This window comes from Malania oleifera, chromosome 7 (genome assembly GCF_029873635.1).
Source record: "Malania oleifera isolate guangnan ecotype guangnan chromosome 7, ASM2987363v1, whole genome shotgun sequence".
NCBI lineage: Eukaryota > Viridiplantae > Streptophyta > Magnoliopsida > Santalales > Ximeniaceae > Malania > Malania oleifera.
In genome coordinates, this window is record NC_080423.1 from 41,032,719 (window position 1) to 41,104,807 (window position 72,089).

Below are 72,089 nucleotides of genomic sequence, written 5' to 3' on the forward strand. Positions count from 1 at the left end.
TGTTAATATCAAGAATGTCTAATTTGGAGTTGTATATAAAAAGTTATGTCTAAAAAACTGAAAGGTATCTGAGCAAAAAGCGCAATGGCCGAAAAACGACTAGTTTTCAAATTTATTCATATTTTAATATCCCAATGGCCATAAAACGGCTATATCTCCAATTTGCCTATAAATAACAACTCTATACACTTGGAGAAGACAAGAGAGACACTTGGAAAGCCTTGTTGAAAATTCTTTCATTCTTATTTGTAAAGACCTGAAAATTTAAAAAGGATTAAAATAATTTAGAAAAAAAAATAATAAATAAAATAACAGATAAATAAATAAAAGTAATGGCGTGGGAAAAAGAAAAAAAAATTAAAATAAAGAAATTAAATTAAATTGAGATAAATTAAATAATTAAATAACTAGTTGTTAAATTAAATATTATTGTATTGGATTTGTAAAAAAAATAATAATTAAAATAAGATATATATCTATATATATATATATATGTAAGTAAGTTAATATATATATATATATATATGTAAAGTTAAGTTATCTGACAGAAAGAAGATAAGAAGAGAAGAAAGGAAAAAGAAGAAGAACCTAGAGAAGAACAGGCACGCCCCCCCCCCCTCTGCAAATTTTCCTGCGTGCCTGCGTGTCCGTCTCCGTCTCTCTCCTTCTCTCATAATTACTTGGCGAGTTTGCGACGGATCGGGAAACGGAAGGTGCCGTTGGATTCCTGGTTCCGCTGCCGACATTTCTACTGGAGCAGATTTTTCATAGGAACGGCTTAGGCACTGCTCCTGGGGAAAGGTAATTTTTTCTCATTTTCTCAATTTTTCCGTTAATATGTGGTTAAATCGATGAACGAACACCACCACGAGGTCCTAGTCGTCGTTGTCGTCATTTTGACGTAGGTAATTTTCCAATTGAGATTTTCTAGGCCCTACTCCAAAGTGAGAGTAGGAATTGGGAATTTGGCTAAATTTAAGGATATATTTATTTATTTAGGAATTATGACCCTAGGAAATATTTAAATAATATTTTATTCAAGAATAATTTATTAGAATTAGGAATTTAATTTCAAGGTTCGGGTGAGCGCCGCAGGTATTTTTTGGAGTCCCTATTGGCGTAGTTCAAGAAACCAGGTAAGGAGAAAAATATATATTAAATCAGAATTTTTATGAATTTAATGGAAAAATAAATTGTGTTATATGTACGTGTATATGTTTTGATATGGGTAAAATGCCAACTGTTTAAATTATATTTTTTTTTCCAAGTTTAGGGTTGTTTATTAGATATGTATATGCGAAAATGAACTGATGAAAGTGAGAAATATTTTCAGGATAATTAAGTAAGAAATGAAAGGTATTTTTAGTATATAAACATTAAATGTTGGTTGACTTATTTTACAGGTAATGTATGAATTTTACTGTTAAATTGTGTGGCATGAGATTTTTGTGCAAATATATATTAAATGTATGATATGCAGGTTAAGTAAGTAAAGCAATAAAAATAAAATATGATATGGACAATGTTGCCTGTGCATGTTAAATGCAACCATGTAAATGTAAGACAGCTGAAAGAGAGTCATGTTAGCAGATCTAGCACACTTCTGTGTAGACTAACTGATGACAGCTAAAAGGAGCTGTGTTAGCAGATTTAGCACGTTTCTACGTAAACTAACTGATGATGGCTAAAGACCAGCTGTAGTACGAAGTAATGAAATGAAATGTTATGCAATGAAATGACTGATGAAATGGCAATGAAATGAAATGACAAAGGCAAATGACATAAATGGGAAAAAGTCACTTAAAGTGAAACAAAATGCAAAGTTAAGTTATGAACAGGAATGAATGTGCATGAATGTATAATGACAGAACAGAATGATGTATTATGATATTAGAAGTATGTATGTACGTTGAACATGTTACGATTGGGCGAGGCGTACCTTTCGCCTGAGGGCTTGCTAAGTAAGGCGAGTGCACTAGTAGTTACAGATGTGGCAGTAGCCACATAACGTACTAGGGTAGAGGGAACCTACTTGTATGGGTGGGTAGAATTCCCTATCCTTAGGGTCTTTGCTAATAAACTATTGTTGAATGCGTGAGTACGAGATTAATTTCTCACTTGAGGGCTTACTGAGTAAGGTGAGTGCCCTGGTATGCTTAAATTGTGACCTTCGGGTTGCCAAATGTATCAGAGCAGAGGGGTGCTACTTGTATGGGCGGGTAATCACCCCTATCCTGGGGAAATCTCATGGGTTAAACATTCGCATGTGTTTGATTAGGTCAGGGAATGCTTTTGAAAATTATGTTAAGGATTTTCAAATGTTAAATATTATGTTATATATAAACTCATGTTGGCCACACACTGCTTTAATATATGGTTTCTTCCCTTACTAAGATGTGTCTCACCCGAATATAAATTTATCTTTTTTTCAGGATTTCATCGAGATCGAGCTTAGAGAGCTCGAGGTTCTATAACATTATTGGGAAATAGTAAAAGAAAATGATATATTTCTATGTTAATTATGAGATGCAAAAATTTATGTTTTACGTCCTTATATTTTAAGTTTGTGGAGAAAAGAAAATTTGTGAACATACTGAATTATTTTGGGAGTTATGTAGATTTATGGAAATGCAGGTGTTGGATGATTTAATATGGATTATAGTTAGAATTAGTAAACTCTGGTATTATGTTATATGGAGATTATGATTATGTTTTCCGCTGCGTATGTTATGTTAATTATGGAATATGATTTATGAGGATATGATTAGGTATAACGCACCGGACCCGGGTTTAAGGGTTCGGGGCGTTTCATTATTCATCTTTATACTCTCTTTAAAAGATCAAAATCTATTTTCTCCTACTCTTTTTTTTTGAAAATCTTTTTGGAAAAATTCTTTTGGGTTATACAAGCAAGGCTTAAGCATATATTCTCTTCCATATATTTTGCTTGAGAGCCTTCTTGCTATTTGTTTTTAAAGGTCAATCTTGAAGAAATATTCTTCTCCTACTCTTCATTTTGAAAAATCTTTTGGAGAAAATATTTTGAGTTTTACAAGGTAGCTTTGAGCATATCATTCCACTCTCTCATTCTTACTTGAAAAATATTTTTGAAAGGAATATCCTTACTCTACCAAGCTTCAAATTTTATAAATAATTTAAGAGTGCATTAAGGTTTTTGCATTGTTCAACTCAACTTATTGAGAAGCATTTCATTGTACAAAAAATCCATTCCTTATATCATTTGTATTTACGGTTCGGATTGTGAACCGTGGTGAGGTAGTTATGCCTCGTGTGGAAGCAGCGGATTGTAAAGAGGTAGCTACGCCTCGTGTAAGTAGCGGATTGTAAAGAAGTAGTTACGCCTCGTGTAAGCAGCAGATTGTAAAGGGAAGTTTCGCCCTGGTAAGAAGCAGATTGTAACGGGAAGCTCTATCCCAGTTTTAAGGAGCATATAGTTGATCCTTGGGTGGTTTGCCCAAGGCGAGGACGTACGTGGGAGTTGCCGAACCTCGTTAAAAATTTTGTATTTGCGCTCCCTCTTCCGTCCTCTATTTAATATCCGTACTTTACTTTCTGCACTTGTATGCTTATGTTCAATTTGTGCTAAATGTTATAATTATTCAAAATATTTGCATACATTATTATTTGTGGGATTCATGTTTGTTTAAAAAAACTTTAGGTTGTGTTATACTAATTGTGGAATTAAAATAAGGATAAATTGTCCTAAAAAGAATTTTTAAATACCCAATTCACCCCCCTATTGGGAATACACCATAAGTCTCATCTAATTCTACTCGAGAGAGGGTCTTAGATAAGTTAGAATATTTCGCCGTCAAATAGAATGATAATTGATTAATTGCATGATTAGGATTTGGGATTGGATTGGTTAGGTGAGTCGAATACCTTAGTGTTTTATTCTTGGGTGAAATCATCTTTTTTTAAGTATTTAGTTGTTTTTATTTTATTTTTTAGATTCACAATCCACCACTTTTCTTGATCTTCAAATAATTTATAATTAGAATAATTTCAATAGTTAATAGGTAAATAGTCCTCGTGGGTTCGACATCCTTCTTTATCACTATATTACTTGTTATGATTTTGTGCACTTGCGAATTTTCACAACAATTCGCCAAGGTGGAGATTATTTGAGATGTGGCTTATATTTGGGTGGAACACATGTACCAGGAAAACATAGTAATGCAAAAAACAAAGGGAGAGGCTTGCAGGAGGAAATCGTCGCCAGTTTTGCTCGGCAGTTTGGCATCAGCAAGGAAATCGTCAGCAGTTACAGGGTCTTCTACAAGGGAATTACTCTTAGTCTTAAACCGTCGACGATTTGGTTGAAACTGTCGATGCTTTCGTTTGGTGCAAATAGGGAAACTTGAACCGTAGATCAGTAGATTGAGGGGTTTTGAGGGATTTTATTCTGGGAATGGATGTAGGACTTCCTGTGCACATACGGTTTGTATAAATATATTTAATTGTAACCATAATGTAAGCTTGAACAATCTGAATAGTGAATCCGTCGTTGTCCCCGTGGACGTAGGTACATTGCCGAACGATATAAATCTTGTGTCTTTTGTCTATTGTTTTTTTCAATTAATTTGTGTGTGATTGTGAAATTGTGCTTGCTTGATCTGTATATTCATCATTGATTATGTTTGCATCAATTGTTCCAGATTGATTTGAGTTGTGCGTGCTTCCGCTACGTGTTCAACTCTAGCAATTGGTATCTTTGTGTACTGATCTGTCCCAATAACAAACCACACTTTCACTGATGGTTAGGGTTAAAAGAAACACAAAGAAAAGTAAGAAGATAAATTTGGCTTGATAGTTGAAAAAATATGTAGTAAAAGAAAAAAATTATATTATCAAACATATACTTGAGCATGTTTATTTTTCGAAAAAAAGAAGAAGATCTCACTCCACCTCATCAGCAACTTCGATGCAAACATAATTCAATAGAGCTTTCCATTTCCCCAAATATAATAGAACCCTCCATTCTTCTATACATTAATTTGTCTCTACAAAACAACATACACACCACAATCTAAAAAATTGAATAAATAAAATAATTGTTAAGAAAAAGTATAATCTAAGTAATATGTAATGTAAATGAGAAAAATCAATAAAAAATACTTTAGCAAAAAATCTTACAGATTTACATTAGGGATTGATTAGAGCACAAAAAATCTACAAACATGCCTTTTAAAATGCACAAATGTGATGTGAAACTTGTCAAATTAGTTGAGAAGCAATAAATAATTATTTCTATTAATTTATGAAGATTAATCATCTTTTTTGGGTCATGCCATCATAGATGAATCGTTGTAAAAAAAAAAAAATCAACTATAATTATGTCTTCACAAAAAAGGATTAAAATGGAATGTCCAATCTTTAAAAATAATAGAGAGAGAGAGAGAGAGAGAGAGAGAGAGAGAGAGAGAGAGAGAGAAAGAGCATATCCCATTGAAAAAACTTGAGGAGGGGGGGGGGGGTTGACAACCAATCCCTATAAAATATCCATACCCAAATGATTTCTAAGCTATAACATAAAGTATGTTGAGTGTCTAAAACATTAAACTAACACTAAGAACAGGTGAAGACACGAATCTTCACACATACCTTTAATCTCTTCATCTCCATAGAGCATTTTAACTATTGTGGTCTTCCCATATACTTTAGTAGCTAATAACAAAAAAACTCGAACATATTCTTTCAATAGTTTCATCTTCAATTCTTTAAGAGGAACATCTAACCCAATTATAATCACAAACAACTTCAAAGCCCTACAAATTTGTTCTTGGGCATAAAATTGGTAAAATCTAAGAGTGAATTTTGGGTGAGAGAATGAGAGGAGTGAGTGATTGACTCTAGAGAGAGAGAGAGAGAGAGAGAGAGAGAGCATGTCATTTAATTGACCGTATTTGAATCAAAGGATTAAAGATAATTTTAAGTAACAGTAGATTAGAATAATAGAATCAACCCATAAAAAATTTATCAACCAATTAAAAAATTTAAAATTCTAAAAAAAATCAAATAAGCATTCAAAGGTTTGTGAGGAGTGGTTGATTTTTTTAAAAAATTATAATATAGACTTGCTCGAATTCATATTAAAAAAATTATGGCATGAAAATTATGCCAAACAAAATCTTAATTTTACCATCTAAACAACCTCCAAAGTGAAAGACAAAAAAGAGGAAGGGGCATGACGCGTTGGAAAGATATCAACAAGTAAGAAGGAGCATCGGGAGTTCAATTCTAAGTAAATACACTCACGAAACCAACGGTACCTGTGGATGGTAAGAGTTTATTCTGTGAGCCAGCGGGGATCATGAATGGTGAGAGTTTATTCTGTGAGCCAGCGGGGACCATGAATAGTGAGAGTTCTCTATGAGTTAGTAGGGACTGTGGATGGTGATAGAGATGTGTCCCGGGAGTCGGGTTGGCCGAACATTTAACTGATGCACAAAAGCTGTATCCGCATTTTGAACTTTACCCTGATCAGTGAATTTATAGGTTTGGTATCGCACCAAGGGATCCGAATGGTTCGTTGGTGGCCGGAGTTGCTATGTAATAAAAAAAAATAAAAAATAAGAGGAAGGGGAAGATCCAAGAGGGGCATAATGGGTACATGCTTCAACTGCTCGTGTTGGTTTGGGTTACCAAGCCAATTACCAACCCAAGCACTGGGGTGGGGTCCGGGTTAAGTTATGGGTTTGGGGTGAAGGGGTTATTAAACCCAAAAAATCATCTCTCCTTCGTCCTCCGTCTCTTCTCGAACTCCTCCCTCTCCAGAACCAGAAACCCTAGAAACCTCAATTCGAGCTGGTACTCAATAAGTTCCGTTTCGCTTAAATCATAGAGAAACTAAAGAGATGGGTGAGGACGATCTTGACGACGGATAGCTGGTGAGCTTGCGATGGCTTGATGTGAGGGGTGCTTGCGAGGACGCTTGCGGCGACGAAGCTCGTTCCGCCAGAGGCCGAGAATTAGCTCCGGGTGGGCAGCTTGTTTGCCCTCTCTGTCGAACGAAGGTTCTCCGTGTACGTGGTTCTTCTTCTTTCATCTTTTTTCTTAGTGGCAGCTCTGTTTTTTTTTTTTTGTAGTTTTATTTTATGAATGGGGAGGAGGGTTAAGGATGAAGATGGTTATGGGGTTTTAGAGAGGGACTGTTGGACTTCGGATGGAGGATCTGCAACGTTCTGGAGTTAAATAGTGGATTGAGGGGGTTGCGTTTTGGATGGAGGAGAGGCTCTGATGCGAATTTGCTGTAGAATTGGAAGAGGAAGAGAAAATAAGAGGCAAAAGTGAGAAAGGGGAATGAAGCCGTGAAAGAGTTTTTTTAAGGGGGTGGAGGGGTTGTTAATGCTCTCTCAGTATTTTGCAATCAATTGTGAACTTTCCAAATTCCAATCCTTTATACAGGTCCAAGAGGCTAACATTATAGGCAAAAACATATCCTAAATAGGAAAGCATAAAAAACAAAATATGAAATAACTAAAACCAATAGAATTAAACAAATATTCAACCCTAATTATTATTGTTGCACATATTCCTAAATTAAGGCAAATTACCATGAAACCTGGGTTGATGGTTATGTTACCGCTAGTTCCAGACTCCATCATTGGGGATCCTTTTTTTTTGGGTGCAATAGGATGCCTAAAGTGATCCTGGGCTCCAAATCCTGACTGAGCCATGGTTTCAGGACAATCCAGACCAGACCCTTCTGGATCTGATCAAACTGGTTCAATTAAACTGAGCTGGTTCAATTGGGTTTTCATTGATTTCTTATCTTTCCTTTTTAGTTCGTTCTTTTTCTTTTAATTTTCTTTCTGGCCAAGATAAAAGGAAAAGCAGATTCAAAAAAAAAAAAAAAAAAAAAGAGGAAAAAGAGTAGCTGCATTAAAAAGGTTAAGTCTAATTAAAAGGGACCAACAAATGGAAGACCTAGTTGATGAGCTCTTGAGGCTATGGTGTAAAGGCTATTATCTTAGAAGCTCTAGTTGGCTCCCCAGGAAAGCGGTACCACTACTGTGCCTTTTGTTGTTGTGCATAGAGGAAGTTAGCCCAATTTTCGAGGTATTAGATTAAATTTTTTTGATTTTTATGGTGATGATATTCACGAGGAGTTTGAAGATTAGATTTATTCATTGGAAAATCATTTTAGTTGGTATGACCTGAATGACAGCTGAAAGCTGCACTTTGTTGAGTCAAGACTCAAGGGCGCTACTCCAAGTGGTGGCTCAAGTAACAACATGGCATTATGGAGCCATTTTGACATGAGATAAGATGGAGTTTATTATGTAGTACTGAATTGATCAATTTGTTCGTCCAAACTATCTACAACGTTCTCAAGAGGAGAAAAAATGGTTACAAAATTATAGTGAGTTTGATATTGGTTTTGGATGTGATAGTGGTCTATTGTAGGATGAGATTTGCGAAAAAATGGATTATGTGTTTGACTCATTGATATTTCTTACGGATGTGTCAATTTTTTGAGGATGTGTCAATTTTTTGAGGGGGCATTAGGTGAGAACTTGGATGTGAATAATCATTGTAGGGATGAGGAATTACCTACTCTTGCGGAGAAGATTAGGAGGAAGATGTTGCTCGAAAACCTTTCGATGGTGTGGGGTTGTGGATGGCTGATCTTGAAGGGAGTGAAGTTTGATTGAGTGGAGCTAAATAATAAGCAAATTAAGGTTAGTGGGAATTAGCAAGATTACAATGCTCTATCAATTATGAAGGGAAGGGCTTGAAAAGGGTTTTCATAATTAGGACTAGTTTTTTGCTCTATTTTTATTTTCTTTATGGTTTTCTTTTGTTTTCTTTTGCTACATGGTTTGGGCTGCAAATGAACCAAGCTGTTCGCAAGCTACTTGGTGCTCGATTCGATAATAGCTTGTTCGAGCTCATTCATTAAGATGAGACAAGATTAAGCTTAGATTTTGAGCTTGAATCTAAATAAGCTGAGCTTGAGCTAGACAATACTCGGTTCATTAAGCTCGCGAGCTAGCTTGTTTAATTGGCTCGCAACTTAAATTGTTTAAAAAACTCAAATAATAGAATTGTGTTAATAGGCTTAGGAGATAACTAATGAAATGAATTCATTAACTTTTTAGTATATAGGATAAAAAATAGACTTATCTATTTGCTTTTTAGGAGGCTCAATAATTTATATATTTGATTTAGAGTTTATTTTAAACTTACATGATTTTACACAAATATATTAGAAGTATTTTCTCTTTAATCATCACCACTCACATTGTTTTTTATTTTTAAAACTTTTTAATGACATAAGGTAGTAAAACACAAATTAAAATATTAATTTATATTTTACTAAGCAATCTTAGATTTAATATTAAAGTTCATTAATTATATAATCACAATTTTAATAAAATTAGTCTTGGCTTGTATAGGCTCATTTTAAGCTTGATTAATAAATGATCCAAACATGAGCAAGGTTGAGCTCAGCTCATTTGGTTAACAAGCCTAGCTTGAGCTTGGTTTTCAGGGCTTGTTTATCAATTGAGGCAAGTTTGAACATGCTAAAATTCGATTCAGCTCGACTCGGCTCGGCTCGGCTCGGCTCGATTTCAGCCCTATACATGGATCTCTTGTCCTTTCCCAGTTTGTGACTTTCTATGTTCTCTTTCTTAATATATATTTTTTAAAAACTATCAGCAGCATGTTCATCTACGACCTTTTAGTCTACGGCAGGACAATCACATGATTGTATATGACTTCACTAGCAGATATTATTACTTGGTCACCCAGGCAGATATGGATTGGAAAGAAGATTTGATTTCTTTACATTGTTGAGGTTTGATACCTGCTATTGTCTCCAAACTTGCAGCATTTTGCCTCATTTTTCATTACAGTTAGTGATGTTGTTCAGATTACAACTCAGGTGGAAGAGGATATGCAGCTGTGATTTTCCTGAAGCGTTGCTTTGGTTTGAGATGTCTCTTGTGCATGTCAAACATGTTGACCAACCATGTATGGGTGTTTTGTGAGTTCCTTTGAAGGGTTAGTATCCTATTCATATGGGTTCTAAATCTCTAACTAGGATTTGTTGCTTAAAATGCCACTACACCAGGCCAGGTCTTCGGACATGGTGCCACTTAGCATTTAACTAATGACATGGCACTTGGGGACAATGAAGATGAAAATAACACTATAACTGTCTAAGCTAATTGTTAAAGTTGAGAATGGTGTTACTAGGATGAATTTTAATTCTTCTTGTCCTACCTCTGGTATTTCGCCATATGCTGTCCTCCATTAAAAGTGATACTGACCGTGATTATAATATGCCAAACGTAGTTGCATTCTTTAATTATTGATCCTGGTTGCTGCACTAAGATGTGCTTGAAGGTTGAGCCCTATCTTCACCTTTATAAGCCCACTTTGGTCAACAATATCAATATGAAGGTGAATGATCATTGCTTGCTCACTTTCAAGATTGGATCACTGGAGGAGACTGCAGTGTGAATTCTCCCTTGCAAGATTTGTCACATCCTTTTAGGGTCCCCATGGTCGTATGACAAGGATTTCTTCAACAATGCTCTGGAAAATTCTAATTCTTTGTCCATTGATAGATGTTTTCTTGTGATATACTGATGGCAAAGTTAATGTCCACTGCCAGTGTTTTTATCATGCAGCGTGTTGACTATTAATTTGGTGTTGGTATTCTTGCTTCTATTCCCACCTTGATGGGGTCGAGTTTTTTTATTGGTGGGAGAGGTGATGTAGGACACACTGCTAGAACTTGGTCAGGAAGGTTTGAACCTATATGCAATCCTCACCAATGCAGGACTGATTGACACAAGAGAAGGATGCAGGGAATTAAGAGAAAATAATAGGAAATTAAAAGAGTATTTTAATTTGTCTCTCATGATTACACATCAAACCTTTATATAGGCTTTTTCTGAGTACTAAACAAGTAATAAATATCTAGGAATTAATATCAAATCCTAATTAATGAAACATAATATCAAATCCCTAATAGTTAGGCCAGTACGTAATTATGAAATCTTTAAATCATAAAACCCTAGATAATCTTAAAACCTATATTATGTCTATATGCCTTTGGTTGACATGAAGATCTCGCTAAGTGTGACCCCCATCACTCACCCTAGGGCAAAAAACACAATTGACTCTCTTTAATGATTACAACAAAGATAGAAACAGCAACAATAAGAAGCAGCCTTGAGTCCCATTAGGTGGGGTCGGGTACGTGAATCCTACTCCGCCAATTCACTTGATCGAGAGCAATATCCTCCACTAGCTTAATTGTTATTAAATCATTCCTCACTACTTCATTGCAGATTATTTTAGGTCCACCCCTACCCCTTTTAATACTAGAAACAACAACTAACTCCTCATCATAGTTGTGAAATCAAGATTTGAATCACGAATCGAAATCTCAAATTCATGAATCGAGAATTGAGAATCGAATCAAATCATAAGTTTCGGTTCGAAATTTGAAAAATTGATTCCTAATGACTTGCATATATGTAAAACAAGTAAAATAATAAAATACATTGAAATTTCAACAAATATGGATCATCCATGTTGATAATTGGAATGACACTTGCCCTTGAAGCAAGTTTTGTACGTCTAAATTCTACCATGATCTATTTAACTCATACATATATTGGTATAAAAGAAAAAAATAGCTATATAAGCAAGATATACCATGATCTAACCATTCCACCTCTAATCAAGTATCAAGTTAAGCTAGTTTCTGTGATAATATAACAATTGTTATGTGTCTCAAAACTAAAGCACTGAGTCTAGAGTTCAAGAATCAAGATACACTAAAAAGTAAGACAAGGACACAATGTTTTTTTAAAAATTGAAATTCATGCTTCTGGTGTTAGTTTATATGTTTAACAATAAAAAATTCATGTGCGTGCTTTCTTTAAAAAACAATAAGGATAGAAAAAAAAAAAAGAAGATAAAAACTTAAACTTGAACTTTATAATTTTTAAGGGAATGAATCAATGGAAAACAATAAAAATTTGAACTCTATGGTGTTTAATAAGAAAATTCATTTTTAATGCATGTGCTTGCTCTAATAACTAAGAAGAGAAAGTAAATAAAAATCATAAACAAAACTTACCAAAGTATAAAAATCAATGAAAATCTGATTTTAAATCCAAAGGAATGGAGAGAGCAACGTGCCAACCAAAAGCTCACCCACCTAGTTGACTTTGGTTTTCTTCTCAATACATGTTTCCTTCTCTAACTTTGGTTGTATTCTAATTTTATCTAATGGCAAAAATAAGAGGTGCAGAACGAGAGGGCCAATAGACTTCTTTCTTCCCTCTTGGTGGACAAAACTCAAGTAAATAGAAACTATAAGGCCGCCATGAAAAAAAGGAAAAAGTTTAAAAATCTTTTAAGTTGGGTTTTAAAGGAGTTGCAACCGAATGTTACGATTCATACGATTCGATTTAATTCGATTCACCAGTTGAATCGTACAATTCACTAGGTGAATCGTATGAATCGTCATTGCCTTTTGTGATTCTCCCATGCGAGTCAAATCGAGAATCATATGACTCAACAACTATGCTCCTCATTGGCACATTGCTTGGTCTACTTTTCAAATGCCGAGACCTTTATCTTGTCTTTAGTGATTAGATAATTAGTTGTTTAATCTTTTGGGATTATCTTTGAGATTATTTTAATTACTGAAACTTAGGGGTTTTTTAAATGTTAGGGTTTAGTCATAATTTTCATAATTTTCATTTTCCTATAATTAATCATGATGTAATATGGTTTGGGCGGGCTTGAAATTAATGACTCTGAATTGTGTGTTTCCTTGTCGCTCTCTTCCCTTCTTCACTTTCCCTTTCTCTTTCTTCATGGTTGATTTTCCACTCTTTTTCTCGATGTCAAAGGAATTTTTGGATCACTAAAGAAGGTTTTTCTTGTGTTCATGTCAAATGATGATTGTGAGATTGAGGATTTTGAGGACTCTTTCTGTGATGAAGGGGTTGTGATGATGAGGAAAAGCAAAGTTTAGGGGGATAAATAATGGTTGATCTTATCAATCTAGATAGGATTGATGATCTTAAGCATATGGCGTAAAAAGATTATGATGCTATTTATTGTGACTCATGATGATCTAACAGAGTATTCATTGATTCTTAGTGCAGGGAAGTTGAGCAATGAGGAAATGCAGATGACAAGATGGAGGGCTTTGGATGAGAAGTAGAAAAAGTGGAGTCAATATGATGGTTTACAGATCTAATGCATGCAAATGTGCTATGGAAATAAAAATTTTAATGCAAGCATGGAAACTTGCAAATGCTGTCCATGGTTGATTACAAAACCAAGAAAGAGAGAAGGGAGAAGACAACCTCTTTTGGCTGTTCAAACTTTGATGTGATCTCTTCTCCTTAGCTGCATTAATGCCTACCTCCCAAGACTGTATTGACATGGGGGTTGATATGAAGAAAAACCCCTTACAAGGAATGCTCGACACACAACTAGCTTGGTGGAGAAGGGGGGGGGGGGGGAGATAGGAGAGAGAGAGAAGTAGAGAAAAGAGGATGGGCATGGTGGTTAGGAAGTGCAAGCTCTTTTGACTGTTAGGCTGTGTGTGATGGCTAGCAAAGTATTTACCCCTTAACACTAGCTCATTAGTGTTTTACGATGTTATGGTTTCCCATGTTACTTGTTGGACCTTAAATGCAACTCATAACTCTCTTTTTTTTTTTCTTTTTTTTTTCCCACCTTAGTTGTACCTTACCCATAATATGTGTGTCTCCTTATGGTCATTCTAGTCTAGTACTATGCGTGATGTCAATATCTTAATTATAACTTCTCACCTTAGTGGAATTAAAAAACTTCCAAATTTTTCTTCATGAGACACTTCTACTAATCTAGGACATTCAGAGTGACATTTAGCTGTATATTCTGGTGATCTAGATTAGTCTAAATCAGTGTGCGCCTCAATGCGTTTTCAGCATAAAATGCCCTAAGGCGTAATAGGAAATGCGTAAAGCCTAAAATGCGTATGCATCAGGGGAAAAGGCGCACGCCTTAGGAAGAAAACTGTGCATTTTATGCTTCAGTTGGGAAGGCGTACGTATTTCTGGAGCATCAAAACCCCTTGACGAAGCTTCTTTCATCCCTCTTTCGACGAAACTTCCGTAGCTTTCCCACGATTCCTCTAGCTCCTTCTCCCTCTCTTACAAGTTGACTAAGCTTTTGTAGCTTTCCTCCAGCTCCTTCTCCCTCTTCGACGAGTCGACGAAGCGTTCGTAGCTTTCCTCCATCTCCTTCTCCCTCCCTGACGACTCGACGAGGCTTCCGTAGCTTTTCTCCAGCTCCTTCTCCCTCTTTGATGACTCAATGAAGCTTTCGTAGCTTTCCTCCAACTCCTTCTCCCTCTCCAACAACTCGATGGAGGTTTCTAGCTTTCCTCTAGCTCCTTCTCCCTCTTCCAAGCTTCTTGTCTCTCTCCGACAGTCGTGGATCCCTTCCAATTTGATCTGCTTTGAACTTTGGTCATTTAGTTTTATATTCTTAGAAATTAGTGGAGGATACTTTAATTTGGTTTTTCTCTTCTTTTAGTAATGTGGCTCAAGCTTATTTTTAACATGTATTGTTTGTGTTTATTATGTAAAATTGGCTTATATGATATTTAAAAATTATATATATATATATATATATATTCTCCATTAAAATTTTATCATTTTTTTTACTATATATAAATTCATTTTATTTATTAATTATTTTTAAAAAATACAGTCCCAAAATACTTACGCCTGAACGCCTGGAGGCTTACACCTTGCCTCAAGGAGGGTAAAATGCCTCGCCTTATGCCTTCGCTTTTAAAACATTGGTCTAAATGGAAAAGAACCTATTCTATTACTTACCCTTGTATTTAGGTCATTGTTTCTTGAAATGTCCCAATTAAGATCCCTACTTGATATTTGATCGTGACTTTAATAAGAGTTGTCAAGACGTTCTTTACTCTTTTATACATTATCTAGGGATTAGGATATTCTCTCTTCTCACTAACCCTACATTTGGTTCGTGAAATGTTTATTCCTAAGAACATATTAATTATAGCAAGTTAGATGCAATTAGTTAGACAAAAAAATATGTTGTTATCGTAAAGAAAATAACAAATTCAAACTTTTTATGAATCCATAACAAGAAATAGACAAGGAAAAATAAATTTTCCTAAATTTCACATTGCGAATGACAATTCCTTTCTTATTGCATGTTGAATTAAATAATAAGGAACATATGAGGAATAGCTATTACCTTCATTCCCAAAATTTGCACTATATTCCTTCTTATTTCGGAATAGCTATTCTGTGAACCAAACAAGCCATAAGAGTGAAGAAATGTTTACATTCACCTATGTTCGTGTATTAGGGTATCACATCCAACTTATGCATGTTCAGTCCTCTTGGTTAGAGAGTGAGTATATATGCACTCATCAAAACACAAAAGCTCGTGCATAAGATAACTATTATGTATGTAAGGGACTGTAGTTGTTCAAGAGGTTGGTTATAGAGCTATCCTCAATGTAGATGTCCTTAGATGTGCCCTTGTGATCATCTTAGTATCACTGCACTAGTGATCTGTGGTGGCCATCCCTCGATTGTGAGACGTAAGCTTATCATGCCTAAATGAGAATCTTATGATTAGTAGCTCTGGTTGTGGGCTTTTGCAGCTCTGGTTGTTTCACAGGGATGTTTATTTTTGGAACTTACAGCATTATTGGCTGTCTGTTATGTCTTGGTTTTACTTTTTCTTCTTTCTATTGTAAAGAGAATTTCTTATGCTTTTATAGCACATTATTTTTTCTTCATTTAAATGTCTACTTTTTCTGTATAAAAAAATTGATTAGGGAGGTTTGCTTTGGTGAAATTGCAGGGGATTGTGTGATTAAGCTTATGATTTCTATAGAGGCCTAATTAATGTTGTTTTTCTGTTCAAGAAAAAGAACTTTATAGAGGTATGCACAATCATGGTTTTAAATTTCCACGAAAGTGTCAAAATTTCCTTTTTCCACCACCCTCAAAATTGATATGATGTTCAATTTCCATTTTACATAGTTTCCACCCAAATCTCCATGAATCACTGGAAATTCATTGAAATCTTGAAATTTCAGCAAAATTTGTTGAAATTTTAACTGTATAACGGAATTTCCTTGACATTCAAATTTGAGATTCAAAATCCAAAGAAAAATATATCTCATTATTTTTTTTCTTTTTATTTTTAAATTGAACTAAAGATCATCACAAGAAGGATATGAATATCTTCCAAATTTTCATTTAAACTTAAATATTAGCTACAATATTTTATTTGATCAATTATGACTAAATTATATCTATATGTATATTGAATAATATTAAACTTATTTGTGGATTTCATTTGTATTAATTGAATATTGTTATTCTAGTACATATTTTCAACTATTGCACCTTATACACCAATGCTTGCCCTAGGCGTATTTAATTCATAATAACATTTTTGTTCTAAATCTTGCATTATTATGTTGGTTTATACTTTAAAACTTTCTAAAGTTGCATTAAAAAATCCTTGCTTTTAATGAGGCCAGTTTCCATCATTTTTCAAATTGAAATTGAAATTGACATCGACATTGAACTTTATGACCTTCTGCACAATTTGCCAGCTGTCAGTGACCTCAATTTTTTCTGTCTGATTCTACTGCGAACACTTTGTTTTTCTCCTTTCTTCTTTCTCTTCCTCCTTTTTAACTATCAATATGGTGACCCATCTAATTCTCATTCCCTCCTCTGACATCTCCATGCTCCCATTATATTAATCAAAACAAAATAAAAGGCAACTGACCAGTTCTCTGTGGGTGTGTAGTTGTAGAACTATGCCCCTTTAAATTATTTGCACTTTCAAAAGTTTTGTGAATTAGAACGCAGTTAGTAACCAGGCAAAGGAAGCCCCTCAGCATGCTTTGTATGGAATATTAAAATTGGTGGATTTAGTGGCAGCTTTCATAGACCATGCACTGACCTTGTAATTATGTATAAGATTTAGTAAATAGTTATTTAAAGAGCTTGTAGAAATCATTTTTTTATTCATTTATTTATTTATTCATTTTTATGCAGTTTTTTTTGAAGATTTTTTTTCTTGTTTTATACAATTGTTGATGGTCCTGAAGATTGCTTGGGCTGAGAGAGTTCTCATGCAGTGGGAGGGACTCAACTCAACAAATTAGTGAAGGCCTTGTTGCACTAGTTCAGGACTAAAATGTCTGGTTGTCTGCTAGCAAGGCATGTAACTTCTTGTTTGCTGCTATTATCTTGTGTGGTTATGGCGTGGCCTTGATATATATGGTCTCGCCTTGGGAACTTGTCCAAGTGATGTTACACTAAATGGAGAGAAATCTGGGAAAAGGTATGACAGAACAACAGAAAAACCATGACCAAGTTCGGTACAATACTGTTGAAACTAGAAATGAGGGACTTGGGTCTGCAAATCAAAAGTTTCTCCATGATCCATCAAATACCATTAATAGTAACATGAGGCCGCCAGATTTTAATATGCCAGTTGGAACTAGACCTGTGCTGAATTATTCCATTCAGACTGGTGAGGAATTTGCTCTTGAATTTATGCGGGAAAGGGTGAATCCTAGGCAGCACTTTGTCGCAAATGCTTCTGGTGATTCTGCTGGTGCAATTGGCTACATGGATCTGAAGGGTATCCTAGGAATTTCTCATACAGAGTCAGAAAGCAGTTCAGATATCTCTATGCTTACGTCAGTAGACAGAAACCGTGTCCAGGAGTTTGAGAGAAAGGGCACTCCTGTAAATGAAGACAAAGGCTTGTATGAGTCCGTGAGATCAGTACCACGTACTTCATCAAGAAATGATTCTAATCGAGGACCTCATTCTTATACCTCTTCAAGAGCTTCTGAAAGTTCCTCAACGAAGGTGAAATTCCTCTGCAGTTTTGGTGGTAAAGTTCTGCCTCGTCCTAGTGATGGAAAGCTTAGATATGTTGGAGGTGAAACACGTATTATTCGGTTGAGCAGGAATATATCTTGGCAGGATCTTATGCAGAAAACATCAACAATTTATAGTCAAACTTATACAATAAAATATCAGCTTCCTGGTGAAGATCTTGATGCATTGGTTTCTGTTTCATGTGATGAGGATCTACAAAACATGATGGAGGAATGCAGCGGACTGGAAGATGGTGGATCCCAGAAACTTAGGATGTTTCTTTTTTCCAATAGTGAGATGGATGACTCTCAGTTTGGTATGGGTAGCATTGAGGGTGATTCTGAGATTCAGTATGTGGTTGCTGTGAATGGAATGGACATAGGATCTAGAAAGGATTCAATTGGTTTGGCAAGTACATCAGAAAACAATTTGGATGAGTTACTCAGTCTTAATGTTGGAAGGGAGAGTAGTCAAGTTGCAGCAGAATTGGCTGGGGCTAGCATTGCACCTGTGATGGTGAATGTGCCTTCATCAACAATCCAGTCAACACAACCAGTGCTGCAAAGTTTGTCTAATTATGCACCTGCAGGTGAAAATGTAGTTCAGATGCTGCTCCATGGGAATCTGACTCGCGAGGGAGCTTTGGCTGAAGAGCAGCGATATGGTGGTTTGCATGATATTGAAACTGTGGAGGCAAACTTGAAGAGGAATAGCTCAGCACAAAAATTGAATGAATCTGAAATTCGTTCTCTGGACAAGGAATTGTCAGCAAAGGAGTCTAAAATGAAAAGAGATGCCTCGGTCCATGAAATGAAAGAACCTGAAGCCATTCGATCTTCAGAAAAAGAGTTCACTGTAACTCCACATCCAGTAGAGGTGTCATTTGCCAATTCTACAGCAGACATGGGGGCAACTTTGTTTCCTTTTAAAAATAATAAAAGGCATCAGGAACCAGTGCAGACTTCAATGCCTCCTGAAACTTTAACTGAAGGAAAAATGAATAAGTTTAACAACGATGATCATTCTCACACATCTGGCGGAGCACTTATTCCAGGATATGGTGGCTGCGAGGCTGACTTGGCTGACTTTAGCCACCTTGAACCAGCAGTGATACCTCAGCGGGTTTTTCGTTCAGAGAGAATTCCCAGGGAGCAGGCAGAACTAAACCGTTTGTCAAAATCTGATGATTCCTTTGATCCTCAGTTTTTTATAACACATGCACGCCCTGATATTTCTCAACCTATTACAGAATCAGTTGACAGATTCCATGATGGAAATGTCTCTTTGCAGACTGAGCAAGCAAAGCTGCTGAAAACAAATCCTCCTACTGTTGAAGATGGGTTGGCACCATTTGACAAGTATAAAGAATTAGCTGGAAATATTTCTGATGAAGGTTCTGAGTTGAAGTTACAGAATTCTGCCGTGAAGCACGCTGTACTTCCTCCTGTGGATGGGCATGGCGTTAGCCAGTTCAAAGAGAGTTACAATGATCTTCCTATTAATGATAAAGCAGCTGCTGCAGTAAATCATCCAATGGTAAGTAAAGGTACTTCCGGTAAGGACCAGGATGATTCTGCTTCTAGGCAACAAGAGGTTAATTGGGTTGAGATAGCTGCCAACAAGAACAGTGGTAATAACAGTAAGGGGCATGCACAGACTTTGGCTTGGACAGAGAATCCAGTCAGGGCAGCTCCTCAAGGGGAGTCCTCTGTTGGTGTTGGCACTCCTGGGCAGGGAGATATTCTTATTGATATAAATGATCGCTTTCCTCGTGATTTTCTGTCTGATATATTCTCCCAGGCAAGAATCTCTGGGGATCTCTCTGCAATTGGTCCATTGACTGGCGATGGGACTGGATTGAGTTTGAATATGGAGAATCATGAGCCGAAGCATTGGTCTTTTTTCCAAAAGTTGGCCCAGGATATTAGAAAAGATGTTTCCCTTATAGACCAGGATCCTGCTGGCTTCTCATCTCCGCTTGCTAATATTGAAGAAGAGGCTCCTCTATACAGTTTTACACCTTTAAAAACTGATGGTCATATGGATTCCCATATAAATTTTGATGAGAACATTCACCGAGAGACCTCCACTAATGTTCAACCTAACACCATGGATTTGCATTCAGATTCACAAATCAATGGCAATGAAAGTGTGCAGTTCAATGTTACAGTGAAAGCAAGAGCACCAGAATCGGAGTATGAGGTAACTTTGTTTAATGTCTTTTTTTGGGGGTTAATTTTGAACTCTTGACCAGTTAGTTACCCATGGCCAGATTCTAACTATGCTTATCACTTCTAGGAAGGGAACCTAATGATACAAAATCCTGGTGCACCTCTTGTGGATCTTTCCCTGGGAGATTTTGACATTAGCACCTTGCAGGTATGGTGTCTATAGTTTGTTGGCTCTATAGATGTGCAATATGGCTGTGGATAAACTCTTTGTTTTGCACACTTGGAATAGTTCATGCAAGTTTTATATTTTCTAACAAATATTAATTCTATAATTGGTGATGGTTAAAATGCTCTCTGGATTAGCTTCTTTGGAGTTCTTTTGTTGCTTTTAGAAGCTAAAAAGCTGGTAGAAGTTATGTTTGGTAACAATTTATAAAGCTATTTCAGAAAATTACTCTTATTTCAACTAGTTTTTAATAATTTTCTGGACTTTGATGTTTCAAAAATGACATTAACCTCTCCTGACTCCTCAAGTTTGCTGTTGCTGAATTTCATACTTTATCAGTTACTGCCTGCTAAGAATGGTGATAGAAAGTAGTGATACCAACAAGAAAACAATTTAAAAGGATATTTTTATTAATTTTTTTTGTTTCTGCAATTAAAGAATAAGCTCCCAAATTCTAGGTAAATATTCTTTTGAGTTTACAATTAAAAATTATAATTTTAGTGATGACATCCTTTTCATCTGCAGATTCTGGCAATTAAGAAATGAGGAGAGGCAAGTGAGAGAATTCGCAAACTGCATGAGAGTGTGATGACATTAATATGGGAAGGCTGTTGCAGCTTTTCTAAGTTAGTTTACAAAATCAAAAGATCAGAAAAGGCAAATAGTTTACTTGACTTCTAAGAAAATAAAAAAGTTTGCGTCTCGATCATACACCTTCTCGTCCATTATCACTACTAATGCATATGAATAAGAATTCCTTCTAGTTACAACTTCATTAATAATGACATCACCATCATCTTGATCTTCAACATAACCAATGCAACTGCAACAACCAGCACAGATGCACTGATATAGGTGTGCACACACAATTATATGCATCATCTCTGTCTCAAGCTCACGCTGCCCAATAACCTTAAATGTGGTTGTCACGCCATTAAGGGATCTGTTACTGTCAATCACCGTTTGTGCCATATTTCATCATCTCCACTGTAGCCAATCGTTACCATGTTTTCATTGTTGCTGCTGGAATCACGATTGCACAACACCACCACCATAAGTGCTGCAGCCATGGCTGGTATTGCAGTCACCTTTGGTACTGCCACCACTAGCATTATAGCATTGTTAACACTATTCCCAGAACTTTCCGTTTTACCTTAAAGTTATGTAGACAATCTATCCTACCTGCTTTGGTTTGCTTGAAAATTATTGTTGTTATTACTATTATAATATTAATAATAATTAAAGAACTGCTTCTTATGCTTCTGTATAATGGGTCTGCTTAGTTGTGGAAAATGGTTTTCTTTTTCCATTTTCCATTTTCTATTTTCCATTTTCCATTTTCGGTTTTCCAAATAATTACGAAAATGCCACCTTGCTTTCTAATCTTATAAAAGTTGTAGGAGAAAGCTGGAAAGCATCTTTTTATTGTTTGCCAATTTCTCCATATAATATTGAAAATTTGTAAAACAAGGTGGCATTTTTGCATTTTTTTGAATGACTGTTAATGGAAAAATGAAAACTATTTCCCACAACTAAACAGGCCCACTGCTTTTGCCCCCTCTTTTTTCTTTTTTATTAAAAGCTTAATGATTGTTGATAAATTTTCCCATTCGATTTTCCCATAATTTTTATCTTCTCAGCACATCATGCTGAGCTGATTTTTGGAGGTCCAATCCTTATTAATTATAATTTAATGACTTTTATTGATTTTTAGAAGTTGGACCTCATCTCCTTAGTTAAACAAATGTACAGTTGGCTATAGGCAACATCAATGTTTTAAAAGGCAAAGGCGTAAGGCGAGGTGTTTTACCCTCCGCGAGGTGAGGCGTAAGCCTTAAGGCATAAGCATTTTGGGACTGTATTTTTTATATAATTAATAAATAAAATTAATTTATATATAGTAAAAAAATAAGAAAAAAATTAGAATAATGGAGAAAAAAATATAATTTTAAAATATCATATAGGCCAAAACATTACAAATGGTTCCCATTAATTTTTAAATTTAAAAATTAAAAAGCTTAGGTGCATTTTAAAACATGAATTTTGGAATCTGGGACACAATAGCTCCCAGCTCTGTTCAACAGCTTTGATTTCCCTTTGAGCACTCGTGTCCCTCTGGCTGTCCTCTACTCTAGTCGAGAGAGGAGAAGAAGCTTCGTCGAGGGAGGAGGAAGAAGCTTCGTTGAGAGAGGAATCGTCACTGGAGAAATCGTTGGAGGAATCGTTGAGAGAGGAGAAGACTGGAGGCTTCGTTGAGAGATCTGAAGCTTCGAAGAGGAATCGTCGAGAGAGGATAAGACTAGAGGCTTCGTCGAGAGAGTAGAAGCTATAGTCGAAGAGAAGACTCGCTGGAGGATACTTTGAGGCTTCGTCAAGAGAGCATAAGTTTCGTTGAGAGAAGAAGCTTCGTCGAAGAGAGGGAGGAAAGGGTTTTAGACTTTTTTAATTTATGTTTTAAATCAAGAAGCCCAAAAGCGAAGTGTATGCCTTTACATTTGAGGCGTAAAAGGCGAGCATTTCAACCTGAGGCATACGCCTTTCTGGAGTTGTGCATTTCCACTCACGCCTTAGGGCATTTTAGGCCCAAATCGCCTTGAGGCGCGCCTCAATAACACCTTTTAAAACACTGGGCAACATTGATAATTGAGCTATAGGGGATTGCTTGAGTGAATGAGTTTAGGGGCCCAAACAGCCGAAAGACCAGCCTTACATATGTGAGGAACCTTTATTTTTTCCCCTTCTTTTCTTGGCGTAGCATTTCGGTTTGTGAAATTTTCATCGACTTCCCTTGAGGTTAGGCAACATTATAGGAGCTTGCTTTTAGGTTTTGAAAAATTAGAATTACTTTGCCTGCAAAGTGACAATTAACATTGTTTTAACTGCGCAAGGAGTTTGGCAATTTGAATAATGCAATTTGGTTTCTCTTTTTCTTTTTGCCCTCTTATTTTTCTTCTAAAAGGTCTTAGCATTGGAAGGAAGATGGATTCCATGGAAATCACCCACCTCCTTTTTGCAGATGACACTATCATTTTTTGTGAGAATGATCCGGACAAGTACTTAATCTTAGATGCATCCTCCTTGGCTTCGAAGTGGTTTCAGGTTGAAAAGTAAATATTTGCAAAAGTGAAATCATTCCATTGGGGAATGCCGATCATGATCCTTTACTTGCAGGTATCCTTGGTTGTAAACATGGTGCCTTTCCCATAAACTATCTTGGCCTCCCTTTGGGAGCAAAGTTTAAGGACAAGGGTATTTGAGACCCCATTGTTGACAGGTTCGAAAAGAAACTCGCTGCTTGAAAAGGAACTTCTTGTCATAAGGTGGCAAATTCACTCTCATTAAAAGTTCTCTGTACAATCTGTCGGTTTACTTATGTCTCTTTTCCCTATCCCTAGTGCAGTGGCCAAGGGATTAGAGGGCATCCAAAGAAAATTCCTTTGCAGGAACATGGGTGAGGTTTTCAGATATCATCTTGTTAAATGGGGAGTGGTTAGAAAACCTTTACAAAAGGGTGGCCTTGGCCTCAGATCCCTTATTATCTTTAATAAATACCTTTTAGGGAAATGTCTTTGGAGATTCATGACAGAGAAAAATCACCTCTGGAGGGATGTCATTGCTGTCAAGTATGGTCTCTATCATAATGGTTGGACCCAATGTTTTATAATGCAAAGGCGTCAGGTGAGGCATTTTACCATTGGCGAGGCGAGGCACGGCATAAGCCTTTTGGGACTATATTTTTAAAAAATAATCAATAAAAAATTAAAATTATATATAATTTAAAAATGAGAAAAAATTTAGAATAATGGAGAAAAAAATAAAAACATAATTCGTAAGTATCATATAGGCCGATTTTTGCTCACAAACTCAAATAATGCATGTCAAAAGATAAGCATGAGCCATAACATCACAAAATGGACACTCTTTTCGTGCTTTAAAGTTTAAACTCTTAAATAAACATAAAAGAAGTGAAAAAGCCAAATTAAAGCACCGCAATGTCTCATCATCCAAGATTCTAAGAATCTAAATCTAAATTAACAAAGTTCAAAGGGAGCTATCTAGGTCTTCATCAAAGTCCTTATCTTCATCAAACTCATCTATAGTAGGAGTTCTACTAATAAATCCCTCATCTCCCACTTCAACATCATTGTCTTCCTTAATTGTCACCATTTTTGGCCTCTTGCCTTTGTCTTGAGTGCCTAGATATTCAATGAAGCTACATGTTAGGACTTAGGAGAAATGGAAAATTATAAAATGATAATTCAGTTGATTCAAAAATGACTTCAAATGCACGGTACTAAAGTTCTCACAGTAATCACTAGTCTTCCTTCTACTAGGAATTAAGGGATATGAGCTATCACAAGCTTGTGTTGCTTCAGCATTATCTCCTTCAAATGCTACCACCGGAAAAACTCCAATAGCATCTACTTTGAAGATATTTTCATCATCAAACCAAGAAGTATATTTTGGAAGGGCAGGTTCTTCCTTCACGGTGATCCACTCATCATATGAATCTACTTCCTCCACCAATATTGAATCATAATTTTGTCTTGTTCTTATAGCTTTCTCCCTCAATTGGGTGTTTTACTTCACATAAACTAGAGCATTCAATCTTTGTGCTCTAATCTATTCCCTTTTTTTTTTTCTTATGAATCTACAATTAAGTTTAAGCCATTTAAATTTCTAGATGTTAGAAGATAATTGCATATGAGTGAAATGAGAAAACGTGGCATTTGTAAGAACTAAGAACCTGCTCAAATATGCTCCAATTCCTCTCACATCCACTAGCACTACAAGTGAGACTAAAAACACAAATAGCAAACTTTGTCAACTTTGGGGGTTTTGTCCCAAAACGTGTCCACCAATCGGCTACAAAAGAAGAAATGGATACTTTTAAGTCATAAGAAGAAATTTAGCTCCCTTGGACTGTTGTCATTAGAAAATCCCCACGATAAATCAGTGGTAGGGTGTCCATTAAAAAATCTAGTATTTTATACTCTTAATTTTGACCTATTGAACCAAACCTGCCAGTCGGTATTTGTGTGTAGAAAACTCATAATTGTTTGGTGGATGAAGAAGAGATAAAAAGAATTTTAAATGGAAAGTATAAAATTAGATGTCTTTCCATGTAAGGAAATTTGGAATGAGGGAGTAAAAAGATAAGAGAAAGACAAAAGGAGAGAAAAAATGACATCAAATGGCCATAAGGTATAAATGTCCGCTTTTTTGCTTAGTCAATCTATTTCAGAGGTCATAATTCACAGTCCACTGATGGAGTGGAAACGAATGTTTCCAACTTCAGGGTCTTCAACCTCCATGGAGGTCCTTGTAATATCACCAACCCTCATAAAAAGAAAAATAAACTGGGGTTTGGGAGAGGCAATTAAGGGGCGGTTTACCCCGCCCCATTTTTTTTCTTTATCAGTTTTTTTTATTTGTTTGTTTGTTTTGTTTGGTTTTTTTTGTAGTTTAAGCAGAACGGCATTTGATGTTTGTGAGAATATTCTTAAATGCATATAACTTCGTTTGTTTGAACCAAATTTGACCCGCTTGAATTAACTCATATCTGATCTGCACATTAAACTAGTTGGGTATGGATTATAATTTGCTCATTGGATTATCTGTCTTATTCGCCACATTATTTGAACCAATCTGCTTTGCTGGGTTTGGACACTATAATTGGCAAATTAAAGCACTACCATTGATTAAAGGGACTTCTTCCACAATGTTTATAGTTTTCGAGAAAAATTCATTAGTTATTTTGTTCAAGAATTAGTTTTAGAATAGTTATGCTTTTCATATTTAAATTTAAATGGAAAATTGCATTTTGACTTGTGGGTTTTTGTTCATTTTTGAGAACTATGTTTGAATAATAGTTATGTTTGCTATTTAGATTAGATTATTAGTTATTTTATTTTTATGATTATAGTTTCAAAAAATTATATTTTCTATTTGAATTCTTACGAGGTTTGCTTGTATGAATGCACAATTATGAGATTATTAAATAATTAGTAATGTTTTTAATTTTGTGATTGGCTATTAAATGTTTTACGATTTATCAAATTATAAATTTAGACACAATTTCAATTATTGTCACAAAATAAATTAATGATTGAATAGAAAAAATGTTATTCTTAGGAATGATGGATTATCTGCTATCTGCCGTAGATTATCTGATCGGAATCGCTACTTAGTCAAATATGGGTTTCATCATTCAATTAACGGCTAATCTGCCGCTGATTGCCAGGTCTACCTGCATGCTGGAGTACACCTGCTTTCTTGAAAATACAAATATTTTTGATAAAAATTCTGAAAAATACATTATTACTGTTTAGTACAGTTCTGACATCGGCTATGCAATTTCTAATCAACATTTTGAGGCTTGTTTGATGAGTTCAAGTCAAGGGTGCCATTTGACCAGGTGCCTGTGATCAAAACTTTTGGTTGATTGGGGACATTTGGTTTGGTGCTGGATCACTGTGATATTAAGAGTGAAATTAAATATTGCCTTGAAAATTATTATGTAGAGTGTCCAGCATGGACCCTTTTTTTTTTTTGTGTGTGTTTGTGCTGCTGAAAATCTGAAGATTTATTCTGTTAGATGGTATATGAAGTGGTTCTTGTCAATTCAAATTTCAAAAACCCTTTTCTCAAGGGAGGGAAAAATATCAACACAGAAAAAGGAACCCAATGAAAAAGTAGACAGAAAAATATCATTTAAGATATATTGAAGCTCAAGGCTTTTCTAACTCATGCATGAGTGCTTGAATTATTTGATAGAATAGTTTGTCATGGTACTGGCTATAAATTGTTTGCCTTTGGTGAATTTAGTGTTTCATTGGTCGATTTTGTCTTCCATACCGTAGCAGATCATTAAGAATGAAGATCTTGAAGAGCTGAAGGAGCTTGGTTCTGGCACATTTGGCACTGTCTATCATGGGAAATGGAGGGGAACTGATGTTGCCATTAAGCGGATAAAGAATAGCTGTTTCACGGGCCGTTCATCTGAGCAGGAGAGATTGGTAAGCTTGCTTTTAATTTTGAGTGATTTAAGGAAGAGTACTCCTGTGAACATGTGTAAAGTTGTGTTTTGGTGGCAAGATGATTAACATATACAGAGTAAAAGATGGGAAGGACTATGTTAACTGTAGATAGCTGGAATGAAGCAGTGTGCACAAGTTAATTTACAATTCTTTCTTCATTGTTTTACACTTATCAAGGAAGTTCGATAAATTTCCCTAATTCCTTATTGGATAACCTGCAATCATACTTTACAGACAGTGGAGTTCTGGCGCGAAGCTGAAATACTCTCAAAACTTCACCACCCCAATGTGGTAGCATTTTATGGTGTAGTGCAGGATGGACCAGGGGGAACACTAGCCACAGTGACAGAATTCATGGTGAATGGTTCTCTTAGGCGTGTTTTGCTTTGTAAAGATAGGTAATATTTTTAGTTGCATTTCTCTTTGAGCTGTTTGACAGCCCTCTTTTCTATTCTTCTTCCACTTGCATGATTTGCGAATGTCCAGGCACCTTGATCGTCGCAAGCGGCTCATAATTGCAATGGATGCAGCTTTTGGAATGGAATATTTGCATTCTAAGAATATTGTGCATTTCGATTTAAAATGTGACAATTTGCTTGTGAACTTGAAGGATCCTTTGCGGCCCATTTGCAAGGTGACTGTAATGGTGTTAGATTTAGCAGTGCCTGTATTCCTGTCGTTAGTATGGTTATAATGTTGAGTACTGTAATGTCTATCTTAATATCTAGTGACATGATGTGTTACATCATATTGGATCAGGGAGGAATAAAAGAATTCTGTTTTTGTGCAGGTTGGTGATTTTGGTTTATCAAAAATCAAAAGAAACACTTTAGTTACTGGTGGTGTAAGGGGAACCCTCCCATGGATGGCTCCAGAGCTATTGAATGGTAGCAGTAGCAAGGTTTCTGAAAAGGTAGGTTGGGGCGTATGCTATTTATTTTTATACTTACGAGAAAAAAATATGATGTTAGTGTGAAAAAAGTGGTTGTTTCTCATATGATTTAGGAAAATGCGCTTGACAGTAGCAGATCTGCAGAGCTGAGTGGGGGCAGATTGTCCCCACAGAGATTCTAAAGATAAAAAGTTGTTGGAATATTAAGGAACTGCCCCCACTGAAAATAATATTTGCTCATTCTCTTAAAAACTACGAACATGAAAGATCTAGTTTTTGAGAGAACTAAACAAGATAGAGAAAATTAATCAAGTGTAATAACATGCTAAGAAGTGCTTCTTTTGTTTTGTTTTGTTTTGTTTTTTGTTTTTTTTAGGTAAATGAATGTTATTTGAAATAACCGTTACTAGCGTTAAATGTGAGTGCATGTGCATTTTAAATACTTTGAAAAATATAAAATATATTTATTTGCCCCCACTGTAAAAGTTTCCTTGGTTAGCCATGTTTCTCTTTTGTTCGTAAATGAATGTCATGTTAGGTTTTAGAATTCATTTTAATCTATTTCTATGATCCTACTTCTCACATTGTCCTGATCCCTCCATTTCTCTTGGTGAGGCTTTAGTGCAGATAAATTTCTCACTGAAGATGGATTATATCACAGAAGTTTCTTTATCTTTCACCCACAGCTTATTGAAATGAGACTATGGCTATATGGATTTTTTTCCTATTTATTTATCCGTGTTTCCATCTCTTCACTCGTGCAAGTATTGCTTTCCTGCTTTTGTTGATTTGCAGGTTGATGTGTTCTCCTTTGGTATTGTCTTATGGGAGATTCTCACTGGTGAGGAGCCTTATGCTAATATGCATTATGGAGCAATCATAGGTGTGTTCATAATTTCTCTCCCCACAATATTTGCATATATATGTTTTACTGAAAATTAGTTGTGCCATGACGATTTTTCATTTCATGGTTAAGAGTGGTTAGGCTTGTCTAAACGCTCTTACGAAAGCATAGGATAGGATATAGGCTAGAGGGGGCTCCTTAAGCTCATGCACATGGGCTAGAGCTGACTGCCTTCTGCACTGGCAAGCGCAGGCTACAGCATCTTGTAAGCCTGAAATTCCAAAAGAAAGAAAAAATTTCATGTCATCCTTTTTCCGTCCCTATAGATGCCAGACCAAATATGGGATAGGATAATTACCACAGCAAATTCAGCCCAATTACTGAGTCCAGTCCTTAGCCTGCAGAACAAGTGCACATGAGATATGTAGCTTTGGGTTACAATTAATTGCTTGTCCCAGCGTAACTTTTGGATGTTCTATAAAATTTTTTTTTTTCTTCTTTTGTTTTAACATATTGAAGAACATGTGAGAAACTAGCACCTTTCTAGGATAGATGCTTTGGACCATCTGATGGTGCTGTTATTGTGAACAGAAACTTAACACTGGCAGTGTCACTGGGAAAACTTGTTATCTTTCTGTCTTCACTAGTGGCTCACTACATGTCAACTGCTACATTTTCTTTCTGGAATTTTTTATCACTTGAGACCATGGTCTTAAATTTCCACAAAATTGTCAAAATTTCCATTGAAATTTCCATTTTCGATCACACTCAGCTCAAAATCAAAATTGTAGTTGATTTCCATCTTACATATTGCCATTGAAATTTCAACCAATCATCGGAAATTTATCAAAATCTCAAAATTTTTAGTGAAAAATGTCGAAATTTTAACTATAGAATAAAATTTTCTTGGAATTCAAATGTGAGATTTTTGACGCAAAATGAAATTTCTCCCTTAATTTATCTTTTTTCTTTTTGATAGAAACAAAAGATCATTACAAGTGCATTTGAAATTACATGAAAATTTGAACTTACAATGACATTTTATTTAACCATTCATGTCTAAATTATCTTTATTTGTATAATAAATTATATTTAATTGATATTTGAAATTCATTTATATTAATCAGATGTGTTCAATACACATTATATTACAAATATGTTTAATACACATTGTATTACAGCCATTGCACCTCATACACAACATAGATGTATTTAATTTGTAATATATTAGTACTGAACTTACGTTATTATGTATATTAACCATTGTAATAGTTTCATAAAGAGAATTCCATGCTTTCCTACTAAATATCCATCATTTTTTCAAATCGAAATTCTGTACTTTTGGAGCTTCGAATTTTTAGTCAAAATCAAAATTTAAGACCTTGTTTGAGACACCAGTTCTTTTGGTTCACTTTTTTCTAATCAAAATCCGTCGGTGGAGGCCTCTTTGTGTTAATCACATCAATGCCTATGCTGTCCCATCCTCAATAATTTCAATATTGTTATATGATTCTTTCTTCAAAAATTAATCTCCCTTGCATGCAGGAGGCATTGTAAATAACACATTGAGGCCACCTGTGCCAGGCTTCTGCGACCCTGAATGGAGATTGTTAATGGAGCAATGTTGGGCCCCTGATCCCGTGGCTCGACCTTCATTTACAGAAATTGCTAGACGCTTGCGTGTGATGTCTGCAGCTAGCCAATCTAAGCCACCGGGCTATCAGGCACAAAACCAGGTATCAAAGTAATTGTGCTTGATGCCTCCTGTCTACCCCCCCTCCCCTTTTTTTTTTTTCATTAAGAAAAAAAAAAATATAAATTCCTATCATACATTGTGTTGAGAGGAAAGCAGTCCTTTGTTTGCACTGTAAATTTTAGAGTGTATTGTATGCGTGGGGAGAATGGGCTCCCATCGAGTGTGCGAGATAATAGGTGGTTTTCAAAATTACCACCGGACTCTGTTTTGTGCAAATTTGAAGAAATTATAGTTATATAATTATATGTAAAGCTATTATTTGTACCAATAGTAAATAGTAACATGAGTTTTTTTTCATTTGTCTCGATGGATAGTTTCTGGTTGGTTGGTTGCCCGTTCCCATATCATGCGGAGCCTAATTTTTCAGTGTGGTTTGGGCAAAAGAAAATAGTTGATCGCCATGAATATTGGACCCCTGAGGGCTTCAACCTTCGCGTAGCATGCTAAAAACAAGAAGTTTGGTTCTAAATCTCTAGGGAGGATAATTGGGAACGAACATTAACGTAGGCAACAAGATGAAGTGGCCTGAGCATGAAATGAAATTACGTGAGCCCATCCTACAAAATTACCAAACAGATCTTCACATGGGATGATTCCGATGGCAAGGATGCTTTTGGAAAGCCACTTGCCTCTTCAACGAAATCACCAGCATCATTAAAGGTTATAATGCTTTAGCAAACCAGAAGGTTTTGATTTACAATTTGAATACGCTGGCAGCCAAACAATCTACGCTGCTTGTGTAGACTCTGTACTGGATGGCTGGAGTAGTGACTGTCACATGTTCTTTTTTAATTAAACTTCTCTGGAGGCCAGGGTAGATTATTAGGGTTAAAAAATCAAATTTCCAATTTTCCTAGAACATCTGAATCCACTTCCAAAATTAACATGAAAACCAAACTATCAGAACCATTGTGAAATAAAATATTAGTTATTCACATTAAATTTACAATTTATGTAAAATATTAACTGTTTCCACTTACTACATCTTTAGGAATAAATTTTAATTTTTACTAACACTTTATTCTAGCTAGTTAATTAAATAAACGAGATTTGTAACTGTTATCGCCGTGCCTTTGGTTTGATCACTAAATTATGCTAAAAAAAAAATGATAAAAATACTCTCTTGATATTTTTTTGGACTTTGAGCAGAACAGCAGTGGGTGAACGCTCCAATTCTTAAATTAATGGATTAAATGAGTAGGACAAAGCTTACTTAGTGCCTGCTTTTCCATGGATGTTCTTCGCTCTGAACTAAGATTGAGGTCTTTGAGTTGTAACATATGGCAACTAGTAAAAAATTTTAATAGCTAGCCTAACTTAGATTATAAGTCAAATTATCGGATGTTGATATTTTAATAATGTCATGTGTCTAAAATTTTGATTATTTTATCCATATATAAGAAATTTATTAAATATAATGTATATACCTCATATGATTATATGAAATTATATAAATTTAAACAATTCAAAACTAAATAAAATTTTTTTTTGGAACATCTTAAAAATAGTAAGAAAAGAAGTTCAAACGGGGAATCAAAGGATAGTCAAGTATCGTTTGTTAGGATGATTATGCGGGGGGCACAAATACCTTTCCCCTGTATAACCGAACTTTCAAATCCTACTGTAGTTATGCAAATCAAGACTACTAGTTTCTGACCTAAGGTTATCTTAGAGGCTGAAACTGGTATAGATATTTAGGTGAACTAAACACACCTAAGAAAATAACAAGATAGTCATGACTTTGTTGAATATTTTTTTTGAAAACCCAAAATCTCACACACCATTTTTCATAATTACTAGCCCAGTTGCCATGGAGTTGGAGTGTTGAGACGCGTCGACAACTTGGCAACTCCACTGGGAACCTTAGAGAGTTGAGCCAAGGTTTAGCTATTGATTACCTTGAATTAAATTGGTTAAATCTTTGACTCTTCTATTGTTGTTTGCAATTGTTTGTTAAAAATAATTGTTTATCTGTTCCTTAACCCTTCTTGCATCGAACTTCACTAGCTCTATACTTGAAATGAACCTTTAGGTTAGATAAGGATGTAGTAGCATTAGCCCTTGTTAGTCATTGTAGCCCGTGGAGTATATATGTGTGCCCTGCAGTGGATATATAATGTAGAGTCAGAGAGGGGAGAGGGGGGAGGGGGGGCCGGGGGGGGGGGGTGAGGGAATGGTGAATGACTCTTTTCGCATATTAAAAATTTCTCTCTATAAAACAATAGTCTTAGTAAGATGGCAAGCAATTATATCACAATACAAAATATAAATCATGCACAAGACAAAAAATAAAGAGTATGGGGAAAGAAAAGCTTAACACCGGTATTTAACGTGATTCAGTACCAAGCCTACGTCCACGCCTTAGCACAAAATCAAGGATTCCACAATCCACTAAGGATACTCCTTCACCGGTGGAGAAGCCTTAAAAAACTTGGAAACAAATCCCTACACTCGAGAACAAATCCCTACCACACTCACCAAGAGCCTTCACTTCGGTTCACAAAGAACCTTCACTAACAACGGTTCACAAAGAACCTTTTACAAGATGATGGATAATATAGAGCAATGCTCCTCACAATGAGCTGATATCAAATACAATCAAACCTCACACTACTCTCTCAAGAAATGATTCAAACAAGATAAGTGAGCAAGAGAGATGGAGCACTTGGAATGAATAATAAAAATGCAAAGTGCTAGGTTTTAAATAAAATGATATTTTTCACTATGGACTTGTATAAATCACCAAAACCATATCTAAACAAGCCTAATATCTTGTATTTATAGCCAAAATACCTAAATAGCCGTTATTGGACCGTTTAGAGCAATTCTCAAATAAAACTAGCCATTTTTGCCCGTTAGCATCATTCTGCCCGTTGGGCTCGTTGACTAGTGCCCTGCACTCGACGACTAGTGTTGATTAACAACTTATCGACGAATCCCATGTTATCATCAATGAGTACCCTGAATCAGAAAAAGTCATCAACATGAAAATTGTGGGATTTTTTCTTAGCTTTCCAGGGACACCAAGATCGTTCTTTTTCGAATTTTCTAGAAAAAGTTATGCCCCAAAAACCAAAGGGTATTTAGGAAATTTTATAGGTGCATAACTTAGGTTTTAAACCCAACCAAAAAGCCTTTTAAACAATTAAAACATTCTTGGACAAAAGTATATGAAATATATTAAGTCTAATAGAGTTTAGTACTTGTCCAAATGAGTTTCCCCTTGAGTATAAGATATCTTGTGTAATAAAAACACATTTGAAAATTCATTTCGATATCTTATATGCATAATATTTCCTTTATGAAAATATACTTGACTTTCTTGAGTGCTTAGGACATAAAACTCTTTTTGACATAACCAAGACTAAGTATGAAAACGTTTATAAAACCAAGATAATGAAAACTTGTCCCTTTGAAAAACATATTTAAGTTTAGGATTCTTTTGACAAACTCTTTAAGTTAACTTTGAAAACCATGTATGTGAGTTTGTTGACTTAGGTGAAATCCTATAGACTCATGTGTCCTAGTATGCATGCAATTGCTCAACTCCTACTCAGAAATCATGTAAGAAACAAAATGCAAGAGTTACAACATAAACTACCTCAAACACACACCCCATTACATATAATATAACATTAAGCTTCCTTGGATGTGCTTGAGTCCTTTTCGAGTACATGTCTATTTGATCTTCCTATTCGAATGTCAACTGGGTCTGATCTTTGCCTCTGATCTTAGTACTTCATGTAATTGCTACTGAACCTGTACTAAACATGATCAGCAAAGATGGAAAACACTAGAAATTATATATAGGTTAATATCATCAAAACACATAAGACCATGATAGTGTAGCCAACAAGGCTAACATCCTCCCCCTTTTTGATGATGTCTAACCCATTACTAATTTACTTAATCTTTGCACTTGAGTTTGACTTACTATAGCTTATTATGCAAAGAAAAGTTCACCTAGAACCACTAATGGGTTGTTATCATCAAAACAATACAACTAATCTCACATAGCCTCTAAGGCTAAAATTCTCCCCCTTTTTTATGATTGCAAACCATTGGTGTTCTCTATAGGCTAAAATTTAAAGCTCCCCCTCATATTATGCATATTCTAGAATGAGACTAAAATATGCTCCCCCTTACTATATGCATATCTACAATTTGCTCCCCCTTACTTTATGCATATAAGTCATAAAAATATTTAATTATATTTTTCATATTAGAGCTTTAAACATACATATTATAAAATTGAGTTCATATGCATTCTACCCCCACATACATTTCTCCCTCATACATGTAACACCAACAAAATTTCTCCCCCTTTGATCATCATCAAATAGAGAGGGCCTAAAATTTTTTTTCCCCTTTTGGTTCCATGGTGGTGAGGTGAGTGTGTGCTAGGTACATATTGAGAAGTAAGGTGTACTCCCATGAAAAAGAAGGGGGGGGGGGGGGTGATGAATTGGGTTTTTAAAATTTCTTAGGAAACTTTAATATAGTTATAGCCTTTTTTTAGATTAAATTAATTACAATCACACAAGTATAATTGATTTGCGATGATCAACACTTAATCAATAAGGTAAGCTTGATTTCACAATATGAAACAAAATAAAAATTTCAGCAAGCTTCCAAAAACACAGATTTTGATATCAAACAAATTACTTGAGTTTGTGTATATTAATAAACTTTTGATATTTATCAACGTATTTCCTTTAATCAAGATTTTCGCAATCAATGTACTTTCTTTAATCAAGGTTTCTGCAATTCTCAATGAATATTTATTTTTAGCAATTAAGTAAACATCCATGCAATTTACATATGTAGAAAATTAAAGAGAGTTTTAGGGAAGAGAAAGACACCGAGATTTTACGAGGTTTGGCTATACCCGCCTACGTCCTCGCCTTAGGCAAACCACCAAATGATTTCATTATACCACTCCCTTAATCAGGCGAAGCAAACTATTTACACACTCCTTCAAGTAGGATGGAGCCCTCCTCTCCAAGCGATACCCCATGCTCGGTAGTCCAACGATTCAAGAATCCTAAACCGTAAAAAACAATAAGAGAAATAAAAATAATTCTTGTGTACAAAGAAACTCTTTTAGCAAGAGCAGATTAGTACAATTTAAAACAAATATACTTCAATTAAATTCAATATAGAAAGATGAAGCTCAAGAATTTATCACCAGGGTTCTTTCTTAGATTGAGAAACTCAGTAAAAAGCAACGAACCGTAGGCTTTGATTAGCATAATTTCAGTAGAAAACTTCAGCAAAAGTGTTTTAGCAAGATGATCTTTGAAGAGTAGAAAGTATTATGCTTGAATGTTGATTGTATGTATTGGTGTCTTTAATCCTTTGATATAACATGTATTTATAGATGGAAAAATTTTAATCTAAGGTGTAGTCCCAAGAGAGGGGTGAGTTGGTTTTAAAAAATTTCTTTTAATACTTTTCAAGAATCCTTAACCTCTTTTAATTCTTTTAATGAATTCTTGACTTTTTGTTGATTTATCCAATACACAATAAAAGCTTATTTACTTGTTTAGCAAAAGCTTATTTACTTGTTCAATCCACAAACCAGCAACTAAAGTATTCAACACAACACAAGTAAATAAAACTTAAACAAGCAACTAACCATTCAACAATCAAAGTATTCAATCCACAAATACCCAACCAAGATAGCCTTTTAGCAATTTTCAGTTTTTCAAGAATTTAAGATATTTTTTTTTTGTTTGCAGCCTTGCTAATATATGTAAGCCCCGTGGTAATGAAATTTTATGCAAGCCCTGTAGAGAATGAAATTTATTTCTTCAATGGTGACCACAACTCAAATTCCCAACAATTCAGAATTTAAATAAACTCTTAGTTAATTTGTCTTTGAGTGTTAACCAATCAACGTGCTCCCTTTGAGGTTTTTGCAAAGTATTGATCAACCAACGTACTCCCTTTCGGTTTTCGCAACCCCAAAACCAAATTAAACTTTAGCTTATTTAAAATCCAAATTATGTAGTATATATGATTATGAAATTAAATCATCCACGCAGTTTATATGTTTGCTGAAAATTAAAGAGAGTAAGAGAAAGAGAGTGACACCGGGTTTTTATGAGGTTTGGCTTATCCCCAATCTACGTCCTCACCTTTGGCAAACCACCAAAGGATTCACTAAACCAGTTCCTTTTCGAATGGAACAAAACCGTTACACACTTCTTCAGTAGGCTAGAGCTCGCCTCTCCAAGCGATACCCCACGCTTGGGCACTCCTTCAATAGGCTAGAGTAATCACCTCTCCAAGCGATATCCCATGCTTGGTCAATGATCCAAACACCTTGAATCGTCCAAGAACTACAAGAAATATGAAGTAAATTCTATGTACAAGAACATTCTCAAACAGAGTAGATTAGTACAATTTCAGCACTATGTACTTCAAGAATTTAAATATCAAGATGAAATAGAAATGAAACTCAAGTAAAGAGATCACCAAGAGTTCTTTAGTAATTGAGAAAACTCAGTATTAGAACCGTAGGCTTGTGAATCAGCAGAAATGGAGAAGATATCTCCCAGATGGAGTGTGAGTAATAGAGAACTTTGAGAGAGATTGAGAGTTTGAATAAAAGAATGTTGTGTGATTGCCTTGGTTATTAATTTCTTGGGGTTAAGGGAGTATTTATAGATTTTTTAGGATTAGTTTCCTTGTTCCCCAAGTTACTTGGAGTGTCCACCAAGTTTTTATAACGTTTATATTTGAAAAACTAATTTTTAGAATTTTCCTGTTAAAGTTTAAAAATTAAAATCCCGTGGAGTCAGTGGGCTGGACAGGCGGCTAAGGCCTTTCTGTTTGCCAAAAATTACATTCTGTAAAATGTCATTCAGTTAACTCAGCCACATTCAAAATGGTCAGTCGGCTGGACAAACCAGGTTGTCATTCGATTGACTAATTTTAGTTCAATCTGTTAGTCGGCTGAGCAGGTTTAATTCATTCTTGGTATTTGTCAGTCGGCTGACCAATCTTAGTGTATCCTGGTCAGTCGGTAGATCAGTCCATTCTTTTTCCAAATATTTTCATTTTTGATTTTTAAACTCTAGTTGTTTGAAAGACTCAAATATAACTTTTCAAAATCATTTTCAAGGATTTTTTAAGAACTGGTCTCTAAGTCTTTGTAACCTAAAGAGCTTCAAAAATATTTCAAAAGATATTTAAAATATGAAGTACTTACATAAAGACTTCTTATGAATTTAGACATTCTAAGTGCTTGAGTCTTCATGCTTGTCTTTTGAGCTCTCTCTCTTTGCTTTTCTTTGACTCTCTTGCTTTGCTTTTCTTTGGCTCCCTTGTCTTCAAGCTTTAAGATTTTAGCACATTCTCTTTAACATCCACACTCTCATGATCTTCAAGCTTTAATAGATATCATCTTTGCATCCATGCTTTGACTCATCTTTGTGTTCATTTTACTTTGTATTCTCATTTTTAAATTCTGAAATATCATTACTCAACCAAATATGTTAAGTTCCACTTGTTTGGAAACTTTTCTTCACTATTTAAATTTGAATTTTACGAAGGTCAATCGACTGGATTATCGGGGTCAATCATATGATCTTTTTAAAAAATAGCGAGATTTCAAAGTTAGAATGGGGTTAGTCGCCTAGACTCATAGGGTTAGTCGACTAGGTCTATTCTGTTTCCCAAATTTTTTCAGCATAAAAAGGTCAGTCGCCTGATCAGAACAGGTCAGTCACCACAATTTTATGATTTTCAAGACTTTGATTCTTCAATTTTTGAAAAGCTTCAATGTAACTTAATTAAAGAACATTTTTCGGGGTTTTAAAAAATTGGTCTCTAAGTCTATAAAAGATTCCTAAGAGCTTCATTTATTCATATTGAAATGTTTGAAGTACTTACATGATGCTTCTTAAATACTATGACTCTTCTAATCACTAAGTCTTCATGTATAGCTTCCATTCTTCATATTGAGCTTGACTTTTAGCTTTGTCTTTAGCTTCATGAAATCTTGTCACATTAAGTTCGAGCTTTTCATAGACTTTGTCAAGCTCTTTGATGTTGATCACTTGAGTCACTTGATCTTGATACTTGAGTTACCTGAAACATCATCACTTAACCAAACATGTTAAGTTTCCTTGATTTTTTATCATTAAAATAAGATTCGTAAGCCTTGTTAGGCCAACAATCTCCCCCTTTTTGATGATGACAAATAAGGAACAAAAGTGAGTGAACTTTAATAAGACTCCCCCTTACAACAAGCATACTCTTAACAATATTTGAAAAATGAAATATCAGATGTTATCAGAATTAATTTAAGTTCATATTTAAATATAACCATGTATAAGTTTTTATCAATGCCAACAATGTACATATCTCAGTTTGAATCTTAGTTGAATTAAAAAAAATTCAATATCATCCTTACGTAGTTATATCTCAATTTTTGCTTTTCATATTTTTTCTCAATTTTGCTCTCAAAGCTTTCTCCCCCTGTTGACATCAATCAAAAAGAGAAGAGGATCAAAGAAAAGTTAAATGAAGACACATAATAGCACAAAAAAAGAGAATTATATTCATGCAGATGTGTACACAATGTAAAAACATCGGAAGATAAAAAAATATAGAACTGTGTTACAAAGCATAAAGAGCAAAAAAAAAAAACATCAATCATCCGTAGCGTCATCATCATTAGCTGCATCACCTTCATCTTCTCTAGTACTTTCATCATCACCTTCTTCCTTGGCAGTTGCTTCTTCTTCTTCTTCATCAAAACCATCATCACTAGCATTGGCAGAACTTATGTCCATAGGATTTATGTCGCGTACAGAACTAGCTTGTGGTGACCCAAAGAATAATAATATTTTAATAATAAGAGGGAGAGAAAATAGAAACAGAAACAGAAACAGAATGAGGCCGTAGACTTTGTCGACGAACGCGGAGCGTTTGTCGATGACATTACATTTTGGAGATAATATTAAATAATCAAAATTTCAAAAAATTGCCAGGCTTCGTCGACGAGAAAATACCGAGAAAGGGTCTAGGGCGGTCTGAATTTCGTCGACGAATACAGGGCTTCGTCGATGAAATTACTAAAGATTCGTCGATGAAGTGACATGGCTCGTCGACGAATCTGACAGTATAAAAGGAGGAAAATTGGGAAAATACGGAGAAAGGGTCTAGGGTGGTCTGAATTTCGTCGACGAATATAGGGCTTCGTCGACGAAATTACTAAAGATTCGTCGATGAAGTGACGTGGCTCGTCGACGAATCTGACAATATAAAAGGAGGAAAATCGGGATTTTTATCAGTTCTCTCGCCGCTCTCTCTCTCCTCTCTCTCTCCTACGACTCTCTCTCCCTTCTCTCTTCATTTTCGGCCCCACCAGTCGCCGGATTGACGATCCAAAGCTACCACGACGCTCCTGGTAGAGTTCTCTATGCATCTACCGGAGCGGATCGTCAGGAAATCAGAGTTGGAAATCATCCCAAATTCAGGGTAAGACCTTTTAGTCTTCTTTTGACCTTGTGGTAGTTATAGGAAATGATACAGGCAAAAAAATGCAGATGTTTAGTTCTAGAAAATATTGGTTTCAGGGTGTTTTGTAGGAGGCCCTACGGTTATCGGGTTAGAGTACAGTAGGGGTTTTTTAGAGATAAGGTAAGGGATATATGCTATGTTAGGAAATTTCTAAATATTATGCAGTGTATTTATTTATGAAAATTATGTACTCAAGTATGGTGTAACTTGAGAATATGTATGTAGTATGGGAGTATGTTTTATGAGTTGTAGTTTCATGATTTTATGTATTTCAGTGCTATGATTATGTAAATTACAGTACCATGATTTTACGGATTTTAACACCATGATTATACAAATTACGGATACAGTATTATGATTACGTAGTTCCAGTATTATGATTTACAGAGTTCAAAGCATGCCTTTTTTTTTTTAACCATAACATTCAAAGTATACAGATAGAGCATTTACATAATATTTAGACAGTTATACAGAGATAGCATCGAGATGCTACAGTTATAGAATGTACAGAACAGAAAGATAGTGTTATAGTAATTTTGAAAACATGATGAAAATAGTGAAAGAGTATATATATGAATATGTATATAGTATCAGACCCTGTTGGACCATACAATTTACAGAGCACGGTACCGTAGCTACATGCAGTATACAGTTTACAGAGTGCAACCGCCTATTCAAATAATAGGTTGTAGGTCGATTGTATAGTGCCCTTGACATGGACAGACTCCCCATCAGATATGGGTAAAGGTGGGCAGATCGACCGAGGGAGTATAGTGATTTATCTGGTCGGCCAACCAGTGTAGATCCCACCTACGGGCCGCACAACCCTGTCATGAGGGGTTAAATCATGATATACAGATATCCACAGGGGAAAGTTTATAGTTATAATTATGTATATTTTGATTTACAGAGACAAGGGAATTATTTATGTATATGAGAAGTATTTTGAATAGTAACTTAAATACAAATGTGTTAAATGACATGAAAATGGTAATGAATATTATGATTTGTACTGTATTTATAGATCCAGATATACATGGTTATATGGAAACGAATTTTTATGATATAATGACTCATTTGCCACACACTAGTAATAGCATATATCATCTTACTGAGTGTTGGCTCATCTCAGTGTTGAAACCTTTTTTAGGTGATCCAGGTAGGCGAGCAGATCAGGCTCGTAGGTAGAGGGGCGTATGTAGTGCCCTGATAGCAAAGTGCGTACAGTGGAGGGTTTTTGTATTTGCCCTAGCTAGCTGAGGGCAATTTTGGGGATTTAGTAACACATGTATATATTCTTTTGGGAAACATGATAGCACTCTGGTATTGTACAATATGGTATATCATTATGTATGGAAATGTTTATTTGTATTATGCTTGTCGCTGCTTAGGATAATGTTATGGTATCAGAGTATGATAATTATTACAGTGGAAAAAAAAATCATGTTAATTAAGCAGGTCGTTACATAGCTAGATGCTTTTCAATACAACCAACCCTCTGATCAAGTGAGGAGTAGCTAGTCTGAAGAGAAGCAAAATTCTCTTGAAGAGAGTGAAGTCCCGATCTCATGTCACTACTGAAGGTGGTAATTTGGTGATGAAAGGGAAGGAACCAGGAAGGAGCAACATCATCCTGAGGAGTGGGGTGCTGAACTGGCGGTCGTGCGGCAGGAGCTTGTCTTTGCCTTTTACCTCCTTTGGGAAACCAACCTTGCTCATGTTTTTCATACCCCATTTTATTAAGCGTAGTAGAACAAAAAAGATCATAATGGGTACATTTAACAAACAAGCCATTTGGAAACATGAAAATGAGCAAAGAGGAGGTTCAAAATTACTCCATAAGGTAGAGTGACTCGGAGGGCTTCAATACGAGAAATCATCCATTTAACGACTAAGCTTGATAAGTCCAGCTTCTTTCCTTTCAGAAAATACCACATAATAAAACAGTTTAGGTAAGTCATATAGTCATGAGAACCAACCTGAGGGAGGATGTTGTATGTGATGATCTTTTGGAGGATTTGGGCTTGGAGATTTAGTTGCTTGTACAATGGAGGATGTCCAAAGTAAATAGGTGCTTCAACCATAATCAGGGGTAGAAATTCTTTGGGAGTAAATCCTTGCTCCATAATCCATGTTTGTCTAAAAGGAGGACATTCGAATTCGCCTTGGCATATATTGAAGATAGTACCCAGGGTTTGTGGTGTAAGTGCAATGGATTTGCCCAAGACTTTGGTAGTGGTTACCGACCCCCCTTTAACCAAATTGGCGTAGAAAATTTTTATAAGTTTAGGAAAATGGCCTTTGGCTTGATAGGTAATGAAAAATTTTCAACCAAGGTTCTTAAACATGGGTAGGATGTCGAGAAAAACTTCTTTGAAAAATGAAGTATCAAGAACATTACCGATAATTGGATCCGTCGAATGGAGATGATCTCTGTATAACTGCTTAGCATTTAGAGCGACAAGCCATTGCTCGATTGAAGAATCATCATCAGCTTGCGTAGAAGTCTTACGCCCTGCCATCTTTGTTCTAGGCATCGTAAGTTCAAACCGAATGGTAAAACCCTAGATTTTTATGAGGGAATGATGAAGGGTGATGAGTTTTGAAGATCAATCGGTGGTTTTTTAGGTGTAGGTGCACTAAAGATCAAAGGAGAATGAAGAGATGGGAGGAGCAAACTAGGGTTAGTTAACCGGGGGCTTGAAATTTTAGGGTTTGCGTACTGTTCATATTTAAAATTCCGTCAATCAGTCAACTGAACTCAAGGTTAGTCACCTGACAATTAGCGTATTTTAATATTTTTCCAGACAGTAGCATGTTAGTCAACTGAGGATTAAGGGTCAGTCACCTGACCTCATTTATCTTTCAAAATTTCTCTTAGCACTCATCATGTATCCTTCTAAGCAACTTCCCTATTGTGTAATAAGCCAAGTTCTCTTCTTATAGATATAAATCTATCTTCTAGAAGAGGTTTGGTAAAAATATCCATCCATTGGTCACTTGTATTAACAAAAATTCTAGTATGATATCTTCTTTTTTCACATGATCTCTTAAAAAGTGATGTCTTATGGCTATATGTTTGGTTCTTGAGTGTGATATAGGATTTTTAGAGATGTTTATCACATTTGTATTGTGACACTTTATAGGAATTGCTAAATATTCTAAATTAAAATCTTTTAATTGTTGTTTCATATAGAGTGTTTGTATACAACAACTACCTGCTGCTACATTCTCAGCTTCAACAGTAGAAAAAACTATAGAGTTTTGTTTCTTAGAGAACCAAGAGACAAGAGACCATCCTAGAAAGTGACAAGTCCCACTTGTGCCTTTTCTATCAATCTTACATCCAACATAATTAGCATTCGAATAGCTGATCATCTCAAAGTCGGTGTCCTTAGGATACCATAGACCTAAGTCAATAGTACCTATCAAGTATCTTAAAATTCTTTTTATGACTATTTGGTGATTCCTTAGGGGCTAACTGAAATCGAGCACACATGCATACACTAAATATTATATCCGGTTTACTGGCTGTCAAATATAGTAGACTTCCTATCATGCCACGGTAATACTTCATATCTACTGGTTTTCCCTTTTTATCTTTGTCAAGACTTATGGATGTACCCATTGGAGTGCCAATAGACTTGCTACTTTCAATGTCAAACTTCTTAAGCATGTCCCTTATATGCTCAGATTGATTTATGAAAGTTCCATTCTTGTTTTGCTTAATTTGAAGTCCTAAGAAGTAATTTAATTCTCCCAGCATACTTATTTCAAATTCTTCTTGCATACATTTGACAAAGTTGTTACATAGTTCTTCGTTTGTAGCACCAAAAATAATATCATCCACATAGATTTGAATGATAAGCATATCTTTATTTTTAGTTTTAATAAACAATGTGCTATCTATTTTTCCTCTAGAAAATCCATTTTCTAGTAAAAATCTACTTAACCTCTCATACCAAGCCTTAGGGGCTTGTTTCAACCCATATAAGACTTTTGTTAACCTAAACACATGAACAGGGTTATGGATATCCTCTAATCCTGGAGGTTGTGCCACATAGGCTTCTTCATTTATATATCCAATTAGGAAAACACTCTTTACATCCATTTGGTATAGTTTAAATTCTTTGTGAGATGCATTTGCTAATAGCATTCTTTTGGCTTCCATTCTTACTACGAGAACAAAGGTCCCATCGTAATCTATTCCTTCTTCTTGATTATATCCTTGAGCCACTAGTCTAACTTTATTTCTTACTACAATACCATTTTCATCCTTTTCATTCCTAAATACTCATTTTGTTCCAATTGTTAAATGATTATCGGATCTAGGAACTAATTTCCATACTTTATTTATTTCAAATTGATTTAACTCTTCTTGCATAGCAACTATCCATGAATCATCACTTAAAACTTCTTCAATATTATTTGGTTCTTCTTGAGATAGGAATGCATAATGATTAAATATATTTTTTAATTAAGATCTAGTAGATACACATCGTGAGGGTTCTCCTATGATTCGATATTTTGGATGATTTCTTGCAAACTTTCCATTCTTTATGTAGTTTAGATTTTTTGGTAGATTCATCTTTTGAGGTTGATTCATTGTTCTCATCTTTGACTTCTTTAATTTCTAAGTCTTCTTGTTTTTGTGTTGTTTCAGCTTCCTCAATGTCAATTGATTTAGTAAATGGATTTGCTTCATCAAATGCTATATGAGCAGATTCTATAATTGTGAGTGTTTTTTTGTTGTAGATTCTGAATGCCTTAGTATTTAATGCATATCCTAAGAATATTCTGAAAAGTAAGGTGTAGTCCCAAGAGGGGGAGGGGGGTGAATTGGGTTTTAAAAGTTTCTTTTAACTCATTTTATAGATTCTCAACTTATTGTAAGTTTAGTACTCAAACAAGGATAATTTGAATTACAATATCAGCTGGAAATCAATATTCACTTTTAAAACTTTAAGAATGAGTAAATCAACTTGATCTTGCTGTAATGTCAATTAACACCCAACCAATAAACTGATTCAATCAACACAAACCAATGATTAACAATGTAATGCTTTCAACTTTTGAATAATTCAATCCTCTCAACAAGATAACCAAAACAAGATTCACACTAAAGAAAGAATTCAACAAAGCTTCCAAGATTCGGCGATTGAGTAACTCAAAGTAGAGTTTGATAAAAACCTTGTTTTAATGAAGCACAATTGAAAATTCCAATACTCTTCCAAAATCTCAGATTTTAAATAAACATTCAATTAATGAGTCTTGGGTGTTAATTAATCAACGTACACCCTTATGGTTTCCGCAAAAAGTATTGATCAACCAACGTACTCCCGTTTGGTTTCCGTAATCCCAAAGTCAAATTAATTTTTGGTTTATTTAATATCCAATCCACACAATTTATAGATTTGAAATTAACAACCACGTAGTTATATATGTATAGAAAATTAAAGAGAGTTTAGGGAAAGAGAGTGAGATCGAGTTTTTTTATAAGGTTCAGCTTATACCTAGCCTACGTCCTCACCTTAGGCAAGACCACCTAAGGATTCCACTATAGTGTTCCTTTACGAGCGGAAAAAAATTGTTACAATCCCTCCTTTAGGGTGGAGCCCCCTTTCCAAGTGATACCCCATGCTCATTACAACGATTTAACCAACCTTGAACAGTCAAAAACTACAAGAGGTGTACAATGACACTCTCAAAAGAGTAGATTAGTACAATTGAAATCTATGTACTTCAATCAAAATCACAATATAGAAAGATGAAGCTCAAGTATATATATCACCAGGGTTCTTTTTTAGGTTGAATAACTCAGTAAAAATGTAGAGACCCGTGAGCTTTTTTCAGCAAAAGCGCAGCAAGTAATTCAACAAGAGTATAGGAAAGATAGCTTTGAAGAGTAGAAATAATTTAATTGATTTGCTGCTTGTAGGTTGTTGGTGTATTTGATCCTTGGGTTTAATAATGTATTTATAGATTTAAAGAGTAATTTTCATGTTGCCCAAGTTGCTTGGAGTATTCCCCAAGTTTTCACAAAGTTTAGAATTCAAAAACTTAATTTTGGAAACTTCCCATTAATTTTAAAAATCTAAATTTCGAAGGGTCAGGCGCCTAGACTCAAGGGGTCAGTCGCCTGGACTCAAGGGGTCAGTTGCCTGGACTTTAAATTTCAGCATATTTTTGAAGTCAGTATAGGGTCAGGCACCTGGACTCACAGGGGTTAGTCACCTGAAGTGGTTCTGTCTGTTTGTCAGTCGCCTGAACAGACAAGGTCAGCCGCCATATAACTTTGACCACCTTTTAGTATTTTGGTCATAATGCTTTATATACAACTCCAAATTAGACGTTCTTGGTATAAATCAAAAGTTAAGAGAAAATCCCACAACTTTCATGTTGAACACTTTTTAAGATAAAGTGTTTTTGATAGAGAAAAATACACATCAATGCAGATATAGAAAAAATAACAGAATTTGGAAAATCCTGTTTTGGTTCTTTTCATTCCAAAAATAACTTTAACCATTTTGAAATAAATTTTGACCATATAAAAATATTTTCCAAGTATTTTAAAAGGTATCTAGGTCCAAGTAATTAACCTAAGAGTTTCATGCATTCATATTGAAATTGTTTGAAGTACTTACATAAAGACTTCTTAAGACTTTGACATTCTAAGCACTCAAAGTCTTCATGCTTGTCTTTCTTTGAGTGCATCTTGTCTTCAAGTTTCAATATACTTTAAATTTCATCAGATTTTTCTATCTTTAAATCCAAGCTTTTCTTTCTTCAATTTTTTTTTTTTTTTTGTTTCATCATGGGCCAAACATAATCTTTATGTGAGCTTCTTTACATCCATCTTGAGCTTTATATCTTTTTATGAAAGCTTTTGATCTTTGAAACGTATCTTAGCAAAACATGTTAAGTTCCTTTAGTTTGTTATCATCAAAACAAGATTCGTAAGCCTTGTTAGGCCTTCTTCCTTTCCATAGTTCATAGGGTGTCTTTTCTAAATATGATCTTATGGAAACTCTATTTATCACATAACATGCGGTATTTACCGCTATAGCCCAAAAGTATTTTGGTAGGTTATGTTACATGGTCCTAGCCATTTCTTAAAGAGTCATATTTTTCCTTTCAACAACTCCATTTTGTTGGGGAGTTCTTGGTGCTGAAAAATTGTGATTTATTCCATGTTCATTACAAAAATTATCAACTTCTTTATTTTTAAATTCCCTTCCTTGATCACTTCTAATATTTAAAATTCCATATCCTTTTTTGTTTTGGAGCTTCTTGCATAAGTTAATTAGCATCTTGCAAGCTTCATCTTTGGAGGCTAAGAAGAGTACCCAAGTAAACCTGGAGTAGTCATCAACAATGACAAAAGCATAATTCTTTCCTCCTAAACTCTGAGTTCTAGTTGGGCCAAATAAATCTAAGTGAATAAGCTCTAAGGGCCTTCTAGTGGAAATATGTTTCTTTCTTTTAAAGCTAGTCTTAGTTTGCTTTCCAAGTTGGTGTGCATCGCAAGTTTTTTCTTTTACAAACTTAGTACTGGGTAGACCTTTGACTAAGTTTTTCTTAGCTAGTTTAGAAAGTAAATCCATACTTGCATGTCCAAGTCTCCTATGCCACAGCCAGCTTGCTTCATTCATGGCTGTCAAGCAAGTGACTTCTTGAGAGATCAAGTTTTCAAAGTTTATGTAGTACACATTATCAACTCTTTTTGCAATGAGCAAGATTTTATTCTTATCTTTGTTTTCAACAATGCATTTGTCTTGTTTAAAGATTATTTCAAATCCTTTATCACTTAGTTGACTAAAGGTGAGTAGATTATGTTTTAATCCATCTACTAGTAAGACTTCATCAATAGTCAAGTATGGGTCTTTACCTACTTTTCCGATACTGGTTATCTTACCTTTGGCATTGTCTCTGAAAGTGACATATCCACCATCCTTAAGCATTAATGTGGTGAACTTGAATTTGTCTCCTGTCATGTGTCTTGAATACCCACTATCCATGTACCATTTGTCTTTTGATGGAGGGGTCCTAAAGCATACCTACAAGAGGGTTTCAAGGAATTATTCTTTGGTATACAAACCTTTTTAGGCTCTTGGTTTCAGGTTTAGTTTCAGCTTTTACTCTCCATACTTTCTTGATTTCATTTTTTCTTTTAAATGGACATTCAAACTTTATGTGTCCCTTTTTCTTGCACAAGAAGCAAGTAATGTGTTCATAAGCATTGGTGGAGGATGTGCTTGCATAATATTTTGATTCCTTTACAAAGTACCCCATGTAAATATTTTTTTTCAACTCCATTGAATCCAATTCCATCTTTGTCTAATGACATTCTTTGAGTACCAATCAGCTTTTCAAAGTTTTCATTTCCTTTAGTAAAATTGTAGATTATCATCTATTTATCCTCAATTTTACTTTTAAGATTACTTATTTCTAAATCATTCTTACTTTTACCATTTACTTGTAACTTTATTAGGTCTTGAGACATCTCATTTATTTTATTTCTAAGATCATTAATGTGAGAGTTTTTTTCTTTTTCAGCTGACTTTGAAGTCTCTAGTTGATTTTTAAGTATTTCATTTTGTTCTTTCAGTGCTATGTTTCTTTTAGTTACTTTTATGAACCTATTATGTAAGGCAAATAGTTCAGCTTGCATTTCTCTATATGAAGGCATACTATCACATGAATCACTGCATGACTCATCACTAGATTCTTTAGATGAGCTAGTATAGGAGTTTACCTCTTCATTTTTTGCCATGAAACATATGTTTGCTATTTCTTGATTGCATGATTCATCCTCTGATTCACTTGAGCTTAAGTCATCCCATGTATCTTTCATAGCCTTCTTTTTCTTCTTCTTAGTGTCCTTCTTAAGCTATGGACAATTAGGTTTAATATGTCTAACCTTCTTACAATTGTAACTGAAAACTAAGGTGTAGTCCCAAGAAAAGGGGGGGGGGGGGTGAATTGGGTTATTAAAATTTTATTTAATTATTTTTAAGAATATTAACCTCTTATTAATTTAGAAATCACACAAAAAAAACTTAATTGAATAATCAATCCACAAACCAATATTCAATCAATCAAATAACCAATCAAAAACTAAACCAATCAATCACAAAATACCAAATCAAGATATGATATGCAACTCTTTGGCAAATTTTAGCTTTTGCAAGAACTCAAGATGCTTGTTTGTAGCCCTGTGTATATGAATGAATTTTTCTTGCTCTCTTAACTAAGATTTCCTTAAAAGATTAAACAACGTATTCCCTTTTGGGTTTTGGCAAAAGTTTAATCAAATGTACTTTCGTAAGTTAAGAATCTTCTTAATCTCGATTTTTGATTTTTCAGCAACCTGCACTTAGCATACACACCACACAATATATATATGCTGAAAATGAAGAGAAGGGTAAGAGTGAGACCAAGATTTTTACGAAGTTCGGATTATCCCCTGCCTACGTCCTCTCCTTAGGCCATTTCCACCTAAGGGTTCCACTATAGCACTCCTTTATGGGCGGAATAAACCTTTACAAGTCCCTCTTTAAGGGTATAGATCCCTCTCCAAATGATACCCCACGCTTGGTTACAATGATCCAATAGCCCTGAATCGTCAAGAAACAAGAAACAAGAAGAAGAGATTTGTGTACAAGAATCATTCTCAAATAGAGTAGGTTAGTACAAGTATAAGCACAAAGTATCCTTCAATGTAAAATTCAATATAATGAAATTAAAGCTCAATGTAAATCTATCACCGGTTTGATCTTTGAAAGATTCAGACTTAAAGCTCAATTTCGGTGTGAGAGGTTCAACAAAAGTTCAATTGAAAGATCAGCAAGATGTGAGCAAGATAGTCTTTTAGAATTGAGAGCACTTGAGAGTGTGTTGATTGTTGAAAATATTTCTTGGTAATGAAAATTTTTTCCTTGGGGGCTATATATAGAGTTTAAAAAGTTAATTCCTTGTTCCCCAAGTTTACTTGGAGTGTTTCTCAAGTTTGCACAAAGTTTGGAGCTCAAGAAACCAAATTTTGAAACGTTTCCATTTGTAATTTTTAAAAGACTCTCAAATGGCAGTCATTTGTCTCACAGGGTTAGGCGCCTATCTCAGTTTTATTTAAAAGTTAGTGTACTGGAAGGCTCCTATCAAAACACAGTTAGTCGCATCACTTGACAAGGCAGGCGCCTGCCTAGCTATGTTGAGGCGCCTGTCACCATTCTGTTTGCTAGTCGTTAAAAACCTAAAAAAGGTCAGTCGTTTGTGGATTTTAGGTCAGGCACCTGAGCATTTCAAAACACTTGGCCTTTTTTTTTTTTTAAGATTTTTATTTTAAAAACTATTTTCTTTTGGGACCTTTATAATTTATAACTTTGGAAATTATATTTCAAGGTCTTTTCAAAAAATGGTTTCTAGGATTTTAATTATCCCTAAAGAGCTTTAATGCATTTATATTGATTTTTACTTGAAGTACATACATAGAAATTCCTTAAGACTCTAAATCCTTCAACTCTTGAAGTCTTCATGTATGTTCTTGTTTGAACCCATCTTGAGTTTCGACATTCTTTGAGCTTCCCCGATATTTGTCAGACTTTAAGCTTTCATGGTTTTTGTCAAACTTTGAGCTTTGTCACCCTTTGATATGAGCTTTGCTTGAACCACTTGTTCGTATATTTTCATTTACTTGATCTTGAGCTTTCTAATATGTGATTCTTGAAACATTACAACTTTGAAACATATTAAATTCCTTTGAATTGTTATCATCAAAATAAGAGTCTTAAACCTTGTTAGGCCAACAATCTCCCCCTTTTTGATGATGACAAATTCGTAGCAAAAGAGAGTGAACCTTAAAAAGGCCCCCCCTTACAATAAGCACGTATGTAATATATTTCAGTACTTAAACTTAGATTGCAAGGTCCACTAATAGATTGCAAGATCCATTAATATCAAATAGTCAAACAAAGTTGAACAAAGTTTCTAATCATTTAATCATTGAAAAAAGTTGTATCTTGTATATCATTTCAATCATTTAAACATTTGTATCTTGTATATTTTTAGTCTTAGTCATATGTTATATATCTTCTTCTTTTTCTCTTACAAATATTCTCCCCCTTTTGACATCAATCAAAAAGCAAAATAAAATCAACAAGCATAGGCATAACAGAGCATACAAAAGAAAAATATCATATTCTTCCAGAGTAATACACGTATAGTCAAAAGTCTGGAGAAACAAACCAAAAAGTACTAAATGTCATTACAAACAAAAAGCTAAGATAAGAACATCATCTAAGATCACCAACACTTAAGATAAAAAACATAAAAATAGCTAAGATCAATCGTCATCTGCATCTGCAGCATCATCATCTTTATCAGCATCAGCAGTTTCTTCAGAATTATCATTGGATGCGTCATCATCTTCTTCCTTTCCCTCAGAAGCATCATCAGATGCAACATCACTAGAAGGAGCAAAGCTAATGTCCATAGGTGCTGCACCTCTGGAGGATCTGGCCAAGTTTTTCTCCATACGATCTATTCGCTGATCAAGAGAGGAGCATGAGTTTCTACAGCGGTGACTTTATCCTGAAGAGAATCAAGACCAGATTGCATCCTCTGACTGAAGTTAAGGTAATGAGTATAAAAAGGGAGGAGCCAAGGAGGCATGTCTGCGTCCTGTGGAATAGATGGAGCTAGCTTAGAAGATTGAGGAGGAGGCTCAGGTGTGGTTTGCCTACGACCTCTGTGAAACCACCCTTGAGTATACTTATTATATCCCATTAGCTTAAAAGTTGTGGTAGAAAATATGTCATAATGGGTCTTTCTTACAAAATTAAAGGCTGGTGTGAGGATGCGATGATAAGCAAACACTAAATTCAGCATTCCTACGTAAGGAAGAATGATACGAAGAGCTTCTTCCTTCATAATCATTCACTTAATTATGAGGCTCGATAGGTTCAACTTTTTCCCTTTAAAAATGCACCACATGACAAAACAATCGAGAAAAGAAACATGGTCATGTGAACGTGCTCTTTGTAGGATGTTGTAGGAGATCAGTTTGTGCAAAATCAGTCCTTGAAGATTCAACTGTTTATAGAGTGGGGGATTGCCAAAATAAATAGGATCATCTGTCATGACTAATGGCAAAAACTCCTATGGAGTAAACCATTGTTCCATTATCCACTATTTTTCAACGGTTTTGCACTCAAAATCTCCTTGCTTTATATGGAGTTATCTTTCCTAATGATAATGGAGTGAGATGAATGGGCTGCCCCAAGAGATCAGTTGAGAAACCAACGTCTTGCTTCACCATATTGGCATAAACAATTTTGACCAGATTTGGATAGTGTCCAATGGCTTGATATGTGATAAATTTTCCCACCCAATATCTTCAAATAGCAGTATGATTTCAAAAAATCAGAATTGAAAAAAAAAACATCATGTACTTTACCAAGGATTGGATCAGTAGAATGGATTTGATTCCAATAAAGTGTCTTGGCTTGAGGAGTGGTTAGCCACTCTTCTACTTTGTCATTGTTGATACGTTGAGAAGAGGAGCCCTTGTTTCTGGTTGACTTTGTTCACAACATGGTTCATGATGATGAAAACCCTAGAGCGTAGTGATGATGGGAGATTTAGGTTTTGATGAACTTTAAGGATTTGATGAAATCTTGGAGGAGAGAAGATGATTTAGGGAAGGAGGAGGAGTTTTAGGGAGGAATGGAATAGAGTCAGGCAGCTAAAAGGGTTTAAAAATGAAGGTCTTTTCATGTTTAATGGATGACTCACCATGAGTCAGGCACCTGGTATTTGAGGAGTCAAGCATTTGATGATCTTAATTTCATCAGGCAGAAACATGGCAGGTGCCAGACCTTCAGGTGGTTAGTTGCTTGTCCTTTAGGCTTCCTGAATTCTTCTTTTAAACAAATTCTCGAACATGTAGCAAGTCAAACTCACGTTTAATAGATATAAATTGATCCTCTGAAAGTGGTTTTGTGAAGATATTCACTAATTGATCATTTGTATTAATGAATTCAAGAGTTATATCGTTCTTTTTTATGTGATCTCTCAAGAAATGATGTCTAATATCGATATGTTTTGTTATTGAACGAGATACTAGATTTTTGGAGATATTTATAGCACTAGTATTATCACACTTAATCGATATAGCAAAGTATTCTAAGTTGAAGTCCTTTAATTGTTGTTTCAAGTAAAGTGTTTGTGCACAACAGCTACCTATTACCACATACTCAGCTTCTGCGATGGATAATGCTGCGAAATTTTGTTTCTTGGAGAACCAACAGACAAGAGACTTTCCTAGGATGTGACAAGTCCCACTTGTACGTTTTCTATCGATTTTACAACCTGCATAGTCTGCGTTTGAGTAACTAATCAGTTCAAAACTTGTGTCCTTGGGATACCATAATCCTAGTTCAAGAGTACCTATCAAGTATCTTAGTATTCTTTTAATAGCTATTTGATGAGATTCTTTGGAAGCGGATTGAAATCGTGCACACATACATACGTTAAACATTATGTCCGGTCTACTTGCTGTCATATATAACAAGCTTCTTATCATGCCTCGATAATATTTCATATCTACTTGTTTTCCTTTTTCATCCTTATCAAAGTTTATTGAGGTACTCATGGGAGTTCCTGTGGGCTTACTTCCTTCCATATCAAATTTCTTCAATATGTCTTTTATATATTTAGATTGATTTATAAAAGTTTCATTTTTGGCTTGCTTAATTTGTAGTCCAAGGAAATAGTTTAATTCTCCCACCATGCTCATTTCAAACTCATTTTGCATACATTTTGAAAATTCCTTACATAAATTTTCATTTGTTGCACCAAATATGATATCATCCACATTGATCTGGATAATAAGCATGTCTTTTTTCTTAATTTTGATAAACAACGTACTATTTTCTTTTCCTCTAGAAAATCTATTTTCCAACAAAAATCCACTTAATCTTTCATACCAAGCCCTAGGGGATTGTTTCAAACCATAAAAGGCCTTAGTCAATTTAAATACATGATTGGGATATTGAATGTCTTCAAAACCCGGTGGTTGTACTACATATACCTCTTCATTTATGAAACCATTAGGAAGGCACTTTTTACGTCCATTTGATATAATTTGAATTTGTTATTTGATGCATATGCTAACAAAATTCTAATTGCTTCCATTCTTGCTACGGGAGCAAAAGTCTCATCGTAGTCTATTCTTCTTCTTGATTTTATCCTTATGCAACAAGTCTTGCCTTATTTCTTACAACTATTCCGCTTTCATCCTTTTTGTTCCTAAATACCCATTTTGTTCCTATTATTGAGCGGTTATCGGGTCTTGGAACTAGTTTGTAGACTCAATTTCTTTCAAATTGATGCAGTTCTTCTTGCATAGCTATTATCCATGAATCATAATTTAAAGATTCTTCTATATTTTTTGGTTCTTCTTGAGATAAGAATGCATAGTGGTTACACAAGTTCTTTAATGATGATCTAGTAGTTACTCCTCTAGTAGGTTCTCCTATTATTTGATCTTTAGGGTGATTTCTTACATATTTCCATTCCCTTGGCAATTCAGAATTTTCTATAGGACTATCTTTTGGAGTTTCTTCATTATTCTCTTCTTTTTCTCTGACTTCCTCAATATATAAGTTTTCTAGTTTTTGTAGAGAATCATCTTTCTCTTCAATCTGAATTGTTATAAGGATAGCTTCATCAAACGTTACATGGATTGATTCAATAATTGTGAGTGTTCTCTTATTATAGATTCTAAAAGCTTTGCTATTTGTTGCATATCCTATGAAAATACCATCATCTAACTTAGCATCAAATTTCCCGAAGTCATTTTTGTCATTAAGTACAAAGCACTTACATCTAAATACATGAAAGTAAGCTATATTGGGTCTTCTTCCATTCCATAATTCGTAGGGAGTTTAATTTAAGCTTGATCTTATTGATACTCTATTTATTACATAATATGCGGTATTGATTGCTTCAGCCCAAAAGTATTTAGGTAGTTTGTTTTCATTTAACATTGTCCTAACAATTTCTTAAAGGGTTCTATTCTTCTTTCTATAACTCCATTTTGTTGTGGAGTTCTAGGTGCTGAAAAGTTATGTTTAATTTCATGTTCATTGTAGAATCTTTCAACGTATTTATTATTGAATTCTCTTCCTTAATCACTTCTTATGTTCAAAATGCCATAACCTTTTTCATTTTGAAGTCTTTTACATAAGTTTACTAACATATTGCATGCTTCATCCTTTGAGGCTAAGAAGAGTACCCAGGTAAACCTATAATAGTCATCAACGATGACAAAAGTATATTGCTTTCCTCCTAGACTTTGTGTCATAGTTGGTCCAAAAAAATCTAGGTGAATAAGCTCTAAGGGTCTGCTAGTGGAGATATGTTTCTTCTTCTTAAAGCTGAACTTAGTTTGTTTTCCTAATTTGCAAGCATCACATATTTTATCTTTAACAAACTTTGTACTAGGAAGTCCTCTAACTAAGTTCTTTTTAAATCTTGATAATAGGTCCATACTAGCATGTCCTAGTCTTCTATGCCATAACCAACTAGCCTCATTCATTGTTACTAAGCATGTGATATTTTGAGATTTCATCTTTTCAAAACTTATGCAGTATACATTATCAATTCTTTGACTAGTGAAGAGAACATCATGTTTTGCTTCATTTTCAACAATACATTTATCTTGTTTAAAGGTTACATCAAACCCTTTGTTAGTTAATTGGCTTATGCTTAAGAGATTATGCTTTAATCATTCTACTAATAATACATCATCAATGGTAAGTGAAGGTTCTTTACTTATCTTACCAATCCCAATGATTTTGCCCTTAGCATTGTCTCCAAAAGTGACGTATCCACCATCTTTTAGCATGAGTGTGGTGGATTTGGATCTATTTGCGGTCATGTGCCTAGAACACCCGCTGTCCAAGTACTATTTGTCTTTTGATGTGGTTGTCTTAAGGCAATCCTAGAAGAAGGGTTCATTGTGTTACTCTTAGAAATCCAAACCTTCTTAGATTTCTTTGATTCAGTTCTGTCTTCTTTAATTTTCCATACTTTCTTTACTTTTACATTCTTTCTTTTAAATAGACAATCAAATTTAACGTGTCCCTTCTTTTTACATAAAAAGCATGTAGTATGTTGATAAATGTTGTTTGAGGATGTGCTTGCATAGTATTTTGATTCTTTGACAAAATATCCCATATAAAGACCCTTTTTCTTTTTGTTCTCAATTCCATTAAATCCAATTCCTTCTTTGTCTAATGACATCTTTTGTTTACCTAGCAACTTTTCAAAGTTCTCCTTTCCTTTAGTAAAGTTGTATATAATTTTCTCTTTATCTTCAATTTTTTCTCTAAGGTCCTTTATTTCTAAGTCTTTCTTGCTTTGACCATTTACTTGTAATTTGGCTATCTTTTGAGATAAGTCATTTATCTTCTTCATAAGTTCATCAATATGTGATTCTTTTTCTTTTTCAACTGATTTCGATGTATCAAGTTGATTTTTGAGTAATTCATTTTGTTATTTTAAAGCAATGTTCCTTTTGTGACTTTTACAAATCTATTGTGTAAAGCAAAAAATTCAGCTTGCATTTCTTTGTATGATGGCATACTATCACAAGAATCACTGCACAAATTATCACTTGATTCATCAAATGAATTGTAGTAGGAATTTACTTCATCATTGTGTTCCATGAAGCATATGTTGGCCACTTTTTGTTTACTTGATTCATTCTCCGATTCACTTGAGCTTCTATCATCCCATGTAGCTTTCATCGCCTTCTTTTTCTTTTTTTTTTGGCATCCTTTTTGAGCTGTGGACAATCAGGTTTAATATGTCCAACCTTTTTACAATTGTAACAAGTAGGGGTTTCATTCTTATTTTTATTTTCCTTTTTACTAGTTTCTCCTTTTTCAAATTTTGACCCTTTAAACTTTCTAGCAAACTTCTTGTTTCTTTTAAAGAATTTTCCAAACCTCTTAGTAATGAATGCTAGTTCTTCATCATCTAAGTCACTTGTATCTTCCTCTTCTTCACTGGAGTTTTCTTTTGCTGCCTGAAGGGCTATAGATTTCCTATTTTTTGTTTTCAACATTTCTTTCATTCATAGTCATCTCATAGGTGAGAAGAGATCCAATAAGTTCATCTAGTGAGGTATTCTTAAGGTTTCTTCCTTTCGTAATAGTTGTGGCTTTAGGTTCCCAAATGGGTGGAGAGACTTCTAAGGATTTTTTGAATCATTTCATAAGTTGAGTAATTCTTTCCTAAGGAATTAAGGGAGTTTATGATATGAGTGAACCTAGTATACATACTTGTAATAGATTTTTCTGCGTTCATTCTAAAAGCTTCATATTCACTAGTAAGCATGTCAATTCTATTGTCTCTTACATCAATGGTACCTTTATAAGTTACTTCAAGTTTGTCCCATATTTCTTTTGCTGTTTTACAAGCCATGACCCTATTAAATTCATTTATGTCAAGAGCACAATATAACACATTTATAGCACTTGAGTTCACTTGCAACATTTTATGATCTATTTCGGTCATCTCTTTTTCTTCCTTGGGAACCTCTTTTCCATCTACTAGTTTAGTAGGAATTAAGTCACCATTTGTGACAATATTTCAAGCTTTCCAATCCATAGTTTGAAGATAAATCTTCATTCGTTGTTTCCAAAAGGTGTAATTAAGTCCACAAAAATAGGTGGTCTAGTTGAGGATTAACCCTCTGCAAAGGGAGCTACTCCTACATGTGCCATGTAGATCTTTATATAACTGCTTTTTAAGATTTGTTATAACTTAGCTCTGATACCAATTGAAAACTAAGGTGTAGTCCCAAGAGAGGGGGGGGGGGGTGAATTGGGTTACTAAAATTTTGTTTTAATTATTTTTAAGAATCTTAACCTCTTATTAATTTAGAAATCACACAACAAAAACTTAATTGAATAATCAATCCACAAACCAATATTCAATCATTCAAATAACCAATCAACAACTAAACCAATCAACCACAAAATACCAAATCAAGATATGATATGCAACTCTTTGGCAATTTTCAGTTTTTGTAAGAACTGAAGATATTTGTTTGTAGCCCTGTGTATATGAATGAATTTTGTTTGCTCTCTCAACTAAGATTTCCACAAACAATTAAACAACGTACTCCCTTTTGGGTTTTCGCAAAAGTTTTATCAAGTGTACTTTCTTAAGTTAAGAGTTTTCTTAATCTCGATTTTTGATTTTCAACAACTTGCACTTAGCTTACACACCACACAATACATATATGCTGAAAATAAAGAGAAGGGTGAGAGTGAGACCAAGATAATTACGAGGTTCGGCTTATCTTCAGTTTACGTCCTCGCTTTAGGCCAATGCCACCTAAGGATTCCACTGTAGCACTCCTTTTCAGGTGGAGCAAACCTTTACAAGTCCCTCTTTAAGGGTAGCGATCGCTCTCCAAGTGATACCCCACGCTTGGTTACAATGATCCAATAGTCTTGAGCCATCAAGAAATAAGAAACTAGAAGAAGAGATTTGTGTACAAGAATCACTCTCAAATAGAGTAGGTTAGTACAAGTATAAGCACAAAGTATACTTCAATGTAAAACTCAATATAATGAAATTGAAGCTCAATGTAAATCTATCACCGGTTTGATCTTTGAAAGATTCAGACTTAAAGCTCAATTTCGATGCGAGAGGTTCAGCAAAAACTCAGTTGAAATATCAACAAGATGTGAGCAAGATAGCCTTTGAGAATTGAGAGCACTTGAGAGTGTGTTGATTGTTGAAAATATTTCTTGGTAATGAAAATATTTGCCTTGGGGGCTATATATAGAGTTTAAAAAGTTAATTCCTTGTTCCCCAAGTTTACTTGGAGTGTTTCTCAAGTTTGCACAAAGTTTGGAGCCCAGGAAACCAATTTTTGAAACTTTCCCGTTTGTAATTTTTAAAAGACTCTCGAATGACAGTCGCTTGTCTCACAAGGTTAGGCGCCTATCTCAATTTTATTTAAAAGTCAGTGTACTGGCAGACTCATGTCAAAACACAGTCAGTTGCCTCAGTTGACAAGGCAGACACCTGTCTGGCTATGTTGGGGCGCCTCATCATTATGTCTGCCAGTCGTTAAAAACATAAAAAGGGTTTGTCGCCTTTGGGTTTTAGGTCAAGTGCCTAAGCATTTCAAAACACTTGTATTTTTTAAGATTTTTATTTTAAAAACTATTTTCTTTTGGGACCTTTATAATTTATAACTTTGGAAATTATGTTTGAAATTCTTTTTAAAAAATGGTTTCTAGGATTTTAATTATCCCTAAAGAGTTTTAATGCATTTATATTAATTTTTTACTTGAAGTACTTACATATAACTTCCTTAAGACTCTAAATCCTTCAACTCTTGAAGTCTTCATGTATGTCCTTGTTTCAATCCAGCTTGAGTTTCAACATTCTTTGAGCTTCCACGATATTTGTCAGAATTTAAGCTTTTATGGTTTTTGTCAAACTTTAAGCTTTGTCACCCTTTGATCTGAGCTTTGCTTGAACCACTTGTTTGTATATTTTCATTTACTTGATCTTTAGCTTTCTAATATGTGATTCTTGAAACATTACAACTTTGAAACATATTAAATTCCCTTGATTTGTTATCTTCAAAATAAGAGTCGTAAGCCTTGTTAGGCCAACAATAACAAGTAGGGGGTTCATTCTTTGTTTCCTTTTTACTTCTCTCCCCTTTGTCAAGTTTTGAACCTCTAAACTTTCGAGAAAACTTCTTATTCTTTTTGAAAAACTTTCCAAGTCTTCTAGTGATGAAGGCTATTTCATCATCGTCTAACTCGTTTTCTTCTCCTTCACTAGAGCTATCTTTAGTAGCTTTGAGGGCTATTGATTTCTCATTTTTATTCTCAAAATTTCTTTCATTTATTATATTCTCATAAGTGAGGAGTGATCCTATCAATTCATCTAGGGAAGTTTTTTTCAAGTTTCTTCCTTCTGTTATCGCAGTTGCCTTAGGTTCCCAAATTGGTGGAAGTCCTCTAAGGATTTTCCGAATCATTTCATAAGTTGAGTAATTCTTTCTTAAGGCATTGAGGGAGTTTATTATATGGGTGAACCTAGTGTACATACTAGTAATGGTCTCATCAGGATTCATCCTAAAAGCTTCATACTCGCTAGTGAGCATATCGATTCTATTATCTCTTACATTAGTAGTACCTTCATAAGTTGCTTCAAGTTTCTCCCAAATTTATTTAGCTGATTTACATGCCATAATCCTATTGAATTCATTTACATCAAGAGCACAATATAATGCATTCATGGCGCTTGAGTTTACTTGTAACATCTTATGGTCATTGTCGGTCGTCTCTTTTTCTTCTTTTGGTATTTCTTTACCATCCACGACTTTAGTGGGGATAAGGTCACCATGTGTGACAACTTTCCACGCTTTCAATCCATAGTTTGTAAATAAATTCTCGTTCTTTGTTTCCAAAAGGTGTAGTTTATACCGTAGAAAATAGGTAGTCTAGATGAGGATTGACCCTCAGCAAAGGGAGACACTCCTAGGTGTGCCATAGGGATCTTTATGTAACTTCTAGTTAAGGTTTACTACAACCTAACTCTCTGATACCAATGGAGAAGTAAGGTGTACTGCCAAGAGGGGGGCTAATTACGCGTCTAAATTGCATAATTAGGTGCTTAAAATCATGCGTTAAAGATTATATTTTTTATTAAATGCCTAATTATGTTCAATCTTTTAACATTGTGCTCAATTTATAATAATTAATTTTTATTCAATAATTTACGGACTTTTTGTATTTTTCTATTGTAGGATAGTTTTTGGACGTTAAAGCTGAAATTAAAGTGTATGTGAGCCATGCACGTGATTGTATGCACACATTTGTTTGGAGTCGTGTGCATCAAATGTAGACTTACCATGCATGTGTGGACATGAGCATGAGGGGCGTGCATGCATGAAGAGACCGAGCCATGCACGTGAAGAGCTTGGCCGAATACACACATACAAAAAAAGCTAGGAAGCAGCCGAATGAAGAATGAAAACAAAAAAAAGGCCGGGCTAGGAAACAACAAAAAGAAGTAAGAAAACGAAAGAAAAAAAAGAGAGGAAGAGAGGCCTTTGGGCCTGATGTGACTCAACCATGCAAAGGCATGCGCTGGGTGTGTGTGTGGGAATTTGGATGCCGAATTGAACGGCTTGGAACCATGGGCTAGCTGGGCTTAAAACAAGTAGTGGTGCGCTGGGTCCTTGTATGCGCTGGGGGGAGGGGGAATTGAAGAAGGGGTAGCTAGGTTCTTATTGGAGAAGGTTCTTTTTTTTTTTTCCTTGGAGGCGGCAAAAAGTAGGATTTAGGTAGGGTTCAAAGTAGTTTTTCTTTTGTCTTGGGAGGAGATAGCAAAGGGTGCACAGGGGGGACCCGTGCCACTGCTGCTGCTACAACCAGCTTCTCTCCTTCTTCTTCTCTCTCTCTCCTCTCTCTCTTCTCTTCTCTCTCTCTCTCTCTCTCTCTCTCTCTCTCTCTCTCTTATCTCTCTCTGCTCTTCTCTCCATCTCGTTCTTTCTGCCATCTCTTTTTCTCTTCTCCAGTTTTCTCTCTCTCATATCTCTCTTATCTTACATGTTATTTTTTTAGTATTTCTTCTTGAAGTATTTTAAGGCTTAAATTTTCTCTTTAGTAGTATTAATTTTTAATTTGTGTTTTTGAGTTTCTTGCTTCAAAATAATTGTGCTTTTGAATTTTGTTTGGGATAGTTCAATTTAATTTGTCTTTCTTTTATTTAAATACTTTTTTTGAGTTTCAAACAATTTCTTTGGGCATTTTATTAATAAAATTAGTGTTTTTATTCAGTAATCTTGTTAGAGTTTAATCTTGTTCTATCTTGTCATTAAATTTAGTTTATTTATTTAGTTAATCTTTATTTAATATCTAGTTTAGTTTGTTTTCATTTAGTTGAGATATTGCAGGGTTTATTTATTTCAGCGTTCTTGTGTTGAGTTGTGTATTTAGTTTTACGTTAAGGTTGAGTTTGATTTGGTTTATCCTTGTTTAATAGTCAGTTGATTGGTTATTTTCATGCATGTTAAGTATTTAGGGTCTACGTAGTTCTCTTGTAAAAATCTCAAAAATTCTAGGAACTAGATCTGAACTGTGTTCAGTGAAATCTTCTTTTTTTATTTTCTTTTGGATTTGCACAAAATTTGGAACTAAATTGCATTCCCTGAGGAGACGATCTGGACATTGGGCTAATTATTACACGACTGAACTCTTATACTTGGGATAGCTTTCGATCTGCTCATTTTTAGAGTGAGTCAAGTTTTTGGCGCCGTTGCCGTGGAATGCCAAATTTAGTTTCAAACTAGTGTTTTTCCCTTTTATTTTGCTTTTCTTCATGAAAAAAAAAAATAGTTTTGAAAAAAAAAAAAAACCAAAAAATGTTTTGAAAATAAAAAATAAAAAAATAATATGGGTGTACTTGCACCATGCACGCTTATGGATTTTTTGTAGCCTAGATGCATCGCTGCACCATCTTACACCACTTTACCTAATAACACACTTAATTTCATGATTCAACATGGGAGGATGTCATTGATACCTTAGTTCTATGGGATGAAATCCAAGTGTCCTTATTAGCATCTAATAGAGCTTGAGTTGACTTGCAATATTTTTTCATAGATGTAGTTTAATTCTTTGAGACCTCACTTTATCTCTAATTGAGCTGATATGGAACGTGAATTTCTGCATAGATTTTGTCCTTCATAGAGAATTCAATTTTTGTAGGAACATATCATTTAGTTTATGTAGAAGGGTGACAAGACTTTTCAGGCTTGCTAGGAGAGGTTCAAGGATCTGATAAATATTTGTCCACATCACAGGTTTGAATCATGGAGGTTAGTCAATTATTTCTATACAACTCTTACTCCTGATTGCAAAAAGTTTGTCCAAACTATGTGCAATGGAGAACTCTTCAGCAAGGAACCTAATCAGGCACTATCATTCTTTGATTACTTAGCTAAAAGTGTTCGACAATGGAATACACGATACGATCAGGCACCAATGGCAGTATAACCTATCATCACAATTAGTGGTGGAAGTAAATATGAGCCAACATATTATCCAGATGCTCCTCTGCATCAGTATTTGCCACAACAGATCTATCAGAGCTACGCACTTTCAGGATTTCAATCTAATGAAGCTCTTGTTCCACTGAAAACGTGTTTTGAGGATAGCATGACACAAATGGCTAATAAACTTTAGGAATTTATGTAGATTAATACTCAGACCATGAATGAATTGGAGGACACCATTAATGAGATGAGCACACAGTTGAATATCTTAGAAAAAAAGGGAATTTTCTATAGAACCTTAGCTTAATCCTTAAGAATACCAGCACCAACAGCAACAAATATATAATGTTTCTCTTGAGACAGTGGAGACCATTATTACTTCGAGAAGTGGAAAAGAAATTTCCCAACCTGAGATACTCACCAACAGACAAGCAGTTGTCCTGACACCTGAAGTTACAATTGAGACAGGTGAAGCTAAAGAAAAATCAGAGGAAGTGAGCCTAGAAGTGAAGAAGTTAGTTAATGAGAAGGCCGAGACTAACAAGGAGTACCAACCCATGGTACTTTATCCTTAGAGATTGACAGCCGTGGAACCATCGCTCCCTACTGGTGTAAATGTCAAGGAGTGCAATGCTGAAGCAAATCGCCGCAGTGGTAAGGTGATTGGTACACCCAATAAGGAAGTTGAGAAGACTGGTGAGAGTAAAAATTTCAAGGAACCAGGTGAATATTTTAATATTGATGCTTTTGAAGAACCAAAGGTAACTGCTCCAACAACTTTGCCTCAAAGACCAGTTCTTAAAGAAGGGAATTTCCTTGAAAATATACTGAATAAAGATCCTTTTCTTATTAAAACAAGGAAGGCAGTCTGGACATGTTTTGTCTGGTGCCTTAGAACGTATTGATTTATTTGAGGCTAACTTTTGTGTAGGTAACAAGACTGATTCATTGTGGAGAATCAAATTTGGAGACTAACCGATTCAATTTATAGATCTGCACCCATGAGATGAAATTCCTCTAGAGCCTTCGCTAGACAGACTTGATGTTTTTCTTTCATTTCTTTTCATTTTGTTTTACCTTGTTTTATTTTTAGTTAATTTTCAGGAACATTTTTCTTTAGTTTTAGTTTTTCTTTTCCCTTACTTCTCCACCCAAGTAAGCTCTACTTCCCCTATGCACATCTTTTCTATTTCCCCCATGCTTTCACATTGAGGACAAAGTTCCACTTTAGTTAGGGGGGGGGGGATAAGAAAATACATTAATATTTTTTAATATGGATGATTAGCCCATGATTAACACTGACTTATACCCTTTACATACTTACATATAACCTAGAAATTACACACTTGGGTCATTTATGTGTAGTTCCTCCTTATATGGCTAATCTAGGAATTGTAACTCAATGTAGGTTGACTAGTAGTTCATTCATGTTAATCTGGCTATATAAACTCCTGTATTTACATGGTATCTTATGAGGCTGAAAGTACACATTCATGTGACTTGTAACACTTAGGGTTCCTTATGAGCATTGAGAGAGTACCTGTGGCGACTTTGACATCTTGTGAGGTACTATTGAGTCATTTATCGTTCTTTTGAGTTTTTGATGTTAGCTCAGAGTTCATGAAACTCAACTTTCCCTTTTTTTTTTTTTTTCTAGATACCCTTTGTATGCTAGTCTTAGTTTTTGACTTGCTAGCCTAGAGGTGACATCCAGTGGGGAGATAGAAACCTAGGTCTTGTAACCTCCTCAAGATGTGAATGCTGAGCACCCCCTGTAAATAGATTTAGTTCATGGACTATTGTTCGAGCTTAATTCACATGAGTTGTATGAAGACAACAAAAGAAGTGTAATGATTGTCTTAATTGACCATGGAAAGAAAGAAATTAAAGAATGAGCAAAAGAAATAAAAAAAAGAAAAGAAAAAAGAAACAAAACTGCAGAGGAATGAAGTGAAAGAATAATACTTTCTCCACACAAATACAACAAAAAGTTAAAGATACAACACATGTTCTCCACATATAAAGAATCTTCAACTGCCTAATGCCTCAGATGCATTCATGCTTGGTTCGTGAATAAGTTAATCTAGGGTGATCTTCGTTGGATATGGCGTGTAGGTGAGAAGATGCTAGGGTGAAGGACCCAACACCTCACAAATAGGTTGGATCCTTTTTTAGACTAGTCCACTCCATACATCAAGTGTTAGTTCCTTGTAATATGTGGGATGTTTGATCATGACACTCCTCCTCACATATGACAAGTGAACCCATCTTTTGAGATTTTTGGGAGTATACCAGTTAGGCCGAGTCAAAATGACCATTCTGTAGGTGTCCACTGGTATCATGGGTGTAACGAGTCATACACATTACACATACCTCGGGATTTCATCTATTTATACTCGAATTTATATGACTACATTAACTCTAAATTGTAATTGCTGATTGAATCTATGTTAGTATACTGTTCTTAATGGCTATATAGTGATGAAACTTAAATGAGTGACTTGCTTCGGAGTTACATGAATTGTGTATGAATGAGTTTGTGTGTAGTCTAGTGATATTACCATATGTGAAATGGTATGGTTGTGTCGCATGTGCATTCATTTAATGTTTGTTGGAATTAGTATTCGTGGGTATCACCTTGGATTGCATTCACATTATTTGCTAGAAACTAACAAAACGTTAGTTGGAGGGTGTGATTACATGTCTAAATTGTATAATTAGGTGTTTAAAATCATGCATTAAAGATTATATTTTTTATCAAATGCCTAATTATGTTCAATATTTTAACATTGCGCTCAATTTATAATAATTAATTTTTATTCAATAATTTACGAACTTTTTGTATTTTACTATTATAGGATAATTTTTAGACATTAAAGCTGAAATTAAAGTGTACGTGAGCCATGCACGTGATTGTATGCACACATTTGTTTGGAGCCGTGTGCACCGAATGAAGACCTACCATGCTTGCGTGGACGTGAGCATGAAGGGCATGTATGCATGAAGGGACCAAGCGATGCATGTGAAGGGCTTGGCCGAATACACACATACAAAAAAAGCTGGGAAGCAGCTGAATAAAGAATGAAAAGAAGAAAAGGTCGGGTTGGCAAGCAACAAAAAGAAACAAGAAAATGAAAGAAAAAAAAAAAAGTGGAAGAGAGGCCTTTGGGCCTGATGTCACCTGGCAATGCAATGATATGCGCTGGGTGTGTGGGTGGGAATTTGGAGGCCGATTTGAAGGGCTTGGAACCGTGGGCTAGCTGGGCTTAAAACAAGTAGCCGTGTGCTGGGTCCTTGTATGCATTGGGGGGAAATTGAATAAGGGGTAGCTAGGTTCTTATTGGAGGGGGTTCTTTTTTTTCTTGGAGGTGGCAACAAGTAGGCTTTAGGTAGGGTTTAAAGTAGTTTTTGTTTTGGCTTGGGAGGAGACAGCAGGGGGTGTGCAGGGGGGACCCGTGCTGCTGCTGTGTTGCTGCTGCGGCTGCTACTGCTGCTGCTGCTATGACTAGATTCTCTCCTTCTTCTTCTCTATAATGCCCTAGACCTGTCACGTGGGGCCGGAAGTGTTATAAGACCAAACACGCATATCTGATACCATTCACGCAGTGGAATTAATTAAATAATCTCAAACAAAATACCAGAGTTCTATATTTACATATGCAGACACATAAAAGACAATCTCATTCTTCATATTTCATAACCAGGTCAATATATATAACTAAACACATATCTGTTTGGGTATCCACTCACAAAAAACTAACCTCACTCTGGAGCTATCTAAGCTTGATCACCTGGAAGACCTGAAAGGATTGATAAATCGACGGGGTGAGACACCTCTCAGTAAGGAAGAAATAAGTTATAACAGTGTATGACTGAAGTGTTTGATATATAATTACAAAATATACATACAATTGAAATCCACTACCAATAACAGCTGAGAAAATGCATCCTTAATCAAAACATGGTCGTCTTCTCTATCACCCAATCACATATATACATAGATAATTATTTTTACTGATAATTTCCAAGAATAGGGAAGTCTGCCCGCCCATACAAGTAGATTCCCTCTATTCTAGTGCTAACACCAATGCACTCACCTTTCTCAGTAAGCCCTCAGGTTATGTATCCAGGTAAAGTCTTCGAGAATAGGGAAGGTCACCCACCCATACAAGTGGCTTCCCTCTACTTTGGTATCCACAAATAATTATTAGAGTACTCACCTTCCTCCACAAGCCCTCGGGTGGAGTATTCTATTTTACCCTAAATACTTAATTAATTAAAGTCACACACAACCAATAATAACCATTTCACAAAGTTCCACATGTATATACATATCACCATCAATCCACATAGGATTTACACATTCCACATTCTTACCCACATAAGGTCCATATCCACACAGAATACAACATCCACACAGGACTCTAGTCTATATAAAATACATGTCCATATAGGACTGGTCCACACAGGACTATCATACATACAACATACATGTCCACATAACACTGGCCCACACATGACTATCAACCACACATGATACATGGTCCACACAGGACTACCAACGTTATATGATAGTTATATCAGGTATGATATAATGAGCTCCTCATACCACTACCAATGCTATATGGCAATTTACATGAACCACAACATAAACAATAGCAAATTCAACCACTCAAGCACATCCACACATCTACCACAGTATACACAATAAGCCAGTATTTTCAACCAAATAGAGTTCGCAGCCCAAATAGTATTCACAATCACAATAAATCATCATTCCATAGTACTCGCAACCATTTAATTTTCAAAGTTGTTTTCATGCCACACGGTTTTACCCAATATAATATATAATCAAAAATAGTATTTTCAATACTTGCACTATTTATAAAATTATACCTAAATATATAGAATTTATACCCAAAATTAGCCGATTTAAAATTAATAAAAATGTTGTTATAAACTATTTCCCCTTACCTACTCTTCGGGATTCAGCCTAAAATTGAACAAACACGAGACCCTGTATTCCAAAAATCCCAACTTACTCAAATCTTAGAAAAATACTCATTTAATGTTTCCCTAGGATCCAAATAACTATATTGAACACAAAAAACTCCAAAATAACTCACTTACCTTGATTTTGGGATGTTTCTCAAACTTCTCAAATCGAAATTCTGCTTTGCTTATGTTGCAAAGAATCTTCCCAGGAGTCTCATGGTAGGTTTCGATCATCGAATAAGGTTAAAACCGGGCCAAATTCGAAAAGAGAAGGCAGAGGGTCCGTTTTTAGAGAGAGAAACTAAATGAAAAATGAAATCCTCCACTAAAATTCTGATTTTTTCCTATTTATAAGCAACTTGCCATGTGGCCTCGTCGACGAGACATCAAGACTCGTCGACAAGCCCAAGAACACCGTTCGTGGATGAAACCGGGAGCTCGTCGACTTAATTCAGATACATGAAAAAATTTCTCGGTAAACTCTCGTCGACGAGACATGCATACTTGGCGACGAGGCTCAGAAGAGTTCTCTTCGACAAGAAAATCCAATTCGTCGACGAGTGCCTGCTTGTTACCCTTTTAAAAAATCTTTTTCCTTTCTTCTATTTCCCCTTTTCCTTTTATTATCTTTCTTATTATTTTAAATAGTTAAAATTTTCTAGGTCGTTACATTCTCTCTTTCCTTTTTTTTTCTCTTCTCTCTCTCTCTCTCTCTCTCTCTCTCTCTCCCTCTCTCTCTCTTTCTCCCTCTCTCTTTTTTTCTCATCTCTTCTCTTGTCTCTCTCCGCTCTTCTCTCTATCCCCTTCTTTCTGCCATCTCTTTCTCTCTTCTCCAGTCTTCTCTCTCTCATATCTTACATATTATTTTTTTTTAGTATTTATTCTTGAAGTATTTTAAGGCTTAAATTTTCTCTTTAAATTTTCTCTTTGGGATAGTTCAATTTAATTTGTCTTTCTTTTATTTAAATACTATTTTTAGTTTCAAACAATTTCTTTGGGAATTTTATTAATAAAGTTAGTGCTTTTATTCAGTAATCTTGTTAGAGTTTAATCTTGTTTGATCTTGTCATTAAATTTAATTTATTTATTTAGTTAAGCTTTATTTAATATCGAGTTCAACTTATTTTCATTTAGTTAAGATATTGCAGGGTTTATTTATTTCGTCGTTCTTGTGTTGAGTTGGATATTTAGTTTTATGTTAAGGTTGAGTTTGATTTGGTTTATCCTTGTTTAATAGTGAGTTGATTGGTTATTTTCCTGCATGTTAATTCTTTAGGGTTTACGTAGTTCTCTTGAAAAAATCTCAAAAATCCCAGGAACTAAATCTGAACTGTGTTCAGTGAAATCTTCTTTTCTTCTTTTCTTTTGGATTTACATAAAATTTGGAACTAAACTGCATTCCCTAAGGAGATGATCTAGCTTTTGGGCTAATTATTACACGACTGAACTCCTATACTTGGGATAACTTCCGAACTACTCATTTTTAGAGTGAGTTATGGGGTGAATTAGGTTTTTAAAATTTTTTTAGAAATTTTAATATAGTATAGCCCTTTTCAGATTAAATTAATTACAATCACACAAGTATAATTGATTTGCAATGACCAACACTCAATCAGTAAGGTAAGCTTAATTTCCCAATATGAAACAAAATAAAAATTTCAGCAAGCTTCTAGAAACACAGATTTTGATATCAAACAAATTACTTGAGTTTATGTATATTAATAAACTTTTGATATTTATCAACGTACTTCCTTTAATGAAGATTTTCGTAATCAACGCACTTTCTTTAATTAAGGTTTCTGCAATTCCAAATGATTATTTAATTTTTAGCAATTAAGTAAACATCCATGCAATTTATATATGCAGAAAATTAAAGAGAGTTTTAGGGAAGAGAAAGGCACCAAGTTTTTACGAGGTTTGGCTATACCTGCCTACGTCCTCACCTTAGGTAAATCACCCAAGGATTTTACTATACCGCTCCCTTAATCAGGCGGAGCAAACCGTTTACACACTCCTTCAAGTAGGATGGAGCCCTTCTCTCCAAGAGATACCCCATGCTTGGTAGTGCAACGATTCAACAATCCTGAATCGTAAGAAACAACAATAGAAACAAGAACAATTCTTGTTTATAAAGAAACTCTCTCAGCAAGAGCAGATTAGTACAATTTAAAACAAATATACTTCAATCAAATTCAATATAAAAAGATGAAGCTCAAGAATTTATCACTGGGGTTCTTTCTTAGATTGAGAAACTCAGTAGAAAAGCAAAGAACCATAGGCTTTAATCAGCAGATTTTCAGTAGAAAACTTCAGCAAAAGTGTTTTAGCAAGATGGCCTTGGAAGAGTAGAAAGTATTATGCTTGCATGTTGAATGTATGTATTGGTGTCTTTAATCCTTTGATATAAAACATCTTTATAGATGGAAAAAGTTTAAATTTTGTATTCCCCAAGTGACTTGGAGTGTTTCCCAAGTTTTTATAAAGTTTGGGGGTCAAGCAATCTAATTTGGAAACTTTTTTTCACTGTTTAATTTGAATTTTACCAAGGTAAGTTGATTCGTTTATCGGGGTCAGTCGCCTGATCTTTTAAAGATCAGCGAAATTTCAAAATTAGAATGTGGTCAATTGCCTAGACTCATAGGGTCAGTCGACCGGGCCTATTCTGTTTCCCAATTTATTTCAGCATAAAAAGGTTAGTTAAGCTTGACTAAAATAGGTCAGTCGCCTGATCATGCAATATTTCGCAATTTTCTGTTTTTCAAGACTTTGATTCTTCAATTTTTGAAAAACTTCAATGTAACTTAATTAAAGAACATTTTTTGGGGTTTTCAAAAGTTGGTCTCTAAGTCAATAAAAGATTAATAAGAGTTTCATTCATTCATATTGAAATGTTTGAAGTACTTAATTGAGACTTCTTAAATACTATGACTCTTCTAATCACTAAGTCTTCATTATAGCTTACGTTCTTCATATTGAGCTTGACTTTTAGCTTTGTCTTTAGCTTCATGAAATCTTGTCACATTAAGTTCGAGTTTTTCACAGACTTTGTCAAGCACTTTGATGTTGATCACTTGAGTCACTCGATCTTGATACATGAATTACATGAAATATCATCACTTAACCAAACATGTTAAGTTTCCTTGATTTGTTATCATCAAAATAAGATTCATAATCCTTTTTAGGCCAACACATATGCCAAAAAAAAATTTTGCTAAACCATAATACTTGAAAAACCAAGAATGGCTTTCTTGCAAAAACTTGAATGATGATTTCTATGAATTATACCATATGATGTAGATCAATCATTCAATGCAAATTTTCCAAAAGTTGTTTTGATTTGTTTTCATTAAAGCTCAAGTCAATGTATGAGATATGTTTTGCAATGCCTTTAAGAAATCTACTATATATCCAAGTAAGAGCATATATCATCAAAACATATCATAGCATGTTTTTTAAAAAAAATCAAAACCTTAGAAATTCATAAGAGAAAACAAGGTTTCCAGAGCACATGCTATTTCATCCCATAAAGTAATAGCCAATATTTCAAAAGGAGGTTAATCATTTTTCAAG

General features: G+C 34.9%; 2 protein-coding genes across 41 annotated transcripts in view; one reads left to right on the top strand and one right to left on the bottom strand.

The window, feature by feature from the left end:
- The first annotated feature begins 6,708 nt into the window (after positions 1–6,708).
- On the top strand, positions 6,709–31,154 carry LOC131159329 (uncharacterized). 40 transcript variants are annotated; one of them, XM_058114170.1, is made up of 12 exons: positions 6,736–7,046; positions 9,691–9,826; positions 9,914–10,032; positions 15,907–15,988; positions 17,121–20,159; positions 20,256–20,336; positions 27,221–27,373; positions 27,629–27,792; positions 27,881–28,028; positions 28,185–28,307; positions 29,082–29,169; positions 30,715–31,154. In XM_058114170.1, exons 5-12 carry the CDS (start codon positions 17,388–17,390, stop codon positions 30,876–30,878), a joined length of 3,693 nt encoding a protein of 1,230 aa, XP_057970153.1. In that variant the 5' UTR covers positions 6,736–7,046; positions 9,691–9,826; positions 9,914–10,032; positions 15,907–15,988; positions 17,121–17,387; the 3' UTR covers positions 30,879–31,154. The 40 variants fall into 40 exon arrangements, with proteins under 40 accessions (XP_057970145.1, XP_057970124.1, XP_057970153.1 ...); XM_058114146.1 differs by having other exon boundaries at positions 17,174–20,159; positions 27,218–27,373; positions 30,676–31,154; XM_058114153.1 differs by having other exon boundaries at positions 17,174–20,159; positions 30,676–31,154.
- A 20,607-nt stretch (positions 31,155–51,761) lies between these two features.
- LOC131160819 (chromatin modification-related protein EAF7-like) overlaps positions 51,762–72,089 on the bottom strand; it is a 21,371-nt gene continuing 1,043 nt past the window's right edge. The window contains exon 2 of the mRNA XM_058116699.1: positions 51,762–51,965. Coding sequence (XP_057972682.1) covers positions 51,762–51,965 — 204 coding nt within the window. The remainder of the gene's footprint in view (positions 51,966–72,089) is intronic.

Coding starts and splice junctions, on each gene's coding strand:
- LOC131159329 (XM_058114141.1), top strand. CDS start 17,388: ATGGAGAGAAATCTGGGAAAAGGTATGACAGAACAACAGAAAAACCAT. Junction 20,337..27,217: donor TTGACATTAGCACCTTGCAG/GTATGGTGTCTA, acceptor TCCATACCGTAG/CAGATCATTAAGAATGAAGA. Junction 28,308..29,081: donor GTAGCAAGGTTTCTGAAAAG/GTAGGTTGGGGC, acceptor GTTGATTTGCAG/GTTGATGTGTTCTCCTTTGG.